At 49.0% G+C, this 71,048-nt stretch overlaps 3 protein-coding genes across 3 annotated transcripts; all 3 read right to left on the bottom strand.

Annotated features, from left to right (window-relative positions):
* Window positions 1-14,876: 14,876 nt before the first annotated feature.
* On the bottom strand, window positions 14,877-16,544 carry LOC140902793 (uncharacterized). The gene is made up of 2 exons (XM_073323265.1): window positions 15,968-16,544; window positions 14,877-15,381 (listed from the first exon to the last, which is right to left on the bottom strand). Exons 1-2 carry the CDS (start codon window positions 16,524-16,526, stop codon window positions 15,128-15,130), a joined length of 813 nt encoding a protein of 270 aa, XP_073179366.1. The 5' UTR covers window positions 16,527-16,544; the 3' UTR covers window positions 14,877-15,127.
* Window positions 16,545-21,779: 5,235 nt separating this feature from the next.
* Window positions 21,780-27,150, bottom strand: LOC140902451 (C-X-C chemokine receptor type 3-like). The gene is given in 3 exon segments (XM_073322540.1): window positions 21,780-22,429; window positions 22,432-22,846; window positions 27,067-27,150. Coding segments are annotated over 3 exon segments (1,149 nt in total).
* Window positions 27,151-37,549: 10,399 nt separating this feature from the next.
* On the bottom strand, window positions 37,550-39,165 carry LOC140902671 (C-X-C chemokine receptor type 3-like). The gene is made up of 2 exons (XM_073323003.1): window positions 39,112-39,165; window positions 37,550-38,647 (listed from the first exon to the last, which is right to left on the bottom strand). The coding sequence occupies exons 1-2, from the start codon at window positions 39,163-39,165 to the stop codon at window positions 37,550-37,552; spliced, it is 1,152 nt and encodes a 383-aa protein (XP_073179104.1).
* Between the last annotated feature and the right edge of the window lie 31,883 nt (window positions 39,166-71,048).

Here is a 71,048-nt window from a genome sequence, read left to right on the forward strand (position 1 = left end):
AGGGGGATAGGCAGGTTGGTGGGAAGAGATGGGGGATGGCGGCTTGAGGAGGCAGGATAGATGGGTGGGAAGGGATGGGGGCGGGGGGGATGAGGAGAGGGATAGGTAGATTGGTGGGATGGGATGGGGGGTTGGGGGATGAGGAGGATGTCACGGCGTGTGGGGGAGTCACACCCTGCACCCCCCACTTCCTGCGATTCACTGAGACTCTCAGCCAGCCAGTAAAACAGAGGTTTATTGGATGACAGGAACACAGCCCAAACCAAGTACAAACAGGTTCTTGTAGGTACAGAAACCAGGACCCCTCTGTCCTGTCCATCTTAGGGGGCAGGGAGCCCAGACCCCGGTGCTGGACCACCCGCTGTTTCACCAGCCAGCTCGAAAACTGAAACCCCCTCCCGCCGTCTCACCCCACCACAGCCCAGCTCCTCCTCCAGCCTTTGTCCAGCTTCCCGGGCAGAAGGTGTCACCTGGCCCCAGCCCCCTCCTGGGCTGAGGTAACAGGCTCAAGTATCATCCCCAGGGGTGAAAGTAAGTCGAGTGACTTACCGGTACACTGGGGCCAGCGCTGGCCCCCGGAAGGTGCAGGGTCTAGGGCGGAAGGGCGGGGCTGAGGGGGTCAGAGCCAGCCCCAGCCCACCCTGTAAGGTAAGTGCCCCCCCATCTCCTCTTCCTCCTTCCCCCCTCCCCCACTGGAGTAGCAGCAGCAGCCTGGGGCTCTGGGGGCTATTTAAAGGACCGGGGCGTCAGAGGCAGCTGGAGCCCCGGCCCTTTAAGTAGCCCCCGGAGCCCTGGAGTAGCGGTGGCGGGGCTCCGGCGGCTATTTAAAGGGCTGGGGTGGTAGAAGCAGGGGAGCCCCAGGCCCTTTAAATAGCCGCTGGAGCCCCACAGCTGCTAGCCCAGGGCTCCAGCAGAGGGGCACTGCTGGGAGCTCCAGGCCCTTTAAATTGCCCCCTGGGGAAGCTGGGCTGCCCCAGTATGGCACACCAGCTCTTGCCAGTACGCTGTACTGGGGCATACCGGCTTACTTTCACCTCTGATCATTCCTCAAGTGAAGTCACACCCTGATATCCCACCACCACTGCAGACAGTACCAGTAAAACTCCCACACAACATTACCAGGTCAGTACTCCCCACTCCCTGCTGCGTCCCATCTCTCCTCCCTTCGAGACTGAACTGAGCAGAGACAATCTAACCAGTGACCTGGGGAAGTTCGGGGCCCCCTCTCCGGGACAGCGCATCCGCTATCACGTTGGCACTTCCCTTCACGTGGACCACGTCCATGTCGTAATCCTGCAGGAGCAGGCTCCACCTCAAGAGCTTGGCGTTGGCTCCTTTCATCTGGTGCAGCCAGGTCAGGGGAGAGTGGTCGGTGTAGATGGTGAAGTGTCGCCCGAAGAGATAGCGCTCTAGTTTCTGAAGGGCCCATACCATAGGCAGGCACTCCTTCTTGATGGCTCCATAGTTTTGCTCCCAAGGTAACAACTTCTTGCTCAAGTACACGATGGGGTGTCTCTCCCCCTTTTCATCAGCCTGCATTAACACCGCACCCAGCCCCGTGTCTGAGGCATCAGTGAACACCATAAAGGGCTTGTCAAAGTCTGGATTTATCAGACCTGGGGCACTGACCAGAGCCTCCTTCAGCGCACAGAGAGCCCTCTGGCACTGCTCGGTCCAGACCACCTTGTCTTGCTTCCCTTTCTTCCATATGTAAGCTGAGTCAGGATGAGCTCCACCCTGACATCTGGTTGTGAGGTGTGGCAAGTTGTGGAAAAGAACTTCAGGGGCTGATCTCATTTGCATAGGCACACCCACCCCGCCTAGAATGAGCCATGGCTGCCCAAATGGTCACTTTGGCTGCTGTGGGATCCCCAGTTTCTCTGTTATTGGGGCAGGAAGAATAAATTATTATCCTGATTATGTGAATCAAGGACAGTGGAACTGTACTTGGCCTTTTGTTATGATGGAGGGACTCGCCATCTTCTCAGGAGCACTTGCTAGGCAAGGGATATGGGTTCCAAACTCAGTGACTGGAGAGAGGCTGGGGATAGAATACCTGGTGGTATGGGCCCCTGGTGAGGGCTATACATGTTAATTACACTTTCTTCCTCTACTGTGGAATGTCAGAGCTAATTTTGATTCCATTAGGAGTCTAGTTACAGGTTGCTGAGCTGAATTCACTTTGAGCCAATGGTGTACCAGCACTGAGGGTCCCCTACTACAAGCTGAAATTGCAAAAGACCTAAATTACTAAGAGTTAAGATCACTGAGTGTTGTGTTAAGTACTGGGGGAGCCTGAAGATATATTGCGGAGCAGCAGTTTGTGGGACTTGCTGCGGGATGGCTGGCAGAGCGGTGTGGCTGGAGCAGCTCATGGGTGGGGGCTGGCAGAGCAGAGCGATTTGTGGGACGGCTGGTGGAGCGGAGCAGAGCCGTAAGGTGCCCCTTAACCCTCCCATTTCCACCCAGGTTGGGAGGTAAAACTCTGCAGATAAACTTTCGAACTCTGGGGCTGCACTGACCAGGGGCAGAAACTTCTGGGTTGTTGGACTTTTGGGACTTTGGGTGACTTTTGGGTTGCTGGACTCAAGAACCAAAGGGAAAGGACACAGCCCAATTTGCTTGGGATGGGTTTTGCTCATGGGTTATGTTATGAATCCTGTTGGTGGTGTTTCCCCAACAAAATGCCACATTGTTTCTCTCTGTTATTAAAAGGCTTTTGCTACTCTCAGACTGTGCTTGCGAGAGGGGAAGTATTGCCTCTTAGAGGCGCCCAGCGGGGGTGGTATATAGTTGTCCCAGGTCACTGGGTGGGGGCTCGAGCCGGTTTTCCATTGTGTTATTGGAATGGATCCCCTAGATACTGAACCTGGCCCTTGTTGCTGCCAACTCTGACGGGCAGAAGGGTTACACATAGCTCAGTGTTGGGGGCAGCTATGGAGCTAAAGTGTGGCACAAATCTTCGATAATACCCAGCCATCCCAAAAAGGGCTTGGTTGTGCTTTTTGGTGTGGGGAGCGGGCCAGTCTCTGATCGCCTCCACCTTGGCTGGTTCCGGCTTTAGGCGGCCGCTCCCCACCCGGTGGCCCAGGTAAGATACTTCCGCCATCCCCACCTTGCACTTCTCTGCTTTTACAGTCAGCCCAGCCCCCTGGAGTCGGTCCAGCACTTGTCTAACCTGGGACACGTGGTCCTCCCAGGTCTGGCTAAAGACACAGATGTCATCAATATACGCCACGGCAAAACTCTCCATCCCCCTCAGGAGCTGATTAACCAGGCAGTGGAAGGTGGCTGGTGCCCCCTTGAGGCTGAAAGGCCGGGTCAGAAACTCATAGAGCCCCAGAGGGGTGATAAAGGCCGATTTCAGCCGGGCATCTGCATCCAGCGGCACTTGCCAGTAGCCCTTTGTAGGGTCCATGGTGGTAAGGTACCAAGCTCCTCCCAGCTTCTCTAGGAGCTCGTCAGGCCTGGGCATGGGGTAGGCATCAGACACGGAGATGGCATTAAGCTTCCAATAGTCCACACACAACTGGATCGACCCGTTCTTTTTGGGCCAGCACCACAGGCGAGGCCCAAGGTCTGGAAGATGGCTGGATCACCCCCAAAGCCAGCATGTCACGGACCTCTCTTTCCAGGTCCTGAGCAGTTTCCCCGTGACTTGAAAGGAGGAGCATCTTATAGATGGGTGCAACCCTGTCTCCACCCAGTGAACAGTCAGATTAGTGAGTCCAGGCTGGTTGGAAAACAGCTGTCGCTACGGATGCAGCACCCCCCTGACCTCAGCTTGCTCGGCAGGGCTGGGCTGGGCTGATCAGAGAGAAGAATTGGTTCCAGGGAGGAGCCAGCTCCTGTCTCAGGGAATAGATCTACTAAAGGGTTATGTCCCTGCTCCTCCCAATGTCCACACACAGCCAACACCATATTCCCCCTGTCATAATATGGCTTCATCATATTAACATGGTACACCCGGTGGTGGTGTGCCTGCTTAGACAGCTCCACCACATAGTTTACCTCACTTAGTTGCTTGACAACCTTGAAAGGGCCTTCCCAGGCGGCTTGTAGTTTGTTTCTTCTCATGGGGATGAGAACCATCACCTGGTCTCCAGTGGCGTAGGCGTGGGCCTGCACTGTGAGGTCATACCAGACCTTCTGCTTCCTCTGGGCTCTGGCCAGATTCTCCTTGGCTAAGCCCATGAGCTCAGCAAGTCTTTCTTCGAAGGTCAAGACATACTCCATCACTGATTCTTCATCGGGAAAGGCCTTGCCCTCCCATTCATCTCTCATCAGGTCCAAGGGCCCCCTTATCCTTCTTCCATATAACAGTTCAAAAGGCGAAAACCCGGTAGACTCCTGGGGCACCTCCCTGTACGCAAACAGCAGGTGAGGTAAATACTTGTCCCAATCCTGCACGTGCTGGCTCATAAAGGTTTTCAGCATCATCTTTAGAGTTCCATTGAACCTCTCCACCAGCCCATTGGACTGGGGGTGATAAGCTGAGGCCCAGTTGTGCCGGACCCCACATTTCTCCCACAAGCACCGGAGCAGGGCCAACATGAAGTTGGAGCCTTGGTCTGTCAAGACGTTCTTGGGGTACCCCACTCGGCTGAAAATCGTCAGCAGTGCATCTGCCACGGTGTCTGCTTCGATAGAAGACAAGGCCACTGCCTTGGGGTAGTGGGTAGCGAAATCTACCACTCCCAGAATGTATTTTTTCCCCGACCGGGTCGTCTTTCTGAGAGGCCCCACGATGTCCATAGCCACCTTCTGGAAAGGCTCCTCTATGATGGGCAAAGGTTTCAAAGCCGCTTTTCCCTTGTCCCGGGCCTTCCCCACCCTCTGACAGGGGGCACAGGATCAGCAATACTGTTCGAGAATAGTAAAGACCCCAGGTCAGTAAAAGTTCTGTAGCAGCCTCTGCCAGGTGCACCGGATTCCCTGGTGCCCTGAGAGGGGGATGTCATGGGCTAGGTACAGTAGTTTTGGGTGATACTTCTGGGGGACCACCAGCTGCCTCCTGATCCCACACGACTCCACTTCCCCTGGGGGAGCCCATTCTTGGTACAGGAACCCCTTCTCCCACAGGAACCTCTCTTGGCAGCCTTTCCCTAGGGTCTGTGCCGCACTGAGGCCAGCCAGGTCCCTGAGCTTCCACAAAGAGGGGTCTTTCTGAAACTCGGCCTGGAACTTGGCAGTTGGGGAAGGCCTCACCCCTCTGAACCTTGTCCCTGGGCACTCTCTCCCCACTGGGGTAGGGTCCTGTACCTCCTGTGAGGTACTCTCCCCGATGTCAGGGCCTAGTGCCCTTGCTGGCTCTGGGTCACAACTAGGGTGTTCTGGGGGTTGCTTGGCCAGTCCTCTAGGTTGCCCCCCATCAACGGGCCCTCCTTGGCTCCCCATTTCAGATGTACCCTTGCCACGGGCATCTTGAATGGGGTCCCACCCACACCCGTCAGGGTCAGGTAGGTGTTGGGCACCACCCGATCTGGGGCCACCACCTCAGGCCGGGAGCGTCTCCTCTGCACCTGTATCCCAGTATCCATTCACCTTCCTCCCATCCACCTCCAGTGGAACAAGGCACTCGCTCCACAGGGACAGCCCTATACCCACCCAGTAAACTGAGAAGCTTGAGTCCGGACCATCCAGCCCCCCACAGGAGCTGGCCTGGGGAACTCCTCCCTCCTGAGCAGTTGGACCAGCCCCTTCTTCCTGGGAAGCCTGCCCCTTCTCCAGCTGGGTCCCTACCCAGTTAACCCTGTGCTGGTTCGGTTTGCTCAGTCTGTCCTTGAGCTTGGGGCATTGGGTCCATATGTGGCCTCTTTGGCCACAGTAATAGCAGCGCATGACCCATTGGTCCTCTCGAGCCGGGCAGTTGGTTCTGATGCCGGTTGTTCCCTTTGGGAGGCGATTCTCCACATTCCCCCTTTGGGGGGTCCCAGGGTGTTTCTTTCTTTGCATCATGGTGGGCTTATTCTTTTGGGACTCCTCCTTTCCACCTCCTGACCGGCTGTCCACAAACTCATCAGCCAGACCTGCGCTCTGCAGGTCCTCTGGCTTTTTGTCCACCAACCACAGCCTCAAGTCGGATGGGCAGTGTTCATACAGGTGCTCCAGTACAATCAGTTTAACCATGTCTTCCTTAGTCTGGGCCCCATCCGCCCACTTGTGGACATAACCCTCCATTCAGAGGATCAGTTCCAGATATATGACCTCAGGGGTTTTACGCTGACTCCGGAGCTCTTTCCGGTATGCCTCGGGAGTCATCCCAAATTTGTGTAACAGGGCCTTTTGGAACAGTTCATAGTCCCCTGCCTCCACCCCTTCCATTTGGCTGTATATCCCTATGGCTTTGGGGTCCAGTAAGGGGGTGAGAAACCAGAGCCTGTCTGCAGGGTCAAACCTGTGCAGCTCACAGGCCTTCTCAAAGGCAATCAGGAATTCATCTATGTCCTCCCCTTCCTTAAACTTGGACAGGATGCGCTTATCAAAGCTCCATGCTGTCCTGGGTCATAGAATCATAGAATATCAGGGTTGGAAGGGACCCCAGAAGGTCATCTAGTCCAACCCCCTGCTCAAAGCAGGACCAATTCCCAGTTAAATCATCCCAGCCAGGGCTTTGTCAAGCCTGACCTTAAAAACCTCTAAGGAAGGAGATTCTACCACCTCCCTAGGTAACGCATTCCAGTGTTTCACCACCCTCCTAGTGAAAAAGTTTTTCCTAATATCCAGTCTAAACCTCCCCCACTGCAACTTGAGACCATTACTCCTCGTTCTGTCATCTGCTACCATTGAGAACAGTCTAGAGCCATCCTCTTTGGAACCCCCTTTCAGGTAGTTGAAAGCAGCTATCAAATCAGCCCTCATTCTTCTCTTCTGCAGGCTAAACAATCCCAGCTCCCTCAGCCTCTCCTCTTAACTCATGTGTTCCAGTCCCCTAATCATTTTTGTTGCCCTTCGCTGGACTCTCTCCAATTTATCCACATCCTTCTTGAAGTGTGGGGCCCAAAACTGGACACAGTACTCCAGATGAGGCCTCACCAATGTCGAATAGAGGGGGACGATCACGTCCCTCGATCTGCTCGCTATGCCCCTACTTATACATCCCAAAATGCCATTGGCCTTCTTGGCAACAAGGGCACACTGCTGACTCATATCCAGCTTCTCGTCCACTGTCACCCCTAGGTCCTTTCCCGCAGAACTGCTGCCTAGCCATTCGGTCCCTAGTCTGTAGCGGTGCATTGGGTTCTTCCGTCCTAAGTGCAGGACCCTGCACTTATCCTTATTGAACCTCATCAGATTTCTTTTGGCCCAATCCTCCAATTTGTCTAGGTCTTTCTGTATCCTATCCCTCCCCTCCAGCATATCTACCACTCCTCCCAGTTTAGTATCATCCGCAAATTTGCTGAGAGTGCAATCCACACCATCCTCCAGATCATTTATGAAGATATTGAACAAAACTGGCCCCAGGACCGACCCCTGGAGTACTCCACTTGATACTGGCTGCCAACTAGATATGGAGCCATTGATCACTACCCGTTGAGCCCGACAATCTAGCCAGCTTTCTACCCACCTTGTAGTGCATTCATCCAGCCCATACTTCCTTAACTTGCTGACAAGAATACTGTGGGAGACCGTGTCAAAAGCTTTGCTAAAGTCAAGAAACAATACATCCACTGCTTTCCCTTCATCCACAGAACCAGTAATCTCATCATAAAAGGCGATTAGATTAGTCAGGCATGACCTTCCCTTGGTGAATCCATGCTGGCTGTTCCTGATCACTTTCCTCTCATGCAAGTGCTTCAGGATTGATTCTTTGAGGACCTGCTCCATGATTTTTCCAGGGACTGAAGTGAGGCTGACTGGCCTGTAGTTCCCAGGATCCTCTTTCTTCCCTTTTTTAAAGATTGGCACTACAATGAGGGTCCCCCCCTCACTCAACGCAGCAGGGGGCTCTCTGCTCCTCAGCCTTGCCAACTCCAGTTCATGCTGCCGCTGTTTCTCCTGATCTTCCAGCTCTTTCAGTTTTATCTCCCTCTCCCATTCCAGCCACCTCAGCTCCAGGAATGGGGAGCTCCGCCGTAAGGGTCCAGTAAGGAGCTGGCCACAAGGGTCATGGTGCCCCTGGGGTTCACCAGGCTCCTTCCAGCCCCTCCCATAGCCATAGGTAGGAGGGCCCTTGGAGCACTCTCGGCAGCAGTCTGACCCCTCCCAGCCGGGACAGACACCAGTGCCCACGCTGCATCTGTCGGGCTGCTCCCCTCAGAGACAGGGATTGGCTCTTCTGCGCGATCTTCCTCCTCCAGCTGGGCAATCAGCTGTTCTTTGGTGAGCTTCCCAAAGCCCAGGCCTCTCTGCTTGCATGGCTCGACCAGGTCCCTCTGAAGGTGATGGTTATACATCTTCTCGCTGTTCCCAAGTGGCTGTGGAGTCACAGGCCTGTGTGCTCTCAGCTCCCCATGGTTTCCAGGAAAAACCCCTATTGTGCCAGCCCTTATCCAGGTCACCACCTCTCTCCCAGGGTCAAGCCGCAGACTCCTCTGCCCCTGGTCACCAGGGGGACCCCGTTCCTGCAACAGTCCTTCTCTCTCCCAGGGTCAAGCTGCAGACTCCTCCACCCTGGAACTGCTCACCGCAATCCCCGGGGGACCCTGTTACTTCAACAGTCCTTCTTGTTGGTCACACTCTCCCAGGGGTTAAGAGTAGCTTCTCCTTCCCTCGAAACTGCTCCTCTCTGAGCCTTCAGCACACCTGGTCCTCGTTAATACCCCTTCATTTTACTGCTCCCCAGTCACTTACAGCAGGAAGTGCCATCCACGGGGTGCAGTACATCCCATCTCTCCCACCAGTTGTCACGGAGTGTGGGGGAGTCAGGGCCCTGCACCCCCCACTTCCTGCTATTCACTGAGACTCTCAGCCAGTGAGTAAAACAGAAGGTTTATTAGACGACAGGAACACAGCCCAAAACAGAGCTTGTAGGTACAGAAACCAGGACCCCTCAGTCCGGTCCATCTTGGGTGGCAGGGAGCCCAGACCCCGGTGCTGGACCTCCCTCTGTTTCCCCAGCCAGCTCGAAAATTGAAACCCCCTCCCGCCGTCTCACCCAACCACACTTCCCAGCTCTTCCTCCAGCCTTTGTCCAGTTTCCCAGGCAGAAGGTGTCACCTGGCCCCAACTAAAAGTTCCCAGAAGTAGGTAAAGCCAGACCTTACACTGGAGTCTCATTCTCTGTGGATTAGACTTATGGAGGTTATAGCAGCACCTCGTGCGCAGGTTCTGGGATGTCCTTTTCTGCAAAGAATCCAAACATCATTATTTATGTAAACAGCTCAATTTGTGAAATATGTACCCATTTCAGTTTTCCATCTTTTTCAGTGCGGTATACCAGTGGGCTAAGGTGGTCCACTATGGAGTAAGAACCTATCCACTTTGATTCCAGTGAGCTGTCCCTTTTCCCCATGTTAAGGTACATGACTTGGTCCCCTGTTTCCCACAGGGCTGCCTTTGTGGGCCTTTGTTTCTGAATTTTGTTGTTCATGTGATCGATGGCCTGATTAACCTGATACTGGAGGGTGGTTTTATCTTCTTGTAACTGTTTGAACCATTGAAAATAATCATGCTGGGTTTCAGAGTAGCAGCCGTGTTAGTCTGTGTCTGCAAAAAGAAAAGGAGTACTTATGGCACCCTAGAGACTAACAAATGGGTTATATTAGAGCTCTCTTCTTGACCCTGTACCAGGTAACTAGGATCAATCATTAGGCGCATTGGATGTCCAAACCGAATTTGGAAGGGTTGAATTTTTGTTCTTAGTCTATTACTGCTGCAGATGGCAGCCAAAATCAGAGGCAGTTTATTCAGCCAGTCTTTCCCGGTGTGATTTACTACCTTCCGGAGAGCTTCCTTAATAGCGCGGTTCATCCACTCAACTTGGCCTGGGGACTGAGGCCGGTATGGTATATGGAGCTTTTGTTTAATTCCCAAGGCTTGTATCATTGCTGTAAAAATTTCTCCTACAAAGGCTCCCCCATTGTCAGAATCTATTATTTCAGGGGTGCCATATCTATATACTACCTCATTAAAAAACTTTTTGGCCACTACCCTGGTGCTATTATCTTTAGTAGGAACTGCCTCCACCCATCCTGAAAAGAAATCAATTATCACCAATAAATACTAGAATCCTTCCTTATTCCTATCAGTAAAATCAATTTGAACCTTGTGCCACAGCCCAAGCCTTTGTTGGTGCATCATGGGTTCTCAGTGTGGAGGATGAGCCTTGTCCTGAGCGCACCGCACACAATTTCGCACCCATATTTTAACATCATCTTCCATACACTCCCATTCTGCTACTTGCTTTAGCCTTCTTAAAGTCCCTACCACTCCTTCATGCATCAACGGATGGGCTACGTGAAGTAACTTCCGTCTTTCTATTATTCCTGGAACTCGGTTAGGGTGGGTTGTAGTGCCATCTGTTGGCTCAGATGTGTCAGCACAGATTTTCCTTTCTGACCTCTGGTTACAACTGCTATGTCATGCTGTCGGGCTATTGTATTCACCCGGTTATTCCAGGTGGCCTCCATACCCGTTCCTTTATTGTGTGCCTTTACATGTCGCACCTTCTTTGTTACCCACTGGTAAATTCATTTCCATTCCTCTGAATATGCAATATCCTTTCCATCTTCTGCTTTCCACTTGTTCCGATATCAATCATGTATCCAAAACTGTATCCCCTTCACACAAAAATCACTGTCAGCATAAATATACATGGGCCGTGGGGAATTTTCGTATTGCCTTAAAACCTGATAAATTGCATGGAGCTTGGCATGCTGAGCCGATCCATGGTCTAAATGTCCCTGAATGACTTCCTCTTGTAAGTTAACAGCAGCGTATTTTACACATCTTTTCCCTTTTACTCCCATTGCATTCCCATCAGTAAATCAGATGTGCTTTTCTTGACCCATGGTATTTAATTCTTCCAGTGGGGGTGCCTTTACCAAGGCAATTCTTTGCTCCAGAGTGACCTCTGGACATTCATGTCAGTTTCCTTTTTCAATAAGGGCATGTGTTAGCATGTCTGGCTTGGACACTCTTTCTGTGGTCACCCCTATGTTAACTAAAATAAGCATTCATTGAGCGGTTCGGGTGTTTGAGGCTTTACCTCCCATTAATCTCCCTGACAAAATGTACTTGAGAGGAGTGTGGGTGCTTTGGATAGTAATAGGGGCCATTCCTTTGAGGGGCTCAAAAGATTGTACTGCCTAGATAGCTGCTAGACACTCACATTCACAGGGATCAAAATTTATTTCTGCTCCTTGTAATTTCCTGGATTCATTTGCTACTGGCACTAGCTTTCCCTCTTCATTATTTTGTAACAGTGTGGCAGCCAAGGCCATATTACTGGCTGCCAAACGAATAACAAAAGGCTGAGATTCATCAGGGAAACACAGGGCTGGGGCTGTGAGACCCTTTTGTTTAACAGGGTTAAAGCGGAGTCCTGCCCTTTCCCCCCTTCCCATTCTGTCTTTTTCTTTAGCAGTTTCCACAATGGGTGAGTTATTTCAGCATATTTATAAATGTGTGGTCTAAGAAAATTGAATCCTCCTAACAGTACTCTTAAAGAATGGGTGACGGTAAGGGCCAGCATTTCTACCAGTGCCCTTACCTTCCTCTGATCTACCTGTCTCCCTTCTTGTCCAGCGACTATGCCAAGGTATGTAGCCTGAGGTAGCACCAACTGAGCCTTATCTAAGGCGACTTTAAACCCTGTTTCCTGAATTAGTGCCAAAACTTTTTTCATTAGTGTTTGAGATTGTGCCTCAATTTCCCTTTTTTATACAGAAGACCAAGTTTGTAATGCTTTTTTTTTCTGCTGTGCTAAGCTTTAAGTTTATTCACAGGTAATAGCTGAGAAGCATCATTACCATATGACCTTAAAGGTAACATTAAACATTGGGATAAACTTAATATTAACATCAAATCTATTAAAAGTATCTTGTTATCCCATGTTTTTTATTTAGAAAATTTGTTTTTGAGGCCAGTGTGTTCAGTGTTCTCTTGAAATTCCTTGTACAGGCTTTTAAATTTAATTATATCCTTGGGGTTTAGGTGAATTAAAAGGTAGGGGTGTCATGCATATAAACAGACCCCTTTTGTACCTGTCTTCAGATTTCAGCACTTCATACACACAAAAATTAGTATATGTTTTCTACTTAGGGTTAACCTGTCCCTCTCTTATTCTTTAGTTTGACTCCTTTGTGCTGCCATTTATGGGCAGTTCTTTTCTTCCTGTATCAGTTAGGTAATTTGCATTAACACAGAGGCTTTCTGGCTTACTTTTCAATCCAAAGCCATCAGCACCTCAGAGACTCTGTCTTAAAAGGGACACAAGTAACTTCCAACAGAGTTTTGATTTCTTTCCACTTTTAACTTCTGCTTCCAAAACATACAGCGATTTGAAAAAGAAAACACAACCTATTGTGTCTCCCTTTGGATCCCTAATAGGATTTTAATTAAGTAGTATGGTATGTTTTCACATTTCTTTTACCCCTTCTACAATATACACTGCACACGTTTTGGAGAAAATGCACATTGCTTCCATAGTTTAACTTCTATAAGATTAGCCATATAAATTTTTATATAGGGAGTAGCTGTTTCTTTTGTGCTCACAGAGTTTTTATGTACCCTTATTAAAGTGACAGTTTGATTACACAGAGCCACCTTAAGGCTCAGTGTGGGGCACTGTCTTTTTTTTTTTTAATTTTTTTACTACACTCTTATCTGCTATTTTGTTACCAAAAAACAAATCCAGAATCTCTTCCCATTCTCCTGGTTTTGACTGCCTTGCTGCAGCCATGGCTTTGGTCTTTAAAAAGATATTGAAGTTATAAAGCAGTAAGGGTATGTCTACACTACGAAATTAGGTCGAATTTATAGAATTCGGTTTTTTAGAAATCGGTTTTCTATATTCGAGTGTGTGTGTCCCCACAGAAAATGCTCTAAGTGCATTAAGTGCATTAACTTAGCGGAGTGCTTCCACAGTACCGAGGCTAGCGTCGACTTCCGGAGTCGACTTCCGGAGCTATCCCACAGTTCCCGCAGTCTCTGCTGCCAATTGGAATTTTGGGTTGAGATCCCAATGCCTGATGGGGCAAAAAACATTGTCACGGGTGGTTCTGGGTACATATCGTCAGGCCCCCGTTCCCTCCCTCCCTTCATGAAAGCAAGGGCAGACAATCGTTTCGCGCCTTTTTTTCTGAGTTACCTGTGCAGACGCCATACCACGGCAAGCATGGAGCCCGCTCAGCTCATTGTCACCGTATGTCTCCTGGGTGCTGGTAGACATGGTACTGCATTGCTACACAGCAGCAGCAACCCCTTGCCTTGTGGCAGCAGACAGTGCAATAGGACAGGTAGCCGTCATTGTCATGTCCGAGGTGCTCCTGGTCGCCTGTGTGAGGTCGATCAGGAGCGCCTGGGCAGACATGGGCGCAGGAACTAAAGTTGGAGTGACTTGATCAAGTCACTCTCTTTAGTCCTGCAGTCAGTCCTATTGAACCATCTTATGGTGAGCAGGCAGGCGATACGGATTGCTAGCAGTCCTATTGCATCATCTTCTGCCGGGCAGCCATGAGATGTGGATGGCATGCAGTCCTTCTGCACCGTCTGCTGCCAGCCAAAGATGTAAAAGATAGATGGAGTGGATCAAAACAAGAAATAGACCAAATTTGTTTTGTACTCATTTGCAAAGCTGCCCCCCGTCTAGGGGACTCATTCCTCTGGGTCACACTGCAGTCACTCACAGAGAAGGTGCAGCGAGGTAAATCTAGCCATGTATCAATCAGAGGCCAGACTAACCTCCTTGTTCCAATAAGAACAATAACTTAGGTGTACCATTTCTTATTGGAACCCTCCGTGAAGTCCTGCCTGAAATACTCATTGATGTAAAGCCACCCCCTTTGTTGATTTTAGCTCCCTGAAGCCAAGCCTGTAAGCCGTGTCATTAGTCGCCCCTCCCTGCGTCAGAGCAACTGCAAACAATCGTGCATCTGAGTTGAGAGTGCTGTCCAGAGCAGTCACAATGGAGCACTCTGATGGGGCTAAAACATTGTCGCGGGTGGTTCTGGGTACATATCGTCAGGCCCCCGTTCCCTCCCTCCCTCCCTCCATGAAAGTAAGGGCAGACAACCGTTTCGCGCCTTTTTTCCTGAGTTACCTGTGCAGACGCCATACCACGGCAAGCATGGAGCCCGCTCAGCTCACTGTCACCGTATGTCTCCTGGGTGCTGGCAGACGCGGTACGGCATTGCTACACAGCAGCAGCAACCCCTTGCCTTCTGGCAGCAGACAGTACAGTACTGGTACCATTTAAAGGTGCGCTGGTGCAGTTTACTGACTCGCTTAGACCTCAGCGAAACCAATATTCCCACTGTTATTACTGCTTGCTGTGCGCTCCACAATATCTGTGAGAGTAAGGGGGAGACATTTATGGCGGGGTGGGAGGTTGAGGCAAATTGCCTGGCTGCTGGTTACGCGCAGCCAGACACCAGGGCGGTTAGAAGAGCACAGGAGGGCGCGGTACGCATCAGAGAAGCTTTGAAAACCAGTTTCATGACTGGCCAGGCTACGGTGTGAAAGTTCTCTTTGTTTCTCCTTGATGAAACCCCCCACCCCTTGGTTCACTCTACTTCCCTGTAAGCGAACCACCCTCCCCTCCTCCCTTCGATCACCGCTTGCAGAGGCAATAAAGTCATTGTTGCTTCACATTCATGCATTCTTTATTCATTCATCACACAAATAGGGGGATGACTACCAAGGTAGCCCAGGAGAGGTGGTGGAGGAGGGAAGGAAAATGCCACACAGCACTTTAAAAGTTTACAACTTTAAAATTTATTAAATGCCAGCCTTCTTTTTTTGGGGGCAATCCTCTGTGGTGGAGTGGCTGGTTGGCTGGTGGCCCCCCCACCGCGTTCTTGGGCATCTGGGTGTGGAGGCTATGGAACTTGGGGAGGAGGGCAGTTGGTTACATAGGGGCTGTAGTGGCAGTCTGTGCTCCAGCTGCCTTTGCTGCAGCTCAACCATACACTGGAGCATACTGGTTTGATCCTCCAGCAGCCTCAGCATTGAATCCTGCCTCCTTTCACCACATTTGATCTTCAGCCCTCTCTTCAGCCCGCCACTTACTCTCTTCAGCCCGCCACCTCTCCTCCCGGTCATTTTGTGCTTTCCTGCACTCTGACATTATTTGCCTCCACGCATTCATCTGTGCTCTGTCAGTGTGGGAGGACAACATGAGCTCAGAGAACATTTCATCACAAGTAGGTTTTTTTTTCTTTGTAATCTTCACTAGCCTCTGGGAAGGAGAAGATCCTGTGATCATTGAAACACATGCAGCTAGTGGAGAAAAAAAAAGGGACAGCGATATTTAAAAAGACACATTTTATAAAACAGTGGCTACACTCTTTCAGGGTAAACCTTGCTGTTAACATTACATAGGTAGCACATGTGCTTTCGTTACAAGGTCGCATTTTGCCTCCCCTCACCGCGTGGCTACCCCCTCAACCTTCCCCCCTCCCTGTAGCTAACAGCGGGGAACATTTCTGTTCAGCCACAGGCAAACAGCCCAGCAGGAATGGGCTCCTCTGAGTGTCCCCTGAAGAAAAGCACCCTATTTCAACCAGGTGACCATGAATGATATCTCACCCTCCTGAGGATAACACAGAGAAATAAAGAACGGATGTTCTTTGAATGCCAGCAAACATACACTGCAATGCTTTGTTGTACAATGATTCCCGAGTATGTTACTGGCCTGGAGTGGTAAAGTGTCCTACCATGAAGGACGCAATAAGGCTGCCCTCCCCAGAACCCTTTTGCAAAGGCTTTGGGAGTACATCCAGGAGAGCCACGAATGCCAGGGCAAATGAATCCTTTCACATGCTTGCTTTTAAACCATGTATAGTATTTTAAAAGGTACACTCACCGGAGGTCCCTTCTCCACCTACCGCGTCCAGGAGGCAGCCTTGGGTGGATTCGGGGGGTACTGGCTCCAGGTCCAGGGTGAGAAACAGTTCCTGGCTGTCGGGAAAACCGGTTTCTCCGCTTGCTTGCTGTGAGCTATCTACAACCTCATCATCATCATCATCATCTTCTTCGTCCCCAAAACCTGCTTCCGTGTTGCCTCCATCTCCATTGAAGGAGTCAAACAACACGGCTGGGGTAGTGGTGGCTGAACCCCCTAAAATGGCATGCAGCTCATCATAGAAGCGGCATGTTTGGGGCTCTGACCTGGAGCGGCCATTTGCCTCTCTGGTTTTCTGGTAGGCTTGCCTCAGCTCCTTAAGTTTCACACGGCACTGCTTCGGGTCCCTGTTATGGCCTCTGTCCTTCATGCCCTGGGAGATTTTGACAAAGGTTTTGGCATTTCGAAAACTGAAACGGAGTTCTGATAGCACGGATTCCTCTCCCCATACACTGATCAGATCCCGTACCTCCCGTTCACTCCATGCTGGAGCTCTTTTGTGATTCTGGGACTCCATCATGGTCACCTGCAGCTTGCCACACTGGCCAAACGGGAAATGAGATTCAAAAATTCGCGGTTCTTTTCCTGTCTACCTGGCCAGTGCATCTGAGTTGAGAGTGCTGTCCAGAGTGGTCACAATGGAGCACTCTGGGATAGCTCCTGGAGGCCAGTACTGTCGAATTGTGTCCACAGTACCCCAAATTCGACCCGGCAAGGCCGATTTAAACGCTAATCCACTTGTCAGGGGTGGAGTAAGGAAATCGATTTTAAGAGCCTGTTAAGTCGAAATAAAGGGCTTCATTGTGTGGACGGGTGCAGGTTTACATCGATTTAACGCTGCTAAATTCGACCTAAAGTCCTAGTGTAGACCAGGGCTAAGGTACCTTAAGGGTTAAATGCTAAATACCAAAGCCAAACAACACTCGTTACCTGTGTCTGGCAAAAAGCATTACTCAGTTTTGCAACTTTGAATGAAAGATTCAAATGGATTTTAGTGGTGTTATTTAAAAACAAAACAAAACCAATTTATCTTAAACCTACAAAACAAGAGTTTTACAAACCAGGAGTCAAGTATCAGGGGGTAGCCATGTTAGTCTGTATCCACAAAAACAACGAGGAGTCCGGTGGCACCTTATTATTATTATACTGACACATGAAGAGAAGGGAGTTACCTAACAAGCGGAAAACCAGTGTTGGACACATGAAGAGAAGGGAGTTACCTAACAAGTGGAGAAACAGTGTTAGCCAACACTGGTTCTCCATTTGTTAGGAAACTTCCTTGTCTTCATGTGTCAATATAATAATGCCTGCATCTGTAATTTTCACTTCCTGCTTCTGAAGAAGTGGGTTTTTTACCCACAAAAGCTTATGCCAAAATAAATCTGTTAGTCTTTAAGGGGAAACCAGGAGTGTTGGATTAGGTTATAAACACTCCAGATATTTACACAATATATTTATACACACATTCTTTTTTTCTTAACATCCCTTGCTCTGCTTTAATTTTTACACAGCTGTACGTAGATTACATTTGTATACATTTGGGGGCAGGTAAGTTCCAATAGAAGCCTCTTATGTTCTTTTAGCGAATTTGACTAAATTGTTCATAGTCAAATGATTTAAATCAGACTCTCTCTTTGCCTCATTTATTTACAGACATTTTTCCTTCAGAATGGCTGCAAAGAAACCAAGAATTATCTTTCTATAACACTTTTCCTTTTTAACATTTTTACAACATTGAGCTGCTTAATTCTCTCCAGCCTCTGCAGAGTTAACTTCTCACTCTCTTTCCTTAAATCACTTGCTTATCTCCCAAAATGACACCTTCATCATCTCAGATTTTACCATTCCACGTATTGTCCCAGGGATCTGAAATCCCCTTGCCTGTGCTTACTGCTTCCTTTACTCCTGCCACTATGTCCCTCAAGGCTCCCAACCAGTTTTCCAATCTCTTTATCTGTTGCCTGCCTGCTTGTTTGGGCCCGATCCTGCTTTCCTCGCTGAACTGTCCCTTCCTGTGGGCACTGGCTTTGTCCCACTAACCATTTAGCAAGGAAGGTGGGCTCCTCAACTAGCCCCCACCCCTCCTAGTCCCTTTTCTTAAACATTTTTCTTAAAATTGTGAAATCACAACAATATCCCACACTCCTATATCCTTCAGAGTGAGGTCTTACAGAAATCTACTCCTAATTTGCCCACACTTTGTGCTGGGATTTACAAAACACAAAAAGTCTATACCCACTAAAAACTCTGCCTGACAGAGCTGGAGGGGGGGAAAGCTAAGTCCCGTACCTTTTGGGCTCAATCCTGCTACGACCGAGGGTATATTCACCTATGCAATTTTTCCCTGATAGACAGGTAGGAGCAAGGAATCTAATCCTCCCCCTATTGCCCGGCACTTCTACGACCAGGAGTGTGCACACCTGAATGATCAATCACTTTATACATATGGTATACCTTTTAGCAATATTTTCAACAATCACAGTGCATGTCTTCCCCCTTTTGCAATTCTCCACCAAAAATGTTATGCTTATAAGAAACACACGGGATCTTTTTGAGGGGAAAAGGCAACACGCCCCGATTATTGGAGATACAACAATTAGCATATGCATTCAATCACACACACACACACTGTCCTGCCAGTCGATGTTATAGTTACCAGTCCAGAGTCCGGATCAATCTAGTGGCCAGCTAGATTGATCACGGGTAGGGAGGAGCCGGGTTCCGTCGGTCGCAACAAGATGCTCCGGGGAAGTCTTGGCAGGATGAAACCAACGTTTCATGGCAAGGCCCCCTGTTTATATTGTGATTTTCCTTCATTGGGACCCATGAGTTTTGCACCGTCATGCTGTAACCAATTGCTGGAGTGCTTGTTTTCTTAAATTGTTTTTCTCATCCTTTATCTTGTTCTTTCATCAGTCTCTCAGGGAGTTACCCCATGCTAGTTTTGATCACAGCTATCTTGTCCCCATTGATGGGTGCCTGCCACATCTTTTAGAGTTGTCAATCTGCCATCCTCTGACATCTCAATAGGGGCATGTTGCAATCTCCTGTCGCCTTTACATCCGGTGATGGCCTTCACACTTATCTTCTAACATACACATTCCTCATTCACACACAAAACAGGATTGATTTTACACAAAGCATTTGAACAGGAACATCAAGTTGCAATGCAAAAGAAAACATGCTTCAAAAATGCTAAACCTACAACAAAATGGTGACTCTAAAGGTCTGTCACTGCCTTGAAATCAGCTTCAGACACAAGATTCTGGCTGATGCATCTTTACCAATGGCACACTAGGCCATTCATTTCTGCTTTCAGAAAGGGTGGTTGGCAGAATATGATCAAATCATACATCAATACATTTAATGCATGCTACATTATTATTCTTTATCCTTTATTCTAAATTATACAAAATACAAACATAAAATCCTACTACTACATATCCCCCTTTTGACCCCTCAAGAACAATTCTTAAGTGGGTCTTATTTTATACAACTGTTTCATAGCAATATACTGAGAGGCCATTTGAGCTTGTAATTTAACAAACATTCTTTTTGTCCAACAGCACATACAACACACTCCTAGCAAGCAAACACAGGACAATATTAACACAACTAGCAATGGGTGAAACATGATAAACAATATGCCCTTAGAAGTCGGGGACCAGCCTGTAAAAACATCATACCAATGATAGGCTGTTCGTTCTTTTTCAGACCTAGCAATTTTTAGCATGTGTCCATTTGCATGTAATATTTGAATGACACGCTTCCCTATATCCCAATTTTGTATTGTAGACATACCCTCTGTGTCTGTTGTAAAAACGGAGTCACCTTGGTTTCTGACAACAAGTGATCAATTAAATCGTGCGAGTCCAGACCAAGGGTAACAGAGAAATTAACCAGGGTAGCAGTTATAGTGCTCTGTGCTTTTTCTATCTTTGGTAAATTGTACATGTGATTGCTAGTATATAATACGCTGGCATTACATCTATATTCATCCACTGGGGGTTGGCTGATACTTGCCTCTTCCCAAAATACTGTTTCCCGGGATGTAACACATACACAATGTCCGTTGTACAAAGCACGCATAACATTTTCTAGTTCATCCCACACACGTGTTCCCAAGGATGTATCCCTACTACATGGTTCTGTGGTGACAGGTAGGGAAAAGCACACCCATTTCTGAGGGCTCCACTCCGTACACCCTTGGGTATACAATAATTTCTCCTCTTTCCCAGCCCACTGACTCATAACCCGGGGTAACCAAAAGGATCCTATGGTCAGTTTTGGGAGTGGGCTCACTTTCCATATTTCTGTCTCCACAGACTGTCGGTGAGCAATTTTAACAATAATTTCACCTAATAGCAAATCAGGCTTAAACATGCTGGAAACATATTGCATCCATTCATATTCATAGGTGTTGAACTAGGACCTATTCCGTTGTTTTAAAAGATGTGTTAATACCCTAACATTCCCAGATATTACTCAAAACATTTCATGTTCAAGTGATGCTAAACTAAGAATTTGTGTCTCAGTACATCCTACAGCCAAGGCAGTTTTATTCCCTAATTCTAGTTGTTGTTTATACAGCAGCCACGTGGTGGTGTTCAACCACCACCATATATTCCGTGTTGGTTTTAGGTTTCCTAGCTCTATTTGTACCAAGTCCACAGTAGTATCTGCCTGCTTGTGAATGAGACTATCTTGCAGTTGTGACAAGGAACTTAACTTATTCTTAATTACCACCAGGTCTACAGTATTCATAATCTCTGCTCCAAAACCCTATTAATAGACTGGCATTCCTTGACCTCCGCCATTCTGCAACACTGGTTTCTGTAAATACAGTTAAAATGCTTATTAATCCTTTTCTGCCTAATGCAGTAGGGTTTGGTTTTTTTTGTAACACAATACACAATAATGCTAGCAACAAGACAAACAACACAAGACAAAACTTAAAACACAAAACACAATTTTTGTCGTGAAGGTAGATTCTTGGTATTCCGGGTTGCTCTTCAGATGGTACCAGCTTTTCCTGAAATTCTGAAAGACAAAAAGAACATTTTTCTACCCCTTTTGGGGTGGCAGATTATTGCTTAAAATATCCCTTCCTTTTACAAATATCCTTGCTGATTGCAGGCAAAACAGAGGAATTACCCCTGTACTTTCCTGTGTTTTTGTTCTATAGGGCTTTTAGCCTTTAAGGGTTGAGGATAAATGATCTCACTGTTCAGTTATGAAATGCTGCACCTAGAGTGGCAGGGCCCTTACTGGCTTGGTCTCTGAGCTGAAAGGAGCCATGTTCTCCAAGGGGTAGCTCTTTCGGCAGCTGACTCCAGAGCTCTCCATGCAAGCACCCTGCGGGTGGAGCTGGTGGTTCGGTGTCTGTTTGTGCTTGGGGCCTTGGCCCCGGGACTCAGCTTGGAGCCCAGACAGACAGATGAACCCTGGAGGGTAGATCCCAGTTGCTCCCAGTCAAATGTGCAGCAGGGCAGGATGTTACATCCTCAGCATTTTGTAACCAGCTGGGGCTGTTGCAACACCCCTCATCCTTTCTTGTAAGGGGCTGGTGTGGGGTGGGAACCACAGATGAAAGGGTCTCTCTGTGCAGGAGCCAGTTCCAGTGTCCCTGGGGGAGGGAGGGATGGGAGTCTGGACTGGGTGCAATGCACGGGGTGTGCAGTGTCCTCACTGGTGCCCCTGATCGGTATGATCCTGAGCAGAGAGGCCCTGTCCCAGCCTTTTGGAGCAGGGCGCGCACTGTCCTCAGCCACTCTCACAGCATGACTGAGTAGTCATGGTCTGTGTCCCCCTCTGGGGTGCTGTGCACTGACGTTCCCCCTCTATGGTGGCTCTGCTCCCGGATGGAGAGGATCTGTCTTTGGCTCGAGCCCTGGCTGTGGCGCGGTCCCTTCCAGCACAGCTGGGAGAGCTCCCTGCGGAACTTGACACCAGCAAAGGCATACACCAGGGGGTTAAGGCAGCAGTGCAGCAGGCCAAGCACCTCAGTCACCAGCAGCCCGAAGTCCAACACCCGCTCCAGGGCGCAGTGGCGGCCAACATAGCCCAGGCGTTGCAGACTGTCCAGCAGCAGGAAGACATGGAAGGGGGCCCAGCAAAGCACAAAGAGTGCCAGCAGCAGCAGCACCAGCCGCAGTGGGCGGTGCCTGGCCAGCAGCTGTGCCCGATCCAGTGTGCAGAAAATGCGGCCATAGCAGAAGAGCATCACCAGCAGCGGCAACAGGAAGCCTAGGAAGAAGGAGGTGAGGCATAGCCCCACCCGCCAGGCCTGGGCTTCATGGGCTCTGAAGCCCCGGTGGCAGATGGAGGCACGGCCCTGGGGCTGGAAGGGCACAGTGCGGAAGTACAGCTCCGGGACGGAGAGGGCCAGGCAGATGGCCCAGAGGAGGGCGCAGGTCAGGTGCAGTGCAGGGCTCGCAGACGCCGGAACAGCTGCATGGCATGCACAATGGCCAGATACCGGTTGATGCTGATGCCAGCGAGGAGCAGGATGCTGCTGTAGCTGTTCACAGTCGACAGCGCCCCCACCAGTTTGCAGAGCACCTCCCCAAACACCCAGCCATGGGCAAACTGCGTAGCCCAGAAGGGGAGCCCCAGCACCAGCAGTATGTCAGCCAGCGCCAGCTGGAAGAGATACCTGTCCGCCAGGTGCCAGGGGCATCGTCGCCGCCCCAGCAGCACCAACACCAGCCCATTCCCCGCCAGCCCCACCACAAAGACCACGGCGAAGACAGGGGGGATGAAGTACCGTCCAAACGCACCGACCGCATCCAGCCTGCAGGGGGCAGTGTCCTCACTGATGTCTGGGTAGCTGGTGTAGTCCTGGGAGGGAGAGACAGAGAGGAGGGCTTAGAGGGGATGCCAGAGAGAGTCGCCCGTGCCATCCATAGCCTTTGTGACTGTGCCAGGCGGGGGCGCCTAGGCTGACACCAGCATAACCCAGAAGGGGGAATTAGAGGGGAATGACAGACATACCGGTGACATCGCCTGCCAAGCCTTGCTGAGCCATGTGGGGTGGGGCTCTCTGTGGACAGCTTTTATTTTTTCCTATGTGCTCGCCATGGGAGGCGGATGCTGGAGAGTGGGCTGAATAATAATGATTTGCACCTGGTTGTGGCATGGGGGCAGCTGGCAGCATTAGTAATCAAACATCATGATAGTCTTCTTGTTCCCTTGGCCTTCCCGATCTGTTACCTCAGTATTTGCGAGCAGGGACTAGGGTGACCAGATGTCCCGATTTTATAGGGACAGTCCTGGTATTTGGGGCTTTTTCTTATATAGGTGCCTATTATCCCCCAGCCCCTGTCCTGATTTTTCACCCTTGCTATCTGGTCACCCTAGCAGGGACTCCTGTACAGCCCCCAGCACAATGGGGCCCCAGGCCTTGCATGGGCCCTGTCAAGGTTCCTCCCCCACTCTGAACTCTAGGGTACAGATGTGGGGACCTGCATGAAAAACCTCCTAAGCTTATCTTTACCAGTTTAGGTCAAAACTTCCCCAAGGTACAAAATATTCCCCCCATTGTCCTTGGACTGGCCGCTACCACCACCAAACTAATACTGGTTACTGGGGAAGAGCTGTTTGGACGCGTCCTTCCCCCCAAAATACTTCCCAAAACCTTGCACCCCACTTCCTGGGAAATGTTGGATAAAAAGCCTCACCAATTTGCATAGGTGACTACAGACCCAGACCCTTGGATCTTAAGAACAATGAACAATCCTCCCAACACTTGCACCCCCCCTTTCCTGGGAAATGTTGGATAAAAAGCCTCACCAATTTGCATAGGTGACCACAGACCCAAACCCTTGGATCTAAGAACAATGAAAAAGCATTCAGTTTCTTACAAGAAGACTTTTAATAAAAATAGAAGTAAATAGAAATGAAGAAATCCCCCCTGTAAAATCAGGATGGTAGATATCTTGCAGGGTAATTTAGATTCAAAAACATAGAGAACCCCTCTAGGCAAAACCTTAAGTTACAAAAAAGATACACAGACAGAAATAGTTATTCTATTCAGCACAATTCTTTTCTCAGCCATTTAAAGAAATCATAATCTAACACATACCTAGCTAGATTACTTACTAAAAGTTCTAAGACTCCATTCCTGGTCTATCCCCGGTAAAGACCAGCATATAGACAGACACACAGACCCTTTGTTTCTCTCCCTCCTCCCAGCTTTTGAAAGTATCTTGTCTCCTCATTGGTCATTTTGGTCAGGTGCCAGTGAGGTTACCTTTAGCTTCTTAACCCTTTACAGGTGAGAGGAGCTTTCCCCTTGCCAGGAAGGATTTCAAAGGGGTTTACCCTTCCCTTTATATTTATGACAGGCCCTGTTGAGGCCACACCCACAGAAATGGAAATGGACGATGGGTAGAAGTTTCAGAAGTTCCAGTGCCTTAGCCTCCTAAATCCCATTTTCAAGAGATGTGGGGATTTGAGACCCTTGAAAACAGCACTTTGGTTCGTAAATCACTCAGGTGTTGGCGAAAGTTTTACCTATGGGGCATATGCTGCTGGTATTATGGTAGGGCCCCTATAGGATACATCTGCCCTTCATTCTTGCTGCTTTAAATGTGAAAGATCGGTGTGTTTCAGTTACTGTCCTGTTTAAAACATCTCTGGAGCGTTGCACAGTCATTTTGGCTTTTCAGTGCACATCTGTTGCCTTCTCATTCTGGCTGTAAGTGATGGGCCATAAATCATAGAATCATAGAATATCAGGGTTGGAAGGGACCTCAGGAGGTCATCTAGTCCAACCCCCTGCTCAAAGCAGGACCAATCCCCAACTAAATCATCCCAGCCAGGGCTTTGTCAAGCCAGGCCTTAAAAACCTCTAAGGAAGGAGATTCCACCACCACCCTAGGTAACGCATTCCAGTGCTTCACCACCCTCCTAGTGAAAAAGCTTTTCCTAATATCCAACCTAAACCTCCCCCACTGCAACTTGAGACCATTACTCCTTGTTCTGTCATCTGCTACCACTGAGAGCAGTCTAGATCCATCCTCTTGGGAACCCCCTTTCAGGTAGTTGAAAGCAGCTATCAAATCCCCCCTCATTCTTCTCTTCTGCAGACTAAATAATCCCAGTTCCCGCAGTCTCTCCTCATAAGTCATGTGTTCCCGTCCCCTAATCATTTTTGTTGCCCTCTGCTGGACTCTTTCCAATTTTTCCACATCCTTCTTGTAGTGTGGGGCCCAAAACTGGACACAGTACTCCAGATGAGGCCTCACCAATGCCAAATAGAGGGGAATGATCACACCACTCAATCTACTGGCAATGCGCCTACTTATACAGCCCAAAATGCCACTGGCCTTCTTGGCAACAATGGCACACTGTTGACTCATATCCAGCTTTGCGTCCACTGTAACCCTCTAGGTCCTTTTCTGCAGAACTGCTGCCTAGCCATTCGGTCCCTAGTCTGTAACAGTGCATGGGATTCTTCTGTCCTAAGTGCAGGACTCTGCACTTGTCCTTGTTGAACCTCATCAGATTTCTTTTGGTCCAATCCTCTAATTTGTCTAGGTCCCTCTGTATCCTATCCCTACCCTCCAAGGCCCCAAGGCTACCTTTATCAGCTTCAAATGAGTAATGATCAGTCTCACTCACTGCGCAGCAGGAACGTGTCTTCACTTACTATTAAACACACTAGGGTCAGGTTTGAAGAATTTAGCCTGGAAGCCAGCCCCCAAACTCCCGGTCAGCTCAATTAGCATTCCCCAAAGGTTAAATATCACACTGGGGCAAATGTGTCTAATACAAGCCCCCCATGCCCCCGGTCAGAGTCTGGCCTCCGTGGCCATCACACCGATGACACCGTCTGACTTCCTGGGTGAATGGCCATTACTAATGCCATTAACCCCCCTGGTTCAGAAATGATACATTAGGATTCCAGCATTCTTTCTCCCAGTGACCCTGTACAATTCAGACCAATGAATAGCTGTGTCACCCCTGCCCTCTGACCTATGGTGCCCTTTACATTGCTTGGTTGCTGTAGCCTCCAGCCCGGACTGCTCACAAACAGCCTCCAACCTGCAAGTCACTCCCAGCTATGTCTGTGCGTGCTGCAGTCAGCCAACCACCCCGGGCTCTCACCAGCCTTGGTTATAGTACCAGATCCCAACCCACTCTCAGATTTTTCTCTAGAAATCTTGGTCCTGTACTGCTCAGCCCTCTCCTGGACAATGCAAGTATGTTAAGTCTTTTATTTCTTTAATATAATCATATGCCAGCATATTATTTCAGAGTTCTTCAGACACTTCCATTTACAGCCACAGGATTCAATAAATCAGTAAAATAAATTTATTAACTGTAAAGAGAGAGATTGTAAGTGAATACAAGTCATGAGGCATAAAAGTCAGAAATGGTTACAAGAAAAATAAAGATAAAAAATGCAACTGGTGCCTCACGTAACAAACTATGTTAAATTCAAAGCAAAGTTTTTCTCACCACATATCCTCAACACTCTTACTGACCAAACTTCTTGGACCAGGACCCCTTCTTCTGTTTAATGGCTTCTTCCTTTGTCCCTTCTTGTGCAATGAATCGATGGACAGAGAGAGAGGGAGGAGGAGGTTTTTTGTGGTGTTTGTCCCCCTTTTTAAAGTGTCAGCCTTCCTCTTGGAAAACATTTCCAGCTGAGATTCAGAAGAGCGTGCCCATATGTAAGGATGTTCCCTGCTGGTTTTCCCAACTGCTTGAACTCCCTTTGTCTCCCTTTGTGCTTGATGACTCTGTTTACTGCTTATATGCAAATTAAGCACAGGACACATTCCTTTGTTTGAGACAAACCTCAGTTTGGTACACGTGTTAATAATATCATACAGCGAAATCGTATAACTTCACATCCAAGGTTGCCACATACATTTTATCAGGATAATATTGACCAGCAAATTATGAGTTTTCAAATGATATCTTACAAGACATACCTTGTACACATATTATTACAATAGTGTATAGGGCACGGGCGTGGGGTACATTCTGTTACAGACCCGCAGCTTGTGACAAATTTATAGACAGTAAATTGAGCTCTGGAAGACACTTACCTCAGAGAAATCATCATACACTGTGGTGAGACCCATGTTTCCAATGGACTTGATTCTGCTGCTGGCCAGACCCTCCCTGACCATGCACTGAAACTAAAGGTGAGACCCATAGCAAAAAGCAGAACTGTCCAGCAAGTAATCTTGTAGCTAATAGAAAAGCTTCCGGTGATGAAAGAACTGTTTGTGTTAGGGAAAGAAACTACTGATAGGTAGAACCATGAGGCTGGGTGCAGACTAGCAGAGCCCCCCTGTTGCAAAGATTTTAGGGAATGCCTTCTGTTCCCCACAACTTTCACCAGAGTCTGTGTGTCTGGTAAATGATTAAATCTCTAGTCCATGTGGGTGAGGTTGACTCCCAGAGTCCTGGATGCCCCATGACTGTTTTGGAGGAAGGGAAGAGGGACAGGAAAGCTTTAATTTGCGAGGCTGTGCTAGGTGGAGAGGGAGGAAAGATTTGATCTGGGGTGTCTGTGCTTGGAGGTGGCATGCGTTGAACAACAGACTATAACCTGTTCTCCCCAAAAAGCAGCCCTTTGTGCAGTTTGATGCACTCTGGGAGCCCTGCAGCTCTGGTGGGAATGGGAGCTGCAGCTGTGATTCCTGATGATGTGCATTTCCGATGTGCTGCCAGCAGTTGTTTGTTTTCTTGTCTGAATGGGGCAGACGCCTCCATTGCAGGGCTGTGGAGCTAGAGGTATGGGCCACCTGGCTGTCTTTAGGGCACATAAGGAAAGACTTGACCTTACTGATGATCATTCAATAGCAAAAAGAAAAGGAGGACTTGTGGCACCTTAGAGACTAACACATTTATTTGAGCATAAGCATTTGTGAGCTACAGCTCACTTCATCGGATGCATTAAGTGGAAAATACAGTGGGGAGATTTATATACATAGAGAACATGAAACAATGGGTGTTACCATACACACTGTAACAAGAGTGATCACTTAAGGTGAGCTATTACCAGTAGGAGAGCGGGGGGTGGGGGGAACCTTTTGTAGTGATAATCAAGGTGGGCCATGTCCAGCAGTTGACAAGAATGTGTGAGGAACTGGGGGGGGAGGGGGCGTGTGGGGATAATAAACATGGGGAAATAGTTTTACTTTGTGTAATGACCCATCCACTCACAGTCTTTATTCAAGCCTAAGTTAATTGTATCCAGTTTGCAAATTAATTCTAATTCAGCAGTCTCTCGTTGGAGTCTGTTTTTGAAGTTTTGTTGTTGAAGAACTGCCACTTTTAGGTCTGTAATCGAGTGACCAAAGAGACTGAAGTGTTCTCCGACTGGTTTTTGAATGTTATAATTCTTGACGTCGATTTGTGTCCATTTATTCTTTGACGTAGAGACTGTCCGGTTTGACCAATGTACATGGCAGAGGGGCATTGCTGGCACATGATGGCATATATCACATTAGTAGATGTGCAGGTGAACGAGCCTCTGATAGTGTGGCTGATGTGATTAGGCCCTAAGATGGTGTCCCCTGAATAGATATGTGGACACAGTTGGCAACGGGCTTTGTTGCAAGGATAGGTTCCTGGGTTAGTGGTTCTGTTGTGTGGTGTGTGGTTGCTGGTGAGTATTTGCTTCAGGTTGGGGGGCTGTCTGTAAGCAAGGACTGGCCTGTCTCCCAAGATCTGTGAGACTGATGGGTCGTCCTTCAGGATAGCTTGTAGATCCTTGATGATGCGTTGGAGAGGTTTTAGCTGGGGGCTGAAGGTGATGGCTAGTGGCATTCTGTTATTTTCTTTGTTGGGCCTGTCCTGTAGTAGGTGACTTCTGGGAACTCTTCGGGCTCTGTCAATCTGTTTCTTCACTTCAGCAGGTGGGTATTGTAGTTGTAAGAACGCTTGATAGAGATCTTGTAGGTGTTTGTCTCTGTCTTTGGGGTTGGAGCAAATACGGTTGTATCATAGAGCTTGGCTGTAGACAGTGGATCGTGTGGTGTGGTCTGGATGAAAGCTGAAGGCATGTAGGTAGGAATAGCGGTCAGTAGGTTTCCGGTATAGGGTGGTGTTTATGTGACCATCGCTTATTAGCATCGTAGTGTCCAGGAAGTGGATCTCTTGTGTGGACTGGTCCAGGTTGAGGTTGATGGTGGGATGGAAATTGTTGAAATCATGGTGGAATTCCTCAAGGGCTTCTTTTCCATGGGTCCAGATGATGAAGATGTCATCAATGTAGCACAAGTAGAGTAGGGGCATTAGGGGACGAGAGCTGAGGAAGTGTTGTTCTAAGTCAGTCATAAAAATATTGGCATACTGTGGGACCATGCGGGTACCCATAGCAGTGCCGCTGATTTGAAGGTATACATTGTCCCCAAATGTGAAATAGTTATGGGTGAGGACAAAGTCAGAAAGTTCAGCTACCAGGTTTGCTGTGACATTATCGGGGATAGTGTTCTTGACGGCTTGTAGTCCATCTTTGTGTGGAATGTTGGTGTAGAGGGCTTCTACATCCACAGTGGCCAGGATGGTGTTTTCAGGAAGATCACCGATGGATTGTAGTTTCCTCAGGAAGTCAGTGGTGTCTCGAAGATAGCTAGAAGTGCTGATAGCGTAGGGCCTGAGGAAGGAGTCTACATAGCCAGACAATCCTGCTGTCAGGGTGCCAATGCCTGAGATGATGGGGCATCCAGGATTTCCAGGTTTATGGATCTTGGGTAGCAGATAGAATACCCCAGGTCGGGGTTCCAGGGGTGTGTCTGTGCGGATTTCTTCTTGTGCTTTTTCAGGGAGTTTCTTGAGCAAATGGTGTAGTTTCTTTTGGTAACCCTCAGTGGGATCAGAGGGTAATGGCTTGTAGAAAGTGGTGTTGGACAGCTGCTGAGCAGCCTCTTGTTCATATTTCGACCTATTCATGATGACGACAGCACCTGCTTTGTCAGCCTTTTTGATTATGATGTCAGAGTTGTTTCTGAGGCTGTGGATGGCATTGTGTTCTGCACGGCTGAGGTTATGGGGCAAGTGATGCTGCTTTTCCACAATTTCAGCCCATGCACGTCGGCGGAAGCACTCTATGTAGAAGTCCAGTCTGCTGTTTCGACCTTCAGGAGGAGTCCACCCAGAATCCTTCTCTTTGTAGTCTTGGTAGGAAGGTCTCTGTGGGTCAGCAAGGGAGCAAGTCCCAAAATGGGATTTGCAGCGTGCTGCCACTGAAGGCCGCTGGTGGGAATTCCTGAGCCATCAGTGTAATATCACTCACCACTGACTGAACTTGGCTTTGCCTCAGTGTGTGTCAGTGTAATTGTCAAAAATGCCAGCCTGAACACCGAGCAGCACTAATTCCGAAACTGTGGTTTGCTTTTGTTTTACAAGCAATCAGCCCTGAGCGCACCCTCCTTGTCAGCATGTCCCTGGAAGGCACATCATCCTTGCTGTGCACAGATCCACTTTCCTCCCTGTGGGACAATGCAGCGCTAGGCTGGGTAGATCCAGGGCTGGATCGATTTGGGATTTAATAATTTGGGTTATGGAAGTGCCTCGAGGGTCCCAGTACCAACCCAGTACCAGGACCCCCTACTGCATTGGGCACCACATAGATGCTGAGATTGAAGTGGGGAAGGGGAAATTGCACTGAGTGCTGCAGAAACCCCTGGTGAGATCGGGCCCACATTGTGCCAGGCACCGTACAAACACTGAGATGGGGGAGGAGGGCATTGCAGATTGTTGTGTGGGCTCCAGCACAGATTGGGGTCCCGTTGTGCTGGGTGCTGCACAGACACAGAGTGAGACAGTCCCTGCCCCAAAGAGCTTGCAAAGGTTTGTGCATGTGAATATTGTTACTTGTGTGCATCACTGGGTTTGGTGGGAAAGCCCACTGGGGATACTGCTTGCACATCATAGTGAGTGTGTTAGATTCAGTGTGAAGAGCCCATTAGGGATGTGTTGGGTTAAGCAAGAAGGCCCCCTTGGGGATGCTGCTGGCGAGTAGTTGGGGATGTGCTGGGATTGGTGGGAAGGCCCCATTGGGGATGCTGCTCATCTGTCATCAAGGCCATGTTGGGATCAGTGGAAAGGCCCTGTTTGGGACATGGTAGGTTGAGTGGGAAGAGCCCCACCACGGAGGTGGCAGGCTGGGCAGAAATGGCCCATTGAGGATGCTGCTCACACATGAGGCAGTTGCAGTGAGTTTGTCAGGATGGTTTCCTTTGGGGACGCTGCTCATGTACATACGTCTTTTCCAGGTTGGACCTTATCTTAGGGGAACTCATAGGAATTAGGACGAGGCACCAGCCTGAGGATCTCCATGCCCTGTGTAGCCTGCTGGCCCATCGCAGGCTTCCCGTAGCGTCCAGGTACTGCACGTGTCCCAGGTGGCTAGTGAGCTGCCGGCTGCATCCAGGTCCCTGGCCTGTAAGTGAAATCCTGGCCCCTAGTCTACATGGGATGTCACTTCTCTGCCCTGCACTCACTTTCCCCTCAAACTGATATATTGTGGCTTTTCTCTGTCTTTGCTGCTGTTTCCCCACTAGTTCCTGTTTCAGAGTTTACCCCGAAGAGAACGTGGAGTGATAACCTGCTCCTCTCCCTTCCCCCCACTCCAGGCTTGGTCCTTTGTTGACAGGTTTAAACCGTGGGAGAGGAAATCATAGAATCATAGAATCATAGAATATCAGGGTTGGAAGGGACCTCAGGAGGTCATCTAGTCCAACCCCCTGCTCAAAGCAGGACCAATCTCCCACTTTTGTTCCAGATCCCTAAATGGCCCCCTCAAGGATTGAACTCACAATCCTGGGTTTAGCAGGCCAATGCTCAAACCACTGAGCTGTCCCTCCCCCCCAAATGTTCATGCCGACATGGTCACAATGTGACCATCTCACTGTTCTCTGGGGGAAAATGTGAGGCACACAGGCAGGGAGTTAACTATAGAACAGTCAGCTAGTTGTGGCTGGCGTGGTCAGCTAGTTAGCTCATGCATGCTAGCAAGAGCCATTTACATCAGTTTTCAGGATGCTTCCAGGTGCAAATATCGCTTGTGAACGGTTTAGCGATAGTGTGCTGGAGCATGTTTGAGTCTTTGCTGGCTTCACTTGTCACTTTCTGCCACCGTCCTGCCCACTAGGGAAGGTACAAAGCTGTCAGGAGCCTGCTGTCTGTGCCTGCAGATGCACGAGCTCAGGGGCTGTTGGTCCCCATTCCACACTCCAGGGTGGTGGGCCTGGATCATGTGGTTAATGTTACCAAGGTGGGGAAGAGTGTGCCCAAACTCCTCCCTGTCTCATCAGCTTGGCCCCCCAGCTGGCTGCGCTGCCACCCTCCTATGAAGTCACAAACTGGTCACCCAGAGGGACTGTCAAAAGCTCAGGGGAGAATGTTATATGGACCCCTCCCCCTGCCCCCAACCTGTCTCAGTGTTCTGTGCCCCATGGACCCTGCTTCCCACCTGATGCTCATCTCTGGATCCTGTGCCTTGCGGACCTCACTTCCACCCTACCCACTTCTGGGTCCTGTACCCTACAGACCCCACTCACCCCACCGTGTCTCACAGCCCATGGACCCCTGTCTGCCCCACAGACCCGGCCGTTGGCTCCAGCATGCACTGCTCAGCCAGGCTGCCCATGGTTTATTTTCACATTTTTAATGAATCTGTTAAAACTTCAATTAAAAACCTGAAACAAACCATAAAGTTCCTGCTGTTACCTACCAAAACGGCTGCTGTCCTGATGGGCTCCTCCCCCTGGGGCCGTCTGTGGTTTTGAGTCTCAAGGCACTCCTGTCAGTAATGCACTTTGACATGTGCAGCACATACTGATGTACTGCTGAAACCTCTCTGGAGCGGACAGTGGTTTCCTCTTTTTGCAGAGCACCGCAGGCGCCTAGGAGACACGATAGATAATATGGCTTGGGGACTGGCAGTGCCTGATGCGGCCCATAAGATGGTGCTAAAGTAGCCCGGAAAAGGAGGCCTGTCTCTGATCCCTGCCTGCCATAATGGGGTTAACACTGGGGCTAATCCTGGCTCTTGTTGACTCTCTTCAGGAGCAATTTGGGAATTGAGGAATATCTGGCCAGAGTTTGTGCTGGTTCCTGAGCAGGGGAAGAACTGGGGAGACAAGCTGCAGCTCAGGGTCACTGCTCTCTCTATGACCAGTTTCAGAGTAACAGCCATGTTAGTCTGTATTCGCAAAAAGAAAAGGAGTACTTGTGGCACCTTAGAGACTAACCAATTTATTTGAGCATAAGCTTTCGTGAGCTACAGCTGACTTCATCGGATGCATACTGTGGAAAGTGTAGAAGATCTTTTTATATACATACAAAGAATGAAAAAATACCTCCTCCCACCCCACTCTCCTGCTGGTAATAGCTTATCTAAAGTGATCACTCTCCTTACAATGTGTATGATAATCAAGGTGGGCCATTTCCAGCACAAATCCAGGATTTAACAAGAACGTCTGAAGGGGGGGGAGGTAGGAAAAAACAAGGGGAAATAGGTTACCTTGCATAATGACTTGGCCACTCCCAGTCTCTATTCAAGCCTAAGTTAATTGTATCCAATTTGCAAATGAATTCCAATTCAACAGTTTCTCGCTGGAGTCTGGATTTGAAGTTTTTTTGTTGTAATATAGCAACTTTCATGTCTGTAATCGCGTGACCAGAGAGATTGAAGTGTTCTCCGACTGGTTTATGAATGTTATAATTCTTGACATCTGATTTGTGTCCATTTATTCTTTTATGTAGAGACTGTCCAGTTTGACCAATGTACATGGCAGAGGGGCATTGCTGGCACATGATGGCATAGATCACATTGGTGGATGTGCAGGTGAACGAGCCTCTGATGGTGTGGCTGATGTTATTAGGCCCTGTGATGGTGTCTCCTGAATAGATATGTGGGCACAGTTGGCAACGGGCTTTGTTGCAAGGATAGGTTCCTGGGTTAGTGGTTCTGTTGTGTGGTATGTGGTTGCTGGTGAGTATTTGCTTCAGGTTGGGGGGCTGTCTGTAGGCAAGGACTGGCCTGTCTCCCAAGATTTGTGAGACTGATGGGTCATCCTTCAGGATAGGTTGTAGATCCTTAATAATGCGTTGGAGGGGTTTTAGTTGGGGGCTTGGGAGACAGGCCAGTCCTTGCCTACAGACAGCCCCCCAACCTGAAGCAAATACTCACCAGCAACCACATACCACACAACAGAACCACTAACCCAGGAACCTATCCTTGCAACAAAGCCCGTTGCCAACTGTGCCAACTGTGCCCACATATCTATTCAGGGGACACCATCACATGTGATCTATGTGATCATGTGCCAGCAATGCCCCTCTGCCATGTACATTGGTCAAACTGGACAGTCTCTACATAAAGGAATAAATGGACACAAATCAGATGTCAAGAATTATAACATTCATAAACCAGTTGGAGAACACTTCAATCTCTCTGGTCACGCGATTACAGACATGAAAGTTGCTATATTACAACAAAAAAACTTCAAATCCAGACTCCAGGGAGAAACTGTTGAATTGGAATTCATTTGCAAATTGGATACAATTAACTTAGGCTTGAATAGAGACTGGGAGTGGCCAAGTCATTATGCAAGGTAACCTATTTCCCCTTGTTTTTTCCTACCTCCCCCCCTCTTCAGACGTTCTTGTTAAATCCTGGATTTGTGCTGGAAATGGCCCACCTTGATTATCATACACATTGTAAGGAGAGTGGTCACTTTAGATAAGCTATTACCAGCAGAAGAGTGGGTTTGTGTGTGGGGGGGGAGGCGGGGGGTGTGTGTGTGTGTGTGAGAAAACCTGGATTTGTGCTGGAAATGGCCCAACTTGATTATCATACACATTGTAAGGAGAGCGATCACTTTAGATAAGCTATTACCAGCAGGAGAGGGGGGTGGGAGGAGGTATTTTTTCATGCTTTGTGTGTATATAAAAAGATCTTCTACACTTTCCACAGTATGCATCCGATGAAGTGAGCTGTAGCTCATGAAAGCTTATGCTCAAATAAATTGGTTAGTCTCTAAGGTGCCACAAGTACTCCTTTTCTTTTTGCTCTCTCTATGACTTTCTTGTCTAAAGTTGCCCCCCATTGATACCACAGCTCAGCATTGTTCCTGATAACACTGCTGGGAATGTGGGTTGAGACAGCTCCAGGGGGCTGCCAGTGTTTTAGCCACTCTGTCACCTGGCCTTACCCGGTACGGGAGGGAGGTCTGCCAGCCAAAGTAAAGGTGCAAGCTCTTGTTTCTATTCCAGCAGCACACAGAGGTGTAACCCCTAAATGGGAAACAGGATAACTCACTCTTTCCTGCCTGAAAGCACCTGTAGACCATTGCTCCTTACATTGCTCAGCCAAGTTGGTTGGTAAATGTGTTTTAGAAAACAAACAATCTCTGTCTCAGGTGAGAATGGTTATTAATTTTTATTAGGAATAAAATGCACAAGAAAATATAAACCTCTGTGAAAGTGCAACATAAGAGTCATACGAAATAACCTTTTCAAGCAGGAGCAAATGCTATAAAGCGCTAGACTATAAAGTGATTGCCCCTGGTAGGAGAGGGGACTCCTGCTGGGCTTTGGGTGGCTGCGGAGTTTCTTATGCTGCTTCACCCCACTGATCTCCTTACATTGCTAATGTGTCTGTGTTCATGCTATTGCAGCATCATTTTCTCCTGGAGTGTTCCCGCATCCCTGAGAGATGCAGAGTCCCTGACACTTGCCATTCCTGGATCCTTTCCTCACAGCTGGAGAAGATTGCACAGAATGGCAGCCCTGAGTCATCTTTATCTGCCCATAGGTATCCTTCCTAAGACTGGGCAAACAGCCAGTGAGCATCATCCCTGTTCACCCCAGGGGCGGGCAGGAGGGAGTCACCAGCAGGGGCTCCTTTGCTCAGCACAGGCTGAAGCCTGTTTGCATTTGTCAATGAAATACAAACACAGTCTGAACTGGGAGCAAAGTCACTGTTGCCTGGGCTAGAAGCCGATGCTTCTACTGCTAGGGGCCTGAGCAGAGTGACCCTGCCTCATGGGACGAGGAACAGAGAAGGGAATGGTGCAGGGTGTTCTCTCAGTACCGCTCAGTTTGGCTAGAGAACACGGACTAGTCTCGCAGCAAAAAGCTTCGCTGAACTGTTAATGCAGGAGAGCAATTGCTGGAAGCGGAGAAGTCTGGGGAGGCTGCGCCAAGACACCTTGATTGAGGGGCTGGAGGGGGGCACAAATGCAGAAAGTGTTATGGCTCCACAGAGCTCACCCTCTCAGACAGGATGGGTCTGAAGCACCAGGGGCTGTCGCCCTACCAAGCAGCATGGGGATTGCCCCTTGCCGTTATTTGGGGGTGTGTGTTGGGGGCAGTGGGAGTTGGGGGAGATGCGTGTGTTTGGGGGAGGTGGGGGGGCTGTCAGGAGTGTGTGTGTTTGGGGGAGGTTATGTAGGGCTGGGTGTGTGTTTGGTTGTGAGTATCTCAGCAAGGACTTGAACTGGAAGAGGAAAGTGATTGGCCGGTGGGGCAGGGGCTGTTTTTCTTCTGTGTTTGTACAGTGCCTTGCTTGATGCGGGCCTCGTCCATGGTTAGAGCTCCTAGATGCTACAGTCAGAAAAATAATGGGGCTATCATTGTAAGCATAAGGGGTGCAGAGAGCAGGGAGGGTGTTGGAGGAGTGAGCACTGGGCTGAGAGTCAGAGACTCTGATCCAAGCAGAGCCGGCTCTAGGTTTTTTGCTGCCCCAAGCGCAAAAAAAATAAAAATAAAACGGAGTGCCGCCGAAGCAAAAAAAAAAAAGGGGGGGGGGGAGCAGAGTGCTGCCCCTTGAAAAGTGCTGCCCCAAGCATGAGCTTGGTTTTCTGGTGCCTAGAGCCGGCCCTGGATCCAAGCACTGGTTTTGCGGGAGGTCGGTGAGTCCCTTTGTTGTGTGCAGCCAGTATGTACCGGGGCTGTTACATTGCAGCATTGGCCTGCCCTGCTGCAGGACCTGGCCCCGTCTGACCCAGTCAGACTAATGTCCTCAGTAGGAAACCTCCAGACTCTCTTGTTATGATGGTCTGAAGCCCCTGAAATTGCAGCCTCGCTGCATTGACTGAAACGGCTCAGCACTTGGCACCTAGTAACTGACTTAGGGGAAAGAACGGACCCATGGCCTGCTTGGAAACCACGTGTACAACCTCTGGCACCTGCACCTAGGATCCACAGAGATTCGACGATTGCACCAGCCTGTCAGAAATCTGTTACCGTTTCTTCCCAGCTCATTCTGAGTCTCACAGCTCCTGGACTCCTGCTTGTGGTGAGCTGCACAGGAGGCTGGGTAACCACAGGTGTCTGGCTGTGTCTGGCTATGATTATAGTGATTCCTTGTCTCCCCTTCCCTGCCCCTGGGGGAGCGTTTCACCCCTTGCCACCCTTTTCCCCTTCCTTGCCCCTTGGGGAAGGGCTTCCCCCTTGCAGCCCCGTCTCCCCTTCCTTGCCCCCTTGGGGAGCTGTTTGCCCCTTGCAGCCTCAGCTCCCCCACACCCCTTTGGGGAGAGGTTCGCCCCTTGCAGCCCCATCTCCCCCCTAGAGCCCTGAGTAGGAGGCCTCAGTGGTCTCCGACCAGGTGGAATCCTTGCGCTGGCTCGGTGTCTGTATGTGTCTGTGCAGGAACTCGCGGCTCACACAGCCCACGCGGCCCAGCAGCTCCAAGAACTTGTTGCGGAACTTGATGCCAAGAAAGGCGTAGAGCAGGGGGTTGAGGCAGCAGTGGAAGTAGCCTAGGCTGGCAGTGACAGACATGGTGATGTCCAGGCTGGCCTCCCTGCCACAGTCCCGCCCCACCACCTGCAGGTCAATCAGCGTGTTTGCCAGCAGGGCCAGGTGGTAGGGTGTCCAGCACAAAAAGAAAACGACCACCACCGTCAGGATGACCCGCATGGCCTTGTGCTTGTGGAAGCCCTGGGAGTGCATCAGAGTGTGGATAATGCAGGTGTAGCAGTACAGCATGGCTGCCAGAGGCAGGAAGAAGCCCAACATGTGGTAGCAGATGCGCAGGGCCGTTTTCCAGTACAGGGAGGTGTTGATGGAGAAGTTGTGGGAGCACAAAGTGGTGTTGAGGCGATAGTCCTTCTTGACTTCCAGGTACAGGAAATCCGGCATGGTCAAGAGGATGCAGACGCCCCAGACCACCAGGCAGCTGGCCACCATCAGATGAGACTTGTTCCTCTTGTACATGTGCACGGCGTGGACGATGGAGAGGTACCGGTCGAAGCTGATGCACACCAGGAAGAAGATGCTGGAGTAGAAATTGATCTTGAAGATGGAGCCGACCAGCTTGCAGGTGCCCGTGCTGAAGACCCAGCCGTGCACAGCCTGCACTGCCCAGAAGGGGAGTGTCACCACCAGCAGTACGTCGGCGAGTGCCAGGTTGAGGATGAACACGTCGGTCCCAGCCAGGGGCCTCTTGCACTGCAGTAGCACAGCCATCACCATGCAGTTCCCGCATAGCCCCAGCGGGAACAGCAGGCTGTAGAGGACTGGCAGGAAGACCCTGTCAAAGGCTTGGATACTCTTGGAGGTGCAGGGTGGGACAGAGCAGCAGGTGTCACTCTCGTTGTAGTAGTCAGGGTAGAAGCTGGTGTTCTCCATCAGGTAGGAGACATCATCTCCACTGAAGATAATCTAGACAGCAAAGGGGACATGTGAAAATCAAAGGGTTATTCTCACTCTGCACCCTTGGTTACTCTGTTACTGGGTGGGGGTGTCTTGGGCTGCCTACAGCAGCTTTCTTCTCTGCAGCTGGTATGCGAGGGGTAGGATCCTTTAGGGCTGCAGCCTTTGGGATACTCAGGATACTTAGGATATTTTGGGATACTCAGCTTATTCCCTGGGCACACTGGGAAAAAGTGAAATCTGCAGTGCTCCTGGTGTACAAGTACCACTTAACATTATCTGTGCAATGACGTCCAATTGATCAGACAGTGGACTGGGAGCAGGACTCCTGGGTTCTATTTCCAGTCTGCCATTGACTTCCTGCTGGACCTTGGGCAAATCAAATCCCCCTCTGTCAGCTTCTGCTTCCCCTACTGCCCTTTCCCTGCCTTGCTGTGAAGCTTGTAAGTTCTTTGGGGCAGCAACCATCTCACTCGGTGCAGTGCCTGGTTGCCCCCATCTCTGTCAGGGCCTCTTGCTGCTACCATAACATTACCCCTGTCAGTGTAAGAATCCCACTTGCAGTGTTAGGGGAATGAACTATTCACAGAGAGATGTTTGCATTCAGTCTCAGGTGTGTGCCCAGTAAGGTGTTCAAATTACATGCTGGATGTAATGACACAAAGCATGTTGTGTAATAGCCCACTTTGGATGGGCTATTACCAGCAGGAGAGTGAGTTTGTGTGTGTGTGTGGGTGGGGGGGGCGGAGGGTGAGAAAACCTGGATTTGTGCTGGAAATGGCCCAACTTGATGATCACTTTAGATAAGCTATTACCAGCAGGAGAGTGGGGTGGGAGGAGGTATTGTTTCATGGTCTCTGTGTATATAATGTCTTCTGCAGTTTCCACAGTATGCATCCGATGAAGTGAGCTGTAGCTCACGAAAGCTCATGCTCAAATAAATTGGTTAGTCTCTAAGGTGCCACAAGTACTCCTTTTCTTTCTGCGAATACAGACTAACACGGCTGTTACTCTGAAACATGTTGTTATTGTGTTTATTATTTTTCCAGGGCCACAGAGCCTGCAGGGGGTGGGGAGGCCAGCAATGTAATTCTAATTGTGTGACTAGTGTGGAAGGGGGTAAGAATTGCTTGGGTGGGGGTTGGGGAAAGGGTTACAGGGAGAGAGGGTTATGGGGCTGTAAACTCAGGGGCCAGTCCTGCTCTCAGTGGGAGTTTGGCCAGTGGTGTCGCTGTGAGTTGGATGGGTTCCTTGAGACAGGGTAAAGTGTTTTTCTGATGGAACGGTTGCTGTCAAAAATACAGTTTCATTAAAATCTAAAGGTGTCGCAGGAACCTGTTGATTTCCATGAATTATTTTTGACAGGAAAAAGTCTAAATATTTTGTTTTGATTCTTGTATTAAAATATTACATAGGCGTATAATATTTAATATGTTAATATCATACAAACCATGCTGACGGTCCCAAATGGATTTTTTCATAAATTTTTGTTTAATAAGAAATGGTGACATTTCAGCTTTTGGTTCAGATTCAGAAAGTCAGACGGTTCTGCAAAATGGAAATTCCGGTTGCAAAGGTGATGGAAAACCAGCCCCTGGGGAGCATCTAAATGCTGCCCACTTTAAGTTGGTTGCATTATGCGCATGCATGCACGCACACGCGTGCCCCAGGGGCAGTGGAGGGCATAATCTGTGCTGTTGCCTTGTGTTTGTCTAAACGAGGTGGTATTTTCTTTTCTATAGACACAAAGAGATGTTAGCACCCAGCATTCCCAGTGAGAGCAGGACAGAATTCTCTCCCATTGCCTCATCTCCAGTTGAGATCTGGGGAGAGTTCCCATCCCTGCCCCTGTGAGAGCCAGGCAGTTCTTACCCCACTAGCTGCTCTCTTGCCCCGCTGGGAACTGCTGCGTGCAGAGCACTTTGGAAAATCTGACCCCAGATGTTTGTTTTTCTCTCAGCTGGTGAGGTTGGGCAGTCGCTACTCTGGCACATGGTGTGAAAACCAGCACCTTGAGCTCTTCCCCAGGATTAGTCAAGTCTGCATTGACTTTGATGGCTCAGATCCCAGTGATTTAACTTCTCAGAATGACACTTCCTCTTAAAGCCGAGTCACTGAGGGAAGCGATTATTAATGATGGGACCAGGTCTTGGATGGACTCTGTAGCCAAGCTCTCCTCCTTCAGGGTGCTGTTTGTCACTGACCTTTGCATCCCAGAACTCTACGCTCCATTCCCCTCTAAATCACCCCATGTCAGTAACACGGAGCCCTGAATGGTTTCAGAGTAACAGCCGTGTTCGTCTGTATTCGCAAAAAGAACAGGAGGACTTGTGGCACCTTAGAGACTAACCAATTTATTAGAGCATGAGCTTTCGTGAGCTACAGCTCACTTCCTCAGATGAGCTATTATCTTTAACTGCAGGACCCCCAAGCCTCCAGGCACCCTGCAGAACATCCCTGGGCTGGATTAACTATTATTGTCTTGACACAGCCTGATACCTGACCCAAATCAGCAGATCTCTTTACTGCCCCCCACCCCCATAGAGATGCTGCTCAGTCCTGCTCCCCCCGCCATGGTTTGAGTTCAGTCCTAGCTGTCTCTCCTTTCTGATGAGTGTGCAGGGTCACCCCAAAGCCCGGGTGCTGTGTTTATAACTCCAGAGAGTTTCTCTTGGCTCATAATGAGCCCAGGTTACAGCCCGTGTCTCTTACGCAGTGTCCCCGAGTGTGCAAAGCATTCCCTGGGAGAATGAGCTGGAAGCAGACGGTGAGGGAATACCCTGCTTGGCGGGAATGCTGGTGCTGCCTGAGTTGGGTTGCACAGAGCTGTGTGTCTTTGCAGAAATACCTGCTTTTATTGCTATTAAAGAGCAATGTGCATGTCTGGGTATAATAGTCTGACGCCAATTCGCCACGGGGACACGTTGCGGCAGATACCCTGCAAGGTGGAGGCTGCAGGAATGTAAAAGCCCAGGTTGTTCTGCTGGCACTGGGACCGTCATTCATTTGCATGGCTCGTGGTGCCTGCCCAGCAGTTAATGTTTATTATTATGTCAGTGCGATGGGAGAGCCTTCACTTAGCCTTTGCATTCGTGCAGCCGCGGGCATTTCATCCTGCAGGAACTAATGCAAATACAGTGCTCCTGAAAGGTACCGGATTGAGAGCCCTGGGTTCATCTGCAGCCTGGCCGGTGACAGCACAAGCGCCCCTCCCAGCCCTGTCCTCGCATACGTTTGACCCGTAAGATGGGAAAGAGAATGCTGAATCCAAAGCCCTTTTGTCCACGGTGACTCTGTCAAGGAGTGCTGGTATGCTAGCCTGGGGTTTAGTTCCCAGCTCTGCCACACAGCCTCCCTTTGTGCCCTTGGACTTGTCGCTTTTCAAACGCACCTAAGTGCTATCGGAGTCGGATGTCTCACTGACTTTACCAGCAAGGATGTACGTGGCCCCAAGCGCAGTCCTTGCGCTGCCTCGCAGCACAGGGGTGAGCCGAACTGAAGCTGTGTCTTGTGCTTGGTTAAGGCACTTTCAGATGTTCCGAACATCTACAATTCAAACTGCCCATAGCTAAAGTGATTTCCTTTCTAGACTGGGGTCATTTTACCTACTGTGGTTGAACTTTAGAGGTTCATCTGCTTTGAGGTACAGAGAATGAGTTAAATTCATTTTTTGAAGGATTGAGAAATTTAATTTCTCATTTCATAATTCAGAAACAGCAAAGGGATTTTCCTCAAACTTTCAAAAAGCAAAACAAAACAAAAAACCACCCCAAATTTGATCTGACAACAAGCATAGAAAATTTCAGCCTGAAAGGAAACTTTCTCACAAGTCAGTGAAAAATGGGGTTAAAATCTTTGCTTTTTCTCCCATTTATGCCTTTCTTTAACTTTAACTTCTCTGTTCAGATATATCAGTAGCTCAAAATTAATGTTTAGAAGAATGAAATGAATTAAGAACATTTTTCTTCTATATATGAATGTTAATATTTCCAACCACGCCAAGGATGCATGGTTTTAAAGGATTTCATTCACTTTTGTAATAACCTTAATTTGGGATATATTCAAAAGTTAATTCCAACACTTAATTGACCCGTCTGTGTAATCAAATCTTGATTAGGTTAGATTAGATTATCTACTCTAGGTGCTTATATTTTGTTATTTATCTGAAGATAAGGATTTTAAATATAAGTTTTCACTTTTGTAATTAGCCTTTTTTGAATGAATCTTACTGATAACTTGACATAACACAACATTTCTGACACAAGTGTCTCCCCTAGTACAAGCCCCTCCAAATTCCTTTCAATTTTAAATTGCCCCCTGTCCCACTCCCCCCCTTTGTAAATAAAATAAAGACCTTCCCAATGATTTTATCAAATGGAAACTCACCCAGTCAGTCATAGTTGGGGATGTGGCACCTTCCTAGCATAAAGTGCTGGATGTGTCGGGCTCCTGAGAGAACTGAAGTGGTCTTTGATTCTGCGTAGACTTCAAGTATCTGTGGTTTGAAGTTTGAGTGACACAGTCTCTTTTTCTCGGAGTGGCTGGAAGGAAGCAGCATACTCATTCTCAGTGTCTCTGCTGTTCAGTGACAGATGTAGACGAGCTCAGAAGTGACCATCCAGAGAGCTGGGGTTTCTGCCCTGCTCTGTGATGCATACCCTGGCTGAGATGGGCCGCTGCTCCTTGTGCCATAGCATGCCTGGGATAAGAACTGCCAGGGTGGATTGTTAGCATTGCTAAAGTGCTTTCAAGCTCTTGGGTAGTTGGTGCTGGACATAGCATTTGTAGTGCTCGGAAAGATTGCTGGATTGATGGTCAAGAAGCATGGGGGCTTTCTCTCCACCACAGAGGAATAAGATGGACAGCAGCCCATGTAAATTCCAATTGCACTGGCCCAGAGATTCCAAGGGTTGGCCATCCTCAAAAGTAAAATTTACAGACCCAAAGAGTGAGATTCAAGGCCAAAGAGTGAGACTTTCCAGGTGGTGTGTTAGTCATTGCTTAACACAGGGTCTCTCCTCTTTGGTCCTTGGTGACATCCAGTAGTCCAGGTATTTAATCCAACCAGCACTTAATAGTTTGTTTTAAAATGTACACTGCTTAATATTGCATATGCAACACTTAAATGTCCTAATTCAGTCTAAAGTCTAGGGCATGTGAGAATTCTCTATGCAAAGCAAACTAGGACAGCTCCCAACAACACAGCATATATTTGAAAGAAGAAGTCATGCCTGCTATCCGGACAATGAAGGGCCATGAATTTGTCCAGTATGGTTCTAATTTTGAACTGTATTTTGCAGAACCTGCAAACTTTCAATCAAGTCCTCCTCATTTTTTGGGCAAACTCATATTTTTTTTGACTGTCAAGTATTCAGACACACACAAAAAAAGCCCTCATATCTATCATGAGCATATAGAATGCGGGCCTGTAATCTCCATGGGTACCACAGAACAAAAGCTTGGGAAGCGGCTTTCCAAGCTCTAAGCCCCATGGGTGAGGCCCTGGATATATTGTTGTCTATTTCAGCACCTGAGTAAAAATATTTTAAAACTTTATATGTTTTCTCAAAATGAGCGAGAGAAGCTTAGGAATGTGTATGAGAGTGAGATAGCGTGCTAATGAGGGAGACTCACCCAAAATGTGAGACTTGACATGTCTGCTGGCCCCCAGAAGTGTCCCTTCCTAGTCTAGAAACCCACCCATATACAAGTGTATATATATGCCAAGATTCCAATCTTAAGTTTCAAAAAGTAATAGAAGCTTCTTTGATAAGCAAGCTTTATATGTCTTTTAGGGTTAACCGGGCCAAGCCCTAAGGATCTTTTGCTTATGCTTAGTAATTCTTGCCCCTCAGAGTCCAAGCACCATAAAAGGTATAGTTTCTCCTTGTTTAGGGTTTTTTGTTCCTTCCCCCCAATTCTGCTTCAAGTTGCAAATTCAACAGTTGGGAGGAATTCAGTTGCGCATCTCCTCTCATGGGGCCCAGGGGAAAGAGAGCAGTTGACAAAGTCTTTTGTCCTCTGATGTTCCACAATTGTTTGTTTGTTGATGGGATTTCTTTAGTTGAGCAGGAGATAACACCTACTGTGGCTGTGACCGGATCCCCGGGGTACAACCTGGAACTGTTGGACTACTGTGCTCACTTACCTCTCCAGCCTGGTTTGTCTCACACAATGCTATGCCAGTGATAAGCAGATTACCTCCAGGTGCTGTAATCACTCAGCCAACAGCATGTGGAGCCCCACACCCAGCTAAATTGCATGAATGCTCCCTGAGCCACTCATTAGTCATGCAGAGAGAGGCACCAGCAAATCCCCCCAGTCTCCAGCCTCGCACCCCAGAAATATACTGACTTACACTGCTCAAGACTTCCTTGGACAGTGCAAGCTCATTCATTAGTTCACCACTCTGACAAAAGAATAGTGGACGTAAAACAGTCCTTGTTAACCTCAGCTGAGATTCCCCAAGCACTTCAACAAAAACACACTCTTTTAGGTAAAATATAAAACAGATTTATTAACTACAGAAAGATGGATTTGAAGCAATTATATATAGCAGGCATAGAGTTCAGAGTTGGTTACATAAGAAATAAGAAGAAACTCGCAGCCTAAGATGTTACAGGCAACTCACAGATCTCAATACTTAGGGCACATCTACATGTGCAAAGTTACAGCGCCGGCAGTTGCAGCGCCGCTCAGAGAGCACCGAAGAAAAACTGCTGTTGTGTGTTCACACTGACAGCTGCCTGTGCAATAGCGTGTTCAGACTTGTGGCACTTGCGGAGCCATTGGGAGCACTGCACTCTGGGCAGCTATCCCACAGAGCATCTCTTTCTCTTTTGCCGCTAAGACTCGTGGGAAGGCGGAAGGGGTCGCGCGGCATCCTGGGTCCTGTCCAAGTGCCCCGTGATGCATTGCTTCGCATCCCAGCAATCCCTGTGCTTCCTTCCACATGCATCCGATGAAGTGAGCTGTAGCTCACGAAAGCTCATGCTCAAATAAATTGGTTAGTCTCTAAGGTGCCACAAGTACTCCTTTTCTTTTTGCGAATACAGACTAACACGGCTGTTACTCTGAAACCTTCCACATTTGGTGCCATCTTTCAACGGTTTGTGTACTGCGCGCCCTGCCCTGCCTCTTTCTGGCTGCAGGAACGGATCCCAAGCTGTTGACCAGAATGCTGCTCGCACTGACCAACACGTCACGAGTGGCAGTGGAGTTATTCCTTAAACTACAAAGACAAGAGGAGTGAGACATTGATCTCACCATGCATACTAGCTACAACACGAGAATGCTTGTGGCATTCACAGAGGTGCTGACCACAGTGGAGTGCCACTTTTGGGCTCAGGAAACAAGCACCGAATGGTGGGATCACATCGTGGTGCACGTCTGGGATGATGAGCAGTGGCTGCAGAACTTTCACTTGAGGAAAGCCACATTCATGGGACTGTGTGATGAGCTCGCCCCAGCCCTGCAGCGCAAGGACACGAGAATGAGAGCTGCCCTGTAGCTGGAGAAGCGTGTGCTGATTGCATTCTGGAAGCTGGCTACTCCAGACTGCTACCAATCGGTCATTAACCAGTTCGGAGTGGGAAGGTCGACTGTTGGAGTCGTGTTGATGGAAGGGTACAGGGCCATTAATAGAATCCTGTTCCAAAAGACCATGACTCTGGGCAACATGCGTGAGATTTTGGATGGCTTTGCACAAATGGGTTTCCCTAACTGCAGAGGGGCGATAGATGGCACGCACATTCCAATTCTGGCACCAGATCACCTAGCCACCGTGTACATTAAACGCAAGGGGTATTTCTCAATGGTTTTCCAGGTGCTTGTGGATCACCCTGGGCATTTCACAGACATTAATGTAGGCTGGTCCAGAAAGGTGCATGATGCATGCATCTTTCGGAACACTGGCCTGTTCAAGAAGCTGCAAATAGGGACTTTCTTCCTGGACCAGAAGATCACTGTAAGGGAAGTCGAAATGCCCACTGTGATCCTGGGAGACCCCGCCTACCCCTTAATGCCATGGCTCATGAAGCCATACACGGGGCAACTTGACAGCAGCAAGGAGTGGTTCAACAACAGGCTGAGCAAGTGCGGAATGACTGTGGAGTGTGCATTTGGCCGTTTAAAAGCCCGCTGGTGATGCCTCTATGGGAAGCTGGACAAGGCCGATGACAATATTCCTATGCATATAGCCGCATGCTGTATGCTCCATAACATTTGTTAAGGGAAGGGTGAAAGCTTCACTCAGGGCTGGACTGCAGATGCTCAGTGCCTGGAGGCTGAGTTTGAACAGCCAAAGTCCAGGGCTATTAGAGGGTCACAGCACAGGGCCATAAGGATCAGGGATGCTTTGAGGCAGCAATTTGAAGCTGAAAGCCACTAATATTTGTTGCTATGCTCGGGATTGCAGTGCTTGTAATGCTAGGAGGTGATTGGTGCACATGATGCAAGAAGGGGCCTTAACATAATTGTATGTTGCTTTGCAGTGCTCTTTTTGCTTTCACTTAATAGAATAAAGATTGATTTCAAACGAACACAATTCTTTTATTGAAAGACAACAACCAGAGGAGAGAGTCAAACGAAAAAAATCATCAGTGGGATGGGGGATGGGGGAATGGAAGGTCTCAGGAGGAGGAGGGGTCCCAGGACGGCTATAGATTTGTGTATGTCCAGGGATTATACCCAACCTTCTCCCTTGGAGTACGATGCAGCGAGTGCTATACTTCAGCAGGGCCAAACTGCAGATGGATGGATGCTGAGTGCAGTGGGTAGTGGGAGTCCACACTGCTGGACTGTGAGGAGGGAGGAATGGAATGCTGCAGGTAGAGAGTAGAGCCAGGAGGTTGATAAGAGTGTGTTGGCATTGTGTGTGGGGGGGGGGGCACATCGGAAAGAGTTTTGTGACAGTGGCTGCAGGGGAGGGTGGGTGCAGAGCTTCTTGGTTTGAAGAGCTAGTATTGCCCGGAGCGTGTCTGCTTGGCACTCCATAACCGTTAAGAGCCGCTCCACGGTTTCTTTCTGGTGTGCCGTGTTCTCCTTTTGTTCCCTCTTCTCGCTGTCCCCCCACTCCTTCAATTCCTTTTTCTCAGTGGTGGAGTGCATCATAACCTCATGCATAAAGTCCTCCTTAGTTCTTCTTGGACGCTTCCTAATTCTTCGCAACCGTTCTGCCGCCGATAACAAAGAGGGAGGTTGTGCTCCCAAGGTCATCTCTGTGAAGTTTAAATGCAACATTTTACAGAAGCAGTATTGTTTGCAACACAGACAACACTGTTTCAGTGCTTTAAAACACAGCCAGTACTCACACACCTGTCACTCACTGGCTGACCTCAGGAAACCACACATAAACCACAAGACCCCCCAAATGGTGAGTGGCCACGGGGGCAGGGTAAATCACTGTTCCCGGACCCTGCTGTACACTGGGCACATGGCTCTTGGGCACTTGGGAAGAGCAAGCACTGTAAGGTGGGCCTGATAATCATTCCTGTCCCCACACTTTCCACAGGAGGTGATCATTATGGAAGATATCTCGCTGCTGACGGTGAGCAGGGAATCAAGGGAGGGTCTTCTCCAAGCCTGCAGCTTCCGCCCTGGCCCCTATGCGGCTAGCCTGTGTGCAGCAATGGTCCTCGCCCCGCTCCACGACATCACAGTGGCGTGGGAAAGTTACCGTTAATGGGTCAAGAAACAAAGCCCCGCTGAGGAACCTGCGGCAGCAGATTGCCCAGTATCTCCATGAAAGTTTCCTGGAGATCTCTGAGGGAGATTCCCATGAAGTGAGGGAGTGTATCAACATCCTGTTCCACTGCTCAAACTAGGCATGAGGTGGGAGACAAGCCTGCTTTCTGCAACCCTCCTGCCCCCAACAACTCTCTTCAGCAATTCCCAAAATCAGATCCACTTACCATGGGCCTCCTCTCCTGTTTGCGCTTCGCCAAGATCCAACTGCTGTGGTTGGCTAGGCTCCTCCGGGGTAGAAAAGAGCTCCTGACCGCATGCATCTCTGGCCTCTGAATCATCCTCTTTCTCTGGTTTCCCCTCCCCCTCTTCATCCAAGATTGCCTCCTCCTGGCTTTGTCCACTCTCGACTGGCATGTGTGCCAACGAAGTATCCACAGGGACCTTTACAGTGGAGGTGGGGTCACCACCAAGTATCTCATCCAGCTCTTTGTAGAACCAGCAGCTCATGGGTGCAGCACTGGAGTGGCGGTTTGCCTCCCGCACCTTGTGGTAGGTGTTCCGCAGCTCCTTCAGTTTGATCCTGCACTGCAGTGTGTTCCGGTCATAGCCCTTTTCTATCATGCATATAGAAATCTGTCCATAGCTATCATAATTCCGATGGCTGGGACTGGACAGCCTCCTCTCCCCAAATGCCAATGAGATCCAGCAGCTTGGCGTTGCTCCAATGCCTGGTGCATGGATCAGGCATGGCCACCTGGAAAGATGCACTGAGACCACTGCACACATCACCAAGCAAACAGGAAGGGGACTTTCAAATTTGCAAAGGAATGTCCGAGGTGGGGCTGACAGTTGGTCACCTTAGGGCAGGGCAGTAGAGTTCAAACCGATGACCAGAGAGGTGAGAACAGGTATTGTGGGACGCCTCCTGGAGGCCAATCGCAGCACTGTAATCACCACGGTGTCTACACTGGCACCACAGCACTGTAGCGCCGGTGCAGAAAGCTCTACGCCTCTCAGCGAGGTGGTATTTTAAGGCACTGCATCTGTGGAGTTTCTGCGCAGTAAGTGGCTTGGCAGTGTGTACACCTCGGGAGTTACAGTGCTGAAAGCTGCTTTACTGCGCAGAAACTTGCCAGTGTAGACAGGGCCTTAGGCTGAACTGCCTTCCAGCCTGGGACCAATCTCTCTAGTTCAAAGTCTTTGTCTTCCAGACAATCTTCCAAGTGTTGAGATGGGGGGGAGAGAGGGGCCAAGTGATGATGTCACTGTTCCTCTTTTATTCTTTCTTCCAGCTTCTAGAAAGATCCTTGTTGTGACGTGGGGGGTCAGGCAGTCCCCATTGTGTACATGCCCTCTCTAAGGAGCCCGTGGGAGAATGGATTCTTCATAATGGGCCATCAGTACCTGTCTGGCCAGTGATGGTTGCCCCTTTGTCGCTCCTGAAAGGCCAGCTGTGGGCATTGCTCAACCTCACAACGTATTTGAGCCACCAATGTGAGGGGGTGTAAAAAGGCTAATGCAGTCCTATGATGCATCAGGTGAGGTATTTCCAGTAGAAACAGGGAAGTGTTAGCACTGTTATACAAGGCTCTGGTAAGACCTCGTGTGGAATAATGTGTGCAATTCTGATCTCCCATATTTAAGAAAAATTAATTCAAACTGGAACAGGTGCAGAGAAAGGGCTACTAGGATGATCCGAGGAATGGAAAACCTACCTTATGAGAGGAGATTCAAAGAGCTTGGCTTGTTTAGCCTAATCAAATGAAGGCTGAGGGGAGATATGATTGCTCTCTATAAATACATCAGAGGGATAAATATCAGGGACAGAGAGGAGTTATTTAAGTTAAGTGCCAATGTGGACACAAGAACAAATGGATATAAACCGGCCATCACCAAGGGTATGTCTACACTACGAAATTAGGTCGAATTTATAGAAGTCGATTTTTAGAAAGCAATTTTATACAGTTGATTGTGTGTGTTCCCACTAAGCACATTAAGTCGGCAGAGTGCATCCACAGTACCGAGGCTAGCGTCCACTTTCAGAGCGTTGCACTGTGGGTAGCTATCCCACAGTTCCCGCAGTCTCCGCTGCCCATTGGAATTCTGGGTTAAGCTCCCAATGCCTGATGGGGCAAAAATATTGTCACAGGTGGTTTTGGGTACATGTCATCAGTCGCCCCTCCCTCCGTGAAAGCAACGTCAGACAATTGTTTTGTGCCTTTTTTCCGCGCAGGTGCCATACTGCTTTCAGCAGACGGAGCAGTAGGACTGCTAACTGTCGTCATCGAACCACCACTTCCACTGCCACTCTGCTCTCCTGCTCTTGTCTCGATAGCAAATTTCTCCATGTTGTCTGTCATGGGCTCCTGCTTCTGCTGCAGCTCTGCTCTCCTGCTCTCATGAATCCACCTCGCAGGTCGTCAGCCACCGCTTCCACTGCCACTGTGCTCTCCTGCTCTCCTGGTGGTCTTGCAGGACCACTTCCGCTGCAACTCTGCTTGGCGGCTCTTGTCTCGCCATAACATGGCAAACGTGCAACCCGCTCCGCTGTTGTGTCCTGGCAGCAGACGGTGCAGTAGGTCTGCAAACCATTGTCATTGGACTACCACTGTCACTCTGCTCTCCTGCTCTCCTGTAGACGCCATACTGCAAGCATGGAGCCTGCTCAGATCACTGCGGCAGTTATGGGCATTGTAAACACCTCGCGCATTATCATGCAGTATATGCAGAACCAGAACCTGCAAAAGCAGGTGAGGAGACGTTGGCAGCGCGGTGACGAGAGTGATGAGGACATGGACACAGACTTCTCTCAAAGCACAGTCCCCGACAATTTGGCCATCCTGGTGGCAATGGGGCAGGCTCATGCCATGGAACGCTGATTCTGGGCCCATGAAACAAGCACATACTGGTGGGACCGCATAGTTTTGCAGGTCTGGGATGATTTCCAGTGGCTGCGAAACTTTCGCATGCGTAAGGGCGCTTTCATGGAGCTTTGTGACGTGCTTCCCCCCCCCCTGAAATGCAAGAATACCAAGATGAGAGCAGCCCTCACAGTTCACGAGCGAGTGGTGATAGACCTCTGGAAGCTTGCAACGCCAGACAGCTACCGGTCAGTCGGGAATCAATTTGGAGTGGGCAAATCTACTGTGGGGGCTGCTGTGATCCAAGTAGCTAACGCAATCACTGAGCTGCTGCTATCAAGGGTAGTGACTCTGGGAAATGTGCAGGTCATAGTGGATGGCTTTGCTGCAGTGGGATTCCCTAAACTGGGGTGGGGTGATAGACAGAATGCATATTCCTATCTTGGGAACGGACCACCAAGCCGGCGAGTACATAAACCTAAAGGGGTACTTTTCAAAGGTGCTGCAAGCACTGGTGGATCACAAGGGACATTTCACCAACATCAACATGGGATGGCTGGGAAAGGTACATGACGCTCGTATCTTCAGGAACTCTGGTCTGTATGAACAGCTGCAGCAGGGGACTTACTTTCCAGACCAGAAAATAACCATTGGGGATGTTGAAATGCCTATTGTTATCCTTGGGGACCCAGCCTACCCCTTAATGCCATGGCTTATGAAGCCATACACAGGCACCCTGGACAGTAGTAAGGAGCAGTTCATCTGTAGGCTGAGCAAGTGCAGAATGGTGGTAGAATGTGCATTTGGACATTTAAAAGCTCACTGGCGCAGTTTACTGACTAGGTTAGACCTCAGTGAAACCAATATTCCCATTGTTATTACTGCTTGCTGTGTGCTCCACAATATCTGTGAGAGTAAGGGGAAGACGTTTATAGTGGGGTGGGAAGTTGATGCAAATCGCCTGGCCGCTGATTACATGCAGCCAGACACCAGAGCAGTTAGAAGAGCACAGCAGGGTGCGCTGCGTATCAGAGAAGCTTTGAAAACCAGTTTTATGGCTGATCAGGCTACAGTGTGACAGTTCTGTTTGTTTCTCCTTGGTGAAAACCTGCCCCCTCGGTTCACTCTACTTCCCTGTAAGCCAACTGCCCTTCCCTCCCGCCTTCGATCACCACTTGCCGAGGCAATAAAGTCATTGTTGTTTCAAATTCATGCATTCTTTATTAATTTGTCACACAAATAGGGGGATAACTGCCAAGGTAGCCCAGGAGGGGTGCAGAAGGAGGGAAGCACTGGCTGGGATGGTGGATGAGGGGAGGAGGAAAGTTCAAGGCCACACTTCAAAACTTATTGAATGCCAGCCTTCTGTTGCTTGGGCAGTCCTCTGGGGTGGAGTGGTTGGGTGCCCGGAGGGTCCCCACTCCCCTGCATTCTTGGACATCTGGGTGAGGAGGCTATGGAACTTGGGGAGGAGGGCAGTTGATTACACAGGGGCTGCAGTGGTGCTCTGTGCCTTTCCTGAACCTCACCCATACGCTGGAGCATATCACTTTGATCCTCCAGTATCCTCAGCATTGCATCCTGCAGCTTTCATCATGCTGCTGCCACCTCTTCTGTTGCTCCAGCCATCTATCCTCTCACACGTCCCTCCTGTCCTTGCATTCATTTTGTTCTTTCCTGGACTCTGCCATTGTCTGCCTCCACACATTCTTCTGGGCTCTTTCAGTTTGTGTGGACAGCATGAGCTCAGAGAATATTTCATCGTGAGTGTGTTTTTTTCACCTTCTTATCTGCACTAGCCTCTGGGATGGAGATGCTAGTCACAGCGTTGAAACATTTGCAACTGCGGGAGGAAAAAAAGGGAGATTAAAATTGAAAAAGACACCTTGGCCATTTAAACCAGGTGACCATGAATGATATCACTTGCCTGAGGATAACACAGAGAGATAAAGAATGGATGTTGCTAGAATGCCAGCAAACACCGGGACCACATGCTGCCATGCTTTCTTATGCAAGGATTCCAGACTACGTGCTACTGGCCTGCTGTGGTAAAGTGTCCTACCATGGAGGACACAATAAGGCTGCCCTCCCAGAAACCTTTTGCAAAGGCTGTGGGAGGACCTCCAGGATAATTTCATTGAGATGTCCCTGGAGGATTTCCGCCCCCATCCCCAGACACGTTAACAGACTTTTCCAGTAGCTGTACTGGCCATGAATGCATCCCAAGTCTTCAGGGCAAATTAATCATTAAACACACTTGCTTTTAAACTGTGTATTATATTTACAAAGGTACACTCACCAGAGCTGCCTGGTCCACCTTCAAGGTCCGGGAGCCCGGCTTGGGAGGGTATTGGATCCAGGGTGATAAACAGTTCCTGGCTGTCAGGGAGAACGGTTTCTCCTCTTGCCTGGTGTGCGCTATCTTCAACCTCCCCCTCCCCATCATCTTCCTCGTCCCCAAAATCCTCATCCCTGTTGCGTGAGACTCCCCCCTTGCAGGAGTCCACGTACAGGGGTGGGGCAGTGGTAGGAGCACCCCCTAGAATTGCATGCAGCTCATCATAGAAGCGATATGTTTGGGGCTCTGACCCCAAGCAGGTGTTTGCCTCTTGGGTTTTTTGGTAGGCTTGCCTACACTCCTTAAGTTTCACGTGGCACTGCTGCAGGTCCCTGTGATAGTCTCTGTCCTTCATGCCCTTGGAGACTTTTTTCAAATATTTTGGAATTTTGTCTTTTGGAACGGAGTTCTGATAGAACGGATTCGTCTCCCCGTACAGCGATCAGATCCAGTACCTCCTGTTCGGTCCATGCTGGAGCTCTTTTGCGATTCTGGGACTCCATGGTCACCTCTGCTGATGAGCTCTGTATGGTCACCTCTGCTGATGAGCTTGCCACACTGGCCAAACAGGAAATTAAATTCAAAAGTTCACTGGGCTTTTCCTATCTACCTGGCCAGTGCATCCGAGTTCAGAGTGCTGTCCAGAACGGTCACAGTGGAGCACTGTGGGATAGCTCCCAGAGGCCAATACCGTCAAATTGCATCCACACTAACCCAAATTTGACTCGGTGATGTTGATTTCAGAGCTAATCCCCTCGCAGGGGAGGAGTACAGAAATTGATTTTAAGAGCCCATTAAGTCGACAAAAATGGCTTTGTTGTGTGGATGGGTGCAGGGTTAAATCGATCTAACACTGCTAAATTCTACCTAAACTCATAGTGTAGACCAGGACTATGTTTTGGCTTTCTAACCATCAGAGGAGTGAAATTCTGGAACAGCCTCCCAAGGGGAGCAGTGGGGGCAAAAAACAAAACTGGCTTCAGATTGAGCTTGATAAATTTGTGGAGAGGATGGTGTGATGAGATTGCATACAATGGCATGTAGCTGACCTACGATTGCTAGCTGCAAATATCTCCAGTGGCTGGTGATGGGACACTAGATGGGGAGGGCTCTGAGTTACTACAGAGAATTTTTTCCCCAGGTGTCTGGCTAGTAGGTCTTGCCTACATGCTCAGGGTCTAACTGATTGCCATATTTGGGGTTGGGAAGGAATTTTCCCTCAGGTCAGATTGGCAGAGACCCTGGGGTTTTTTCACTTTCCTCTGCAGCATGGGGCACGGGTCAATTGCAGGTTTAAATTAGTGTAAATGGTGGATTCTCTGTCATTTGGAGTCTTTAAATCATGATTTGAGGACTTCAGTAACTCAGCCAGAGGTTATGGTTTTATTACAGGAGTGGGAGGGTGAGGTTCTGTGGCCTGCAATATGCAGGAGGTCAGATTAGATCAGGGGTGGGCAAACTACAGCTTGTGGGCCACATCCAGCCTGTCAAACATTTTAATCCAGCCCTCTAGCTTCCACTGGAGAGCAGGGTCTGGAACTTCCCCACTATGGCGCATGACTCCTCGAAGCAGCACCATGTCCCCACTCCGGCTCCTACGTGTAGGGACAGCCGGGGGGCTCCACACGCTGCCCCCGCCCCAAGCACTGCCCTCACAGCTCCCATTGGCCGGGAACCATGGCCAATGGGAGCTGCAGGGGCGGGGCAGTGTGCAGAGTTGCCTGGCCGGTACTGTGCCTCTGCATAGGAACTGAGGGGGGGGACATGCCGCTGCTTCCGGGAGCTGCTTGAGGTAAGCACCTCAAAGAGCCTGCACCGCTGACCTCCTCCTGCACCCCAACACTCTGATCCCCCTCCCACCCTCCGAACCCCTTGGTCCCAGCCCAGAGCACCCTCCTGCACACGAAATCCCTTATCCCCAGCCCCAACCCAGAGCTCGCACCTCTAGCCGAAGCCCTCACTCCCCCCGCACCCCTGCCCCAGCCTGGAGTCCCCACCCGTACCCTGAACTCCTCATTTCTGGTCCCACCCCCAAGCCTGCAGCCCCAGCTGGAGCCCTCACCCCCTCCCCAACCCCCAATTTTGTGAGTATTTCTGGCCCGCCATACAATTTCCATATCCAGATGTGGCCCTTGGCCAAAAAGTTTGCCCACCCATGGACTAGATGATCATGATGGTCCCTGCTGACCTTAAAGTCTATGAGATTAATGCATGTCGCTACTTACAAGCATTCCATAAAGTTTAAAGACTAAGTACATTTTTATAACTTTAATACCTATTTTAACAATACTAACACACTGGTGAGCCAGACTGGTTCCAGATTTGTATTTGTCACTGTTCAGTTGAGACCTAGGGGGCTTGGAATGAGCTGCCATCTGGTCTGCCTGCATCAGAGCCTGTGCTTGGAAGGATATCAGAAGCAAAAATACAATACTGGAAGTTGTAATTTTAATGCAAATGCAGCATCAGTTGTGATGGGGCTTTGACTTTGAACTGTATTTCCTTCCTTTCAGTGCATGGTGAGGTGCTAGGGAGAGGCAAAGGAATGTCCCAGCACGTCTCAGCAGTATGGTCAATGACACTCTCTGCGATCACTGCAGTCCATACATTAGTTATACATCAAGCCCCTTGCTGAGGTGTACTCGGAAATATGGGCATGGCCATTTATCACAGACAATCCACAGCTCTGTGCTTGCCTCAGGGTTTGGATCCGGCCTGCAGGATTGCCCCCCGTGGTGCCGCAGGCCCTGCACCAGTACCATGTCCCTGGGGCCCCGGGGTGGTGGTGGGGTGGGGGGGAGGGCTCTGTGGGTTGCCCTTGCCTCCAGGCACCGCCCCCCGCGGGATGTGGTTCTGCTGCTTCCCGGAGCAGCACGGCGTGGGGCCAGGGCAGGAATGCAGGGAGCCTGCCCTGGCCCCGGTGCATGCCACTGCCACCCTGGAGCTGCTTTAGGTAAGCAGTGCTGGGCTGGAGCCCAAACTCCTCTTGCCCCCTGGCTCCCAACCCCCTGCCCTGAGCCCCCTGTTGCACCCTGCACCCCTGTGCACCCCAACCCCCTGCCCTGAGCTCCCTCCTGCAGTCCGCACCCCTCCTGCACCTCTGCCCTGAGCCCCCTCCTGCACTCCACACCCCTCCTGCACCCCAACCCCCTTCCCTGAGCCCCCTCATACACCCCGCACCCCTCCTCTGCCCCAATCCCTTGCCCTGAGCCCATTCCTGCACAAGGCACCCCCCTCCCACACCCCACACTCCCTCCAGCACCCCAACCCTCTGCCCTGGCCCTGCATACAATTTCCCCACCCACATGTGGCCCTCGGCCCAAAAAGTTTGTCCACCCCTGCTCTAGAGTCTCTGGAAATGCACAAATATAGCAAGTGGTATTGTGCAAAATAACCCCGAGCTCCTGTACTCTGTAACAACTGCAGCCCCCCTGGTTTTCCATTGGAAGCAACGCTGTTTATGACCCAACACTGAAGCAAAGGTTCATCCCCACAAGTAGCACAGGCTGTGGCATTTAGTCTTCTTAAGAAGTACATTCACCCAGGTTTATGTTAAGGCTCACGTGGAGGCTTTCACAGATAGACCTGGAGCTTTGGGAAGGTGAGTCAGAAGGCTGAGGATATTGCTTTAAGCCACCCCCCCCACCCATTCCCAGGTTTGGCCCCTGTATAGTCTAGAGCAGTGGTTCTCAAATTTTAGTAAACCGAGAACCCCCATTTTGATTTTAAATTTTTCGTGGACACCCAAACCGGCTTCTAATTTTCTCGGGGGGTGCTCAAAGCCTACTCAACCCCAGGCCTCGCCCCCACTCCACCCCTTCCCCCAAGGCCCCACCCCTGCCCCACCTTTTCCTGCTTCTGCTTCACCCCTGCCTCTCCTCTTCCCTGCCTCTTTCCGCCCCCTCCCCCCCCAAGCATGCCCCGTCCCTGCTCCTCCCCCTCCCTCCCAGCGCCTCCTGTACGCCACTGAACAGCTGTTCCACAGTATGCAGGAGGCACTGGGAGGGAGTGGGAGGAGTTGATCAGCAGGGCCGGTGGCCCCAGACACAACTCGCGGACCCACTGGAGTACCCTTGGGTCCGCAGACCCCAGTTTGAGAACTGCTGGTCTAGAGTAGCCTATGGACTGTTACGCTGGTTGGGGATTGCCAAAATGCAGCATCGTTTGCAACGCCCCCTACAGTGGGGAGGGACAGCTGGGAGGGGCCTGATGTAACCCAGTGGAGTCCCATGCATCAGACCTCAGCTGCCAGGTTATCTAACACACTGGGTTTGGCTTTATTTCTCTGCCCTATTGCCAGACCTGCAACTTCACCTGGGCATTGTATGGCCTAGACTATCAGCCCCAAAGAAGTATTAAATTTAGTGAAAAGGCTATATTTACTTGGAAATCAACATATTTTAATGGTTACCAATCAATGACTTTTTGAGGAAAATAATTAAAAGTACAAATGGAAAACAAAATTAAATGCCGTGATTTAAATCAAAGTTTCCAGCTGACTGATTTAAAGCATGATTAAAATCAGTGATTTAAATCAGTCCACCCACTCTGTAACCCCACTGACTTCATCCAGAGCAGAGTTTGGACCTTAACGACAATTAAACTTTGCTCCTGGTTGAACAAGACCTGCCAAGGCTTGGGAATCATAGAATCAGAGAATCATAGAATATCAGGGTTGGAAGGGACCCCTGAAGGTCATCTAGTCCAACCCCCTGCTCGAAGCAGGACCAATTCCCAGTTAAATCATCAAAGCTGTTCTCTTTTCCTGACCTGGCTGGGAGGGGAATGAGATACTCTTTTGCTTTAAGCTGGTTTCTCTGCTCCTTGGTGGAACGTTTTTGCCAGGGGCAGAAGAGGCAACTCTGGGGTGTGAGGTGATGTGACAAACTCAGAGGCAAACCCAGATTTACCAAATGGGGTCATGCTTCTGGACCCCCACTGAGCAAGAGAGGCTAAAACAATAGATCATGTCTTGGCGTATCATATATTGCTGTACCAGCTATGGACTGGCCACAGAGGTTGCTTAGGTTTCAGAGTAGCAGCCGTGTTAGTCTGTATTCGCAAAAAGAAAAGGAGGACTTGTGGCACCTTAGAGACTAACCAATTTATTAGAGCATAAGCTTTCGTGAGCTACAGCTCACTTCCTCAGATGCATATCGTGGAAACTGCAGCAGGCTTTATATATACACAGAGAATATGAAACAATACCTATTCCCACCCCACTGTCCTGCTGGTAATAGCTTATCTAAAGTGATTTCCAGCACAAATCCAGGTTTTCTCACCCTCCACCCCCCCACACAAATTCACTCTCCTGCTGGTGATAGCCCATCCAAAGTGACAACTCTTTACACAATGTGCATGACAATCAAGCTGGGCTATTTCCTGCATAAATCCAGGTTCTCACATCCCCCCACCCCCATACACACACAAACTCACTCTCCTGCTGGTAATAGCTCATCCAAACTGACCACTCTTCAAGTTAAAATCCAAGTTAAACCAGAACATCTGGGGGGGGGGGGGTAGGAAAAAACAAGAGGAAACAGGCTACCTTGCATAATGACTTAGCCACTCCAAGTCTCTATTTAAGCCTAAATTAATAGTATCCAATTTGCAAATGAATTCCAATTCAGCAGTTTCTCGCTGGAGTCTGGATTTGAAGTTTTTTTGTTTTAAGATAGCGACCTTCATGTCTGTGATCGCGTGACCAGAGAGATTGAAGTGTTCTCCGACTGGTTTATGAATGTTACAATTCTTGACATCTGATTTGTGTCCATTTATTCTTTTACGTAGAGACTGTCCAGTTTGACCAATGTACATGGCAGAGGGGCATTGCTGGCACATGATGGCATATATCACATTGGTGGATGTGCAGGTGAACGAGCCTCTGATAGTGTGGCTGATGTTATTAGGCCCTGTGATGGTGTCCCCTGAATAGATATGTGGGCACAGTTGGCAACGGGCTTTGTTGCAAGGATAAGTTCCTGGGTTAGTGGTTCTGTTGTGTGGTATGTGGTTGTTGGTGAGTATTTGCTTCAGGTTGCGGGGCTGTCTGTAGGCAAGGACTGGCCTGTCTCCCAAGATTTGTGAGAGTGTTGGGTCATCCTTTAGGATAGGTTGTAGATCCTTAATAATGCGTTGGAGGGGTTTTAGTTGGGGGCTGAAGGTGACGGCTAGTGGCGTTCTGTTATTTTCTTTGTTAGGCCTGTCCTGTAGTAGGTAACTTCTGGGAACTCTTCTGGCTCTATCAATCTGTTTCTTTACTTCTGCAGGTGGGTATTGTAGTTGTAAGAAAGCTTGACAGAGATCTTGTAGGTGTTTGTCTCTGTCTGAGGGGTTGGAGCAAATGCGGTTGTATCGCAGAGCTTGGCTGTAGACGATGGATCGTGTGGTGTGGTCAGGGTGAAAGCTGGAGGCATGCAGGTAGGAATAGTGGTCAGTAGGTTTCCGGTATAGGGTGGTGTTTATGTGACCATTGTTTATTAGCACTGTAGTGTCCAGGAAGTGGATCTCTTGTGTGGACTGGACCAGGCTGAGGTTGGTGGTGGGATGGAAATTGTTGAAATCATGGTGGAATTCCTCAAGGGCTTCTTTTCCATGGGTCCAGATGATGAAGATGTCATCAATATAGCGCAAGTAGAGTAGGGGCTTTAGGGGACGAGAGCTGAGGAAGCGTTGTTCTAAATCAGCCATAAAAATGTTGGCATACTGTGGGGCCATGCGGGTACCCATAGCAGTGCCGCTGATCTGAAGGTATACATTGTCCCCAAATGTGAAGTAGTTATGGGTAAGGACAAAGTCACAAAGTTCAGCCACCAGGTTAGCCGTGACATTATCGGGGATAGTGTTCTTGACGGCTTGTAGTCCATCTTTGTGTGGAATGTTGGTGTAGAGGGCTTCTACATCCATAGTGGCCAGGATGGTGTTATCAGGAAGATCACCGATGGATTGTAGTTTCCTCAGGAAGTCAGTGGTGTCTCGAAGGTAGCTGGGAGTGCTGGTAGCGTAGGGCCTGAGGAGGGAGTCTACATAGCCAGACAATCCTGCTGTCAGGGTGCCAATGCCTGAGATGATGGGGCGCCCAGGATTTCCAGGTTTATGGATCTTGGGTAGTAGATAGAATACCCATCCTTTAGTGCTCTGCCAGGTATTGCTAAATTAGTTTTAAATACATTATTTTACACAGGTTTCAGAGTAGTAGCCGTGTTAGTCTGTATTCGCAAAAAGAAAAGGAGTACTTGTGGCACCTTAGAGACTAACAAATTTATTTGAGCATATTTTACACAGCGCCCCATAGTGGCAGAACCGTATAATACAGTCTAATGTTCCATCACAGAGAGAAAAGAGACTAAAGAGACAGATGTCAGTCTGGAGAATGGCAAAGCCATGAATTCTGCAGACCCTGCTGTACCCATGAATGTTCCAGTGCATTTTATTGGAGTGGATGGTGGTCGTGTGCATAACGTGAAACGTGCATCAGTTGTTTGCAGGATTGGGGCCTAAATTTGTCATAAATTGAATTCCATACAATGCATGTTGGGTCTTTCCTAGGGATGTCTATATAATAGGGTATAATAGGCCAGGGAAGGCTTAGCTTTAGCCCTCCCTGGTGCTGCCGCTGAGCCGCTGGCAAGGTAGCCCCGCCCCTTCCACGAGACCCCCACCGCCTCCTGCACTCCACCCCGCCCCCCCCCGGTCCCTGCTGGTTGCCACATCCCTCCTCCTTGGGACAGGGAGAGCCAGCGGCTGGCGGAGTGAGGAGGCTCGTCCAGGTGCTCTGGGGCTGGCGGCTCGGCGGGGTGGGTGGGGCCTTCAAGAGTGGAAGGAGCGGGTGCTCCCGGTGCTGGGTGGAGGAGGCAGCGGCCCTGCCAGGAGAGGGCCTTCAGGGTCGGGGGGCTGGCGGCTCGGGGGGCCGGTGGCTTGGCCCAGCACTGGTGGCCAGCAGCTCATCCAGGGGAGGCGCTTCAGGGGCAGGAGGGGCTGGTGGGAGAGGGTCTGACCTGGCGCCGGGCCGGCCTGGTGCTTGCGTGGCCGGCAGCTCGGCCCACTGCTGACGGTGGGGGCAGCGGCTCAGGCAGGGGAGGACCTTCAGAGGAAGGGGGGCTGCCGGCTCGGCCCGGCGCTGGGGCTGGCCCGGTGCTTGGGGTGGGGGAAGGTGTTTGCAGCTTGGCCTGGTACTGGGGCCAATGGGGCTAATATGTATAGGTGTGGATAATGCACATTTATATTTATATAAAATTTGTATTATCCACACTTATACATATTAGTATGCATTAAGTACAAATAGCATTAATCACAACTTATAGCAGTTGTAGAGCCTAAACTGGACTACAACTTGATTAATAATCCTGTTTACTTATGATAAGTGTCCCATAATCCCTTGAATTATCTGAATTAAGTTTTATCTGAAGTAGATAGGAAAGATGTCAGGATTAGGCCATATGATTATTTTATCATCGCAACAGCTAGGGAATTCTTCTCCCAGGCCAGTACTGGAATGTCTCTAAGGAAGAGGACAAGACATAGGATTGCTCTACCTTCATACAAACCCAGGAGGTACCCTTACACCCCTTGGTATTTGGAATGCATATGTTCAGAACACAGTGATAAGGTGTTCACCATGGTAGAAATCTGATTTGTAAAATGTAATTTCAGATAACTTACACCATTCCTTGTTCTTATAAACAGGTAGGGTATAAACAGATGGCTTTAGGGGCATAACTTTGGGACCACACCTTCTGTGTAAGGGGAATGTAACAATGCTGCCCGGGACAGCTCCTCAGAGACTGGTATCATATTGAACCTTTTCCCTATACGTTATTATTATTAATGACTTATAGCAGTAAACTTGGCTGACATTGGTTATTTGGTCTCTTGAATATATTTCATAACGAACCAAGGTGTGGCCAAGCAGTTGATTATATAATTTAGCAACAGGATAAGACTCTTAATTTGAAGGGAGATGAAATGCCATTTCTGTGAAGCACAGGTTTCTCTTCCTTAGTCAGCTGCATAATTGTTGCTGGGTGACTAACTAAATCACCGCTCTAAGAGCCCCTCTAGTGAAGTTTCAGCGTAGCAGCTGTGTTAGGCTGTATTCACAAAAAGAAAATTTGTTAGTCTCTAAGGTGCCACAAGTATTCACAAGTTGTTCACTAGGTTTCCAGGACGGTATCTGCAGAGCCAGTGGCACCATGACTATTGCTTGAGAGTTAGCATTTCCTAGCTGTCATGATGGCGTTTCCAGGGCTAAGGAACATGCAAGCTACCCATGGTACAGAAGGCACTTTCTGTTTGAAATGTGAGGGGCGGGGCAGAGTGATTGACTGAATTTTGTGTGAGTTGTAGAAGCACAAGATCTTGGGAGGTAGCTGTTGGGTCCCTTCTAAGTAGCCTCCCAGGGAGCAGTGAAGGTTTGTTCCTTCATGTGGATTTATTAGTGCTTTGTTCAAGTGTCCAAAGCAATGAGGCTCCCAGAACTCCCTGCTGCCAGCCTGATACCTCTTGCTGCCAGGGGATATTTCCCAATCTTCATCCTAAACTTCTGCACAGATGCCTGCAGACAGCTCTTACAAATAGATGAGGAGCCTCCCCTCATTGTCCAGCCTTGCACAAAGGCTAGTTTGGGGACGGAGTGTAGCTGCTTTTAGTTAGTATGTGGGGAGAAGGAGCAGAAGGAGGAAGGAACCTTCACCACTACCACCTCCCCTCCTGAGCCTGTCTCCGCCTTGCATAGCCACATTTGCAGTCACTGCACATTCCTGACTACAGGGACTGCCCCCACCTTAACCCTAACCGTAACCCTGCCTTCTCCCATAGAGTGGTGCAGGCCCCCTCCCCCCCAGCCTCCACTGTCTCATGGCTGTGCTGTAAAGGCAGGACTTGGCCCAAACTGCTATTACTTCTGTCCCTTGCCCGGGGATAGTGAATCAGAGGCAATGGTATGAATTAAGCATTAGTGACTGAAGAGAACATGCTACAGACATCTCTTGGGATTGTAATAAATCTTATAATGAGAGTGATGATTCAAGGTCTTGGGACCACGCCTCTTAGCCCAGTTGTTATTAATTTGACTAATAGTAGCACCTAGCAGCAGCAAACAGAAGTCAGGGCCCTATTATGGTATGCACTTCCTCCCCCTCCTAAAAAACAGCCCTTGCCCCAGGAATTTACAGATGAGGTATAAGACAGTAGATTATCATCTAGTTTTTCAGTGAGATGGTTCAGAGCTGACTTTACCCCCATTTATACTGACATGGGGAGAGCAGCGGGCTCTTTACTCTCGTAGACAAAGGCAGTGTGAGACCTCACAGACAGGAGTTGAAGTGAGCAAAGAGGAAAGTGGAAATGAAATGCAGATTGTTAACAGGGAGGATAATAAAGCACTTCAGTTATTATCCAGGTCAGCAGTGGATTCTGCAACACTCAGTTTCTAAATCCAGATTGGATGTCTCTTGTTACAAGACATGTTTGAGTTAAACCATTAATTATTGAACTGGTTGCAGATGGTGCTGGGTGGGGTTCTCTGGCCTGGGTTACAAAGGAGATCAGCCTAGATGGTTGTACGATCCCTTCTGGTCTCAAAATGTAGAAATCTTCATGTGAATAGTGTCTCAGGAAATGTCCACTGTCAAAATGAGTCAGACAGGTTTGGAAACCGCTCCCGCACAGATATTAAGACCAGACGCGACCATTAGCATCATCTAACCTGACTTCATGCATTGCCCAGCCCAGTGACTCTCACCCAATGATTCCTGCATCCTGCACGGTTGTGGCTGTGGTGCAATATGCTTTTATAAAGATGTCCAGTCTTGAGGTGTTATGTGGACGGAAGTACAGTAAACTAGAGGGCAATGATGGCACTGTATTGAGTGGGGGAGAGGCATCCAGTCTGCACTGCATTGGTGGTTTACAGAGTCTGAAAGTAAGTAAATGAAACTAAAAGATGGGCCATGGGCAAAGGAGTAGACCAAAAATCTACAGAAATAATTTCCTCTAGATTTTAAGGCCAGAAGGGACCATTCTGCCCATCTAATCAGTAGACCATCATAACCCAGGCCAGAGCATCACAGCCAGCAATTTCTACATTCAGCCCAATAACTGTGGTTGAGCGAGAGCAGATCTTTTAGAAAGAAAGTACTCCTTTTCTCCACAAGTACTCCTTTTCTTTTTGTGAATACAGACTAACACGGCTGTTACTCTGAAACCTAGAAAGAAATGGGCAGTCACGATGTAAAATGGTGGAGAGTTTTATAAACTCCTTTCAGTTTTGAGGGTTGCAGCTGCTACTGGTAGCTTGAGTCAGTATCAGTATTGAGGTAGCTATGTAAGTTTCGGGTTGACAGTGTCTAAGATCAGCCCTGACACAGAGCTTGGGTTGGCCTTACTTAACTGCCAAAAAGCACCATCTCCCAGTGCTAGAACTCACTAATAATGGGAACACTGCTGGCAGCAGAGTCAGAGGCGCTGACTCTAACCTCAGAGTGTGAAATGTTTTTACTTTATCGATATGTGGCTTGTTATCATCTCATCTTAGCACCTGTTGAGGCCTCCTTTCCAGTAGCCCGCACTCAGCAGGAAAGCTGCAGAGCAGGTTTACTAGTATTATTTTCACACCTTTGTGCAGACACGGCTGCTGAGCTTTTGTTTTTTCCTCTTTGTGGTTTGTGATTTGTGTTTCACTATCTGCTAAATGACAAAGAAGTGAGCTGTGGCAACACCAGCATACCATAAAAAAACACCAGGCCAGGACTGTTAGCCACTTCCCTCTTCTAAATTGCTGCTAGTGATTCAGGGAAGATAAAAATGTGAATAAAATATTTGTAATACACTTGCTTGCAGACCAGACACAGCCAGAACCCTTTGCCTAGCAAAGGGGTAGCATTGAGGGAACCTGAGACTGGGGATGGTACCACTGGGTTGGATGCTCAGTTTTCTGTGTAGAATTGCCTTGGAGACACAAAACTCCATCATCCCTGCTAGGCCTGTGAGTCTCTCAAATCTCTTGTCTCAAGCAGGTTTGTAATTGATAAGTAAAGTTAACTATAGCTTTAGTTACATGAATGATGGACTTGTCTGGGTTACAGAATGAATAGTCTTTGCCAGGACATGCAGACTGTTACATCAGTGATTCATTTAATGAATGTTCCTTTGGGATGTATAAGTAAATACTCGAAGATTATTCATTATTTTCATAGCGAGAGGCACCAGCCCTGGACCAGGATCCCATTGTACTAGGAGCTGTCCAAACACAGAATAAAAATACAATCCTTGCCCCAGAAAGCTTTCAATCTAAGAGACAGCAGATAAATACAGACAGACAGATGGGGGAGCACAAGGGAACTGGTCAGCATGATGGGCAGTGGTCTCAGCTCCTCAGTTGTTTTACTGGGTTGAATGTTTTGTAGCTGTTTTTGCAGAAGAGAGTTTTAAGGAAGGATCTGAAGGAGGGCAGCTCTTTGCTTTAATATGTGCAGCACCTGGATGTTTGATTCACTGTTATGGTTGGCCAAATTCTGCTTTGAGGTGCAATGTTGTAAAGCTGCAATATCCCTGTTGGGGAGATTTTCAAAGTCACAAATGGCTGGTAAACACGTATGTAGTTTGACAATTTCCCAACTGGCTTCAGGTGACTGTTTCTGTTTACACTGGGGCAGGAGAAAGCATGGTCTATTATGGTCTATTGTCAGTTAGCAATAATCACTATATGGAATGTGTAGTAAGATTACCCACATGCACCCACAAACCTTACCAGTTCTTCACAACAATGCAAATACTAAAATGCAAGAACATTATAAACCTCTGACACCCACCATGAATCCGGTTAGTCTGCTAGTGTCATACTGCTACATCCCAGCTACACTAATATCCCAACATGCTCACTGTCAGGTCAGTAGTATTGTCACTTCAATGACAGACATCAAAGAAGAGAACATTGCATTGCAATACAGAATGTGTGAGCAAGCAGTTACTAACATGGATGGGCAGTTTGCTGAGTAATATATTATACTCCCCAAAGGCCCAAATGCTAGAGATGGGTAAAAATGCTCCATTAGAACTCTTTTAGACAGAAAATGGCTTTTTGATAAAAGGAAAAATGTTTGTGGCAAAAATTCTTGTTTTCATCAATTTTTAAAATTTTTGTTGAAAATTGAAGAATATCCCCAAAATTTTGAGAAAGGATTTTGACAAATGTGAAAGTTTTTCACTTTATTTTTCACATAGTGAAATGGTCATTTCCTGACTGGCTCTGGTTTCTGCTGATGATCTTGCAGGTGAGCCCAGGGCTGAGAGCAGCACATTGTTGTACATAGAATCATAGAATATCAGGGTTGGAAGGGACCGCTGAAGGTCATCTAGTCCAACCCCCTGCTCGAAGCAGGACCAATTCCCAGTTAAACCATCCCAGCCATGGCTTTGTCAAGCCTGACCTTAAAAACCTCTAAGGAAGGAGATTCTACCACCTCCCTAGGTAACGCATTCCAGTGTTTCACCACCCTCTTAGTGAAAAAGTTTTTCCTAATATCCAATCTAAACCTCCCCCACTGCAACTTGAGACCATTACTCCTCGTTCTGTCATCTGCTACCATTGAGAACAGTCTAGAGCCATCCTCTTTGGAACCCCCTTTCAGGTAGTTGAAAGCAGCTATCAAATCCCCCCTCATTCTTCTCTTCTGCAGGCTAAACAATCCCAGCTCCCTCAGCCTCTCCTCATAAGTCATGTGTTCTAGACCCCTAATCATTTTTGTTGCCCTTCGCTGGACTCTCTCCAATTTATCCACATCCTTCTTGTAGTGTGGGGCCCAAAACTGGACACAGTACTCCAGATGAGGCCTCACCAATGTCGAATAGAGGGGAACGATCACGTCCCTCGATCTGCTCGCTATGCCCCTACTTATACATCCCAAAATGCCATTGGCCTTCTTGGCAACAAGGGCACACTGCTGACTCATATCCAGCTTCTCGTCCACTGTCACCCCTAGGTCCTTTTCCACAGAACTGCTGCCTAGTCATTCGGTCCCTAGTCTGTAGCGGTGCATTGGATTCTTCCATCCTAAGTGCAGGACCCTGCACTTATCCTTATTGAACCTCATCAGATTTCTTTTGGCCCAATCCTCCAATTTGTCTAGGTCCTTCTGTATCCTATCCCTCCCCTCCAGCGTATCTACCACTCCTCCCAGTTTAGTATCATCTGCAAATTTGCTGAGAGTGCAATCCACACCATCCTCCAGATCATTTATGAAGATATTGAAAAAAACCGGCCCCAGGACCGACCCTTGGGGCACTCCACTTGATACCGGCTGCCAACTAGACTTGGAGCCATTGATCACTACCCGTTGAGCCCGACAATCTAGCCAGCTTTCTACCCACCTTATAGTGCATTCATCCAGCCCATACTTCCTTAACTTGCTGACAAGAATACTGTGGGAGACCGTGTCAAAAGCTTTGCTAAAGTCAAGAAACAATACATCCACTGCTTTCCCTTCATCCACAGAACCAGTAATCTCATCATAAAAGGCGATTAGATTAGTCAGGCATGACCTTCCCTTGGTGAATCCATGCTGGCTGTTCCTGATCACTTTCCTCTCATGCAAGTGCATCAGGATTGATTCTTTGAGGACCTGCTCCATGATTTTTCCAGGGACTGAGGTGAGGCTGACTGGCTTGTAGTTCCCAGGATCCTCCTTCTTCCCTTTTTTAAAGATTGGCACTACATTAGCCTTTTTCCAGTCATCCGGGACTTCCCCGGTTCGCCACGAGTTTTCAAAGATAATGGCCAATGGCTCTGCAATCACAGCCGCCAATTCCTTCAGCACTCTCGGATGCAACTCGTCCGGCCCCATGGACTTGTGCACGTCCAGCTTTTCTAAATAGTCCCTAACCACCTCTTTCTCCACAGAGGGCTGGCCATCTCTTCCCCATTTTGTGATGCCCAGCGCAGCACTCTGGGAGCTGACCTTCTTAATGAAGACAGAGGCAAAAAAAGCATTGAGTACATTAGCTTTTTCCACATCCTCTGTCACTAGGTTGCCTCCCTCATTCAGTAAGGGGCCCACACTTTCCTTGGCTTTCTTCTTGTTGCCAACATACCTGAAGAAACCCTTCTTGTTACTCTTGACATCTCTTGCTAGCTGCAGCTCCAGGTGCGATTTGGCCCTCCTGATATCATTCCTACATGCCCGAGCAATATTTTTATACTCTTCCCTGGTCATATGTCCAACCTTACACTTCTTGTAAGCTTCTTTTTTATGTTTAAGATCCGCTAGGATTTCACTATTAAGCCAAGCTGGTCGCCTGCCATATTTACTATTCTTTCGACTCATCGGGATGGTTTGTCCCTGTAACCTCAACAGGGATTCCTTGAAATACAGCCAGCTCTCCTGGACTCCTTTCCCCTTCAAGTTAGGCCCCCAGGGGATCCTGGCCATCTGTTCCCTGAGGGAGTCGAAGTCTGCTTTCCTGAAGTCCAGGGTCCGTATCCTGCTGCTTACCTTTCTTCCCTGCGTCAGGATCCTGAACTCAACCAACTCATGGTCACTGCCTCCCAGATTCCCATCCACTTTTGCTTCCCCCACTAATTCTACCCGGTTTGTGAGCAGCAGGTCAAGAAAAGCGCCCCCCCTAGTTGGCTCCTCTAGCACTTGCACCAGGAAATTGTCCCCTACGCTTTCCAAAAACTTCCTGGATTGTCTATGCACCGCTGTATTGCTCTCCCAGCAGATATCAGGAAAATTAAAGTCACCCATGAGAATCAGGGCATGCGATCTAGTAGCTTCCGTGAGCTGCCGGAAGAAAGCCTCATCTACCTCATCCCCCTGGTCCGGTGGTCTATAGCAGACTCCCACCACTACATCACTCTTGTTGCACACACTTCTAAACTTAATCCAGAGACACTCAGGTTTTTCTGCAGTTTCGTACCGGAGCTCTGAGCAGTCATACTGCTCCCTTACATACAGGGCTACTCCCCCACCTTTTCTGCCCTGCCTGTCCTTCCTGAACAGTTTATAACCATCCATGACAGTACTCCAGTCATGTGAGTTATCCCACCAAGTCTCTGTTATTCCGATCACGTCATAGTTCCTTGACATCACCAGGACCTCCAGTTCTCCCTGCTTGTTTCCAAGGCTTTGTGCATTTGTATATAGGCACTTGAGATAACCTGCTGATCACCCCTCATTCTCAGTATGAGGCAGGAGCCCTCCCCTCACAGACATTCCTGCCTGTGCTTCCTCCCGGTATCCCGCTTTCCCACTTACCTCAGGGCTTTGGTCTCCTTCCCCTGGTGAACCTAGTTTAAAGCCCTCCTCACTAGGTTAGCCAGCCTGCTGGCAAAGATGCTCTTCCCTCTCTTCGTAAGATGGAGCCCGTCTCTGCCCAGCACTCCTCCTTCATGGAACACCATCCCATGGTCCAAGAATCCAAAGCCTTCTCTCCAACACCACCTGCGTAGCCAATCGTTGACTTCCACGATTCAACGGTCCCTACCCAGGCCTTTTCCTTCCACGGGGAGGATGGACGAGAACACCACTTGCGCCTCCAATTCCTTTATCCTTCTTCCCAGAGCCACGTAGTCCTCAGTGATCCGCTCAAGGTCATTCTTGGCAGTATCATTGGTGCCCACGTGGAGAAGCAGGAAGGGGTAGCGATCCGAGGGCTTGATGAGTCTCGGCAGTCTCTCCGTCACATCGCGAATCTTAGCCCCTGGCAAGCAGCAGACTTCTCGGTTTTCCTGGTCAGGGCGGCAGATAGATGACTCAGTCCCCCGGAGGAGAGAGTCCCCGACCACTACCACCCGCCTTCTCCTCTTGGGAGTGGTGGTCGTGGAACCCCCAACCTCAGGACATCGCATCTCATGCCTTCCAACCAGCGGAGTCTCCTTCTGCTTTCTCGCCCCAGACATATCATCTGGTCCACTCTCCGCAACAGTACCTGTGGAGAGAACATGAAAGCGGTTAGTTACCTGTGTCTGTGTTACTGGAACCCGGACATTCCGCTTACCTCTTCTGGAGGTCACATGTTGCCAAGCTTCTTCACTGGCCTCTTGGCTCCTCTGTGCAACCTGCTCTATATCTTTAGAGCTTTGTGCCCCTAGAAGCCTATCCTGAGTTTTTTCCAGAAAATCCTCAGTTTCTCGTATGCAACGCAGGGTCGTTATCTGTTGCTCCAGGCCTTCAATCTTCTCTTCCAATATGGAGACCAGCTTGCACTTTGTACAGACAAAGTCGCTTCTGTCCTGTGGAAGAAAGACAAACATGGCACATCCAGTGCAGGTCACAACAGCTGAACCCCCCCCTTCCATATCACCTTCCTACTATGAGCTTCCTCAGAGCAGTTTGGAAGACGTAAGCCTCGCTGGGCTCATTCCAGGCGAACTCCCAGGCAAACTCGTGCTGTGAGCTGCTCAATAACATATCAATAACAAGCTCAGTAAATGCACCTTGGTACTAACATTGCAATCACAGTCATAAATTCCAGTGGGATTTTTACAACCCAAACAAATCTGATTTCTAACCTTCCACTCCCTTCC

This window comes from Lepidochelys kempii, chromosome 24, assembly GCF_965140265.1.
Source record: "Lepidochelys kempii isolate rLepKem1 chromosome 24, rLepKem1.hap2, whole genome shotgun sequence".
Classification (NCBI taxonomy): domain Eukaryota; kingdom Metazoa; phylum Chordata; order Testudines; family Cheloniidae; genus Lepidochelys; species Lepidochelys kempii.

Coding starts and splice junctions, on each gene's coding strand:
- LOC140902793 (XM_073323265.1), bottom strand. CDS start 16,526: ATGATGGAGTCCCAGAATCACAAAAGAGCTCCAGCATGGAGTGAACGG. Junction 15,382..15,967: donor AGGTGGAGAAGGGACCTCCG/GTGAGTGTACCT, acceptor TTTCTCCACTAG/CTGCATGTGTTTCAATGATC.
- LOC140902671 (XM_073323003.1), bottom strand. CDS start 39,165: ATGGTAGCAGCAAGAGGCCCTGACAGAGATGGGGGCAACCAGGCACTG. Junction 38,648..39,111: donor GCAACCAGGCACTGCACCGA/GTGAGATGGTTG, acceptor TTTGCTGTCTAG/ATTATCTTCAGTGGAGATGA.